Source organism: Lethenteron reissneri, chromosome 39, assembly GCF_015708825.2.
Source record: "Lethenteron reissneri isolate LAM-NWPU_2019-01 chromosome 39, ASM1570882v1, whole genome shotgun sequence".
In the NCBI taxonomy this organism is placed as follows: Eukaryota; Metazoa; Chordata; class Hyperoartia; order Petromyzontiformes; family Petromyzontidae; genus Lethenteron; species Lethenteron reissneri.
In genome coordinates this window covers 7845485-7917573 of record NC_083817.1, presented here as the reverse complement: position 1 = coordinate 7917573, position 72089 = coordinate 7845485, and the positions used below count along the sequence as shown (strand labels likewise).

Below are 72089 nucleotides of genomic sequence, written 5' to 3'. Positions count from 1 at the left end.
TGTCTCTCTCTCTTCGGTGCCGTGGATTTTTCTCCGGGTCCTCCGGTTTCCCCCCCTCCACATTTATAATCAACGTCACGCGTTTAGAGTAGTTGGCCGCTCTAAATATCCACACGATAAGCCACTTCCTTGAGCTATCTTTTGTTGCCAAGCCACTTCTGATAAAAAAAAAGATATCGCTCAATGGGCCTTACCTGGTAAGGTCCCACCAGTTTAGTTTATAATAGTGATTTTTTTTTATTAATTGGGCTTAGACCAGGCGCATTGCGAGAAGAGATGACGGTTGGTGTTGGAGACTAACGATGGAACGGCAGCGAAAGGAGGGATCACGTCTGGAAATGGAGCGATGGAATCAGCTCTTATGCAGGCGCTCAGTGGATTGTTGCATCTCAGGAGTGTGAGAGCCAGTGACGGAGGGCTTGGGGAGAGGTAGGGGAGAGGTGGGGGTGGGTGGGGGGGGGCTTCATCCAGCAGTGGATAAATCACGGCCACCGACGATGATGGTGATGACATTCTAACAATGTTGCTATGCCGGAGGATGGACGGACCGACGGATAAACCTACGCCCGACGAAATAAAAAAGTAAAAAAAAAACTAACTCCGCAAAACGACGGCAGTTCGGACTCATCTTCCAAAAAAAAAAACCCCGGCACCAATCAAAAATAAAAGAGAGGCACATTTAATTATTATTTTATTATTTTAAGGGAATTACCGGTTCTTACAAAGAAGCTTTATGTGGAATCAGCACTGTGATTTCCGCCATCTGTTTCATGTTATTCGGCGCGCGGTTGTGCAATATGCGAGCGGCGAGCGCGTTTCCGGGAGCGCGCGTGTGCCCGCGTCTCCCGTGGCACGCGCGCGCTCGCTCGCTCTCTCCAAGAGAGTCTCGTTGTGGGCGAGACGGCGTGTTAACGAACACGCGAATCGTTTCGTCTTGCTCCGCTCGTATTTCTCTCTCTCTCCTTCTCCTCGATTGGAACGTGCTGACCCTCGTGCCTCTAACTCTTTACTCTCCGCCTGATGAAGATCGCTTGTGTTGCGGTCGAAACGTCGTGGTTTTTTGCTTTTTATTTTTTATTGTTTTATCTACCGAAAGAAAACCAAGAATATCGCTTTAGAGCTCATCGAATTCCTCCAGCGTCAATAAATATCCTCATTCCGATCTTTCCCGGCTTAGATCACAACTCGCTTCGTCTCGGGATCCGTTCGTCTGTTCCGCACGCTGCGACCCTCTCTATCAAAGTTGTGGGTGTCGTTGAAAATATTATTGAAATGTTAAAATGTAAAAATCACGATGTCGCAAGCATCACCGTCACCCGAGGATTAAACGAATCCGCTGCAGCTCCACCGGCCGTCTGCATCGAAAGCAGCGTTCACTTCGCCAGGAATATTTATTTAAAAAGTTGAAAAAAAATCAAATTTATTTCCTGCACAAATGAGCGTCGAGACAGCGCGCGTCTCCTGTTTCACGGATCTGGGTCAGTCGTGGAAATTCCACATTCCTATGGCGAGTCTCTCAATGGAGCACCCGTTGTTGACTTCCGCCACAAAGCGGCGCTCATTTTATCGTTCCACCCCTCCGATGAGCACGGTTGGCTACGTACGGCGTGAAAGAAGTTTAACATAGATACATACAGAGCCCATATGGATTGATGGGCTTAGTCAACCCCCTCAAGCGGGATTTGAACTCGCAACCTTCCGAGTGGGAGCCGCTCGCTCTACCACTGAGTCCGAGTCCAGTTGACATAGTCGGTGAACTTTGCCAATTCTTGAGGAATTGTGGAATGCCGGTCAAGTCTTCGTCTGTGGGTTGTAATCGGTCACTCTCTCTTCGTATCAGCAATGAAAGCAATCGCGTATGTACTCCACTCTTAGTCATTAAATGCCAGCATAAGTGCCCCCCACCCCCAATATATTCTGTGGTCAGCCAATCCGTGAACGCAGTAAATCTGTGTATATTCTGTTACATACGCTGCATAGCCGGTTGCCACGCTTGGTCTTCCCCAGCGCACCGCGGCCTGTACCGAGTTTTGACAGATTTTTGCGTACCTGCTAAATGGATGGCCCTTAAATCAAACCATCCTTGGAGATTGTCACCACTGCGCGGGGTTTAGCGCTTCGCCCCACCCCGTGTTTATTGGGTTGCACTGCGCGTTGTTCAGCACAGTGTCCGACGTTTCGTTCCTACTTGCTGGGGAGCTTCTTCAGGCTACTGAAAGTTGAAATTTAATTTGGAGCTTTCGTGACTGCAGGAGTTACTCTTTGGTTCTTTCGGTAAAGTCACGTATAAAGAGAAAATATTAAATTAAATACTAGCATACGACGTTTCGATTGCAACACAAGCAATCATCATCAGGTATAAATGAAATAGAAACACAAATCTAGTATACAACAGAGAATCGGATAACATTACCAGTCAAACACCCTACCTGGTTGATTACGTTCTTCCTGAGAATGCTACATTTGAGAGAGAGATAAAACACAGAACCAGAGACATATAGACAGACATATAAGCAGACAGATATCACAGAGATACATAGAGAGAGAGACACATACATAGGCACACAGAGAAACCACGCCTCTGTGTCGAGGCCTTAAATAGAGAGAGGGGGGGTGGGGCGGAGAGAGAGGGAGGAGTTAGAGAAATTAGCATGTCAATGAGTGGCATGATGAGTGGCACGGTGCAAGAGCTTGAAAAAATTAGGAGACAGGGAGAGAGACACACTGAATTTAATAACCTAGCAAAATTTCGGGCTACTGAAACAAGTCAGCTTGCCGTGCTGGGTGACGTGGGACATCTTGCCAGACAACACGTGACTCAACTCGAGAACACACCGTGAGACCTGTCGCTCTGGACACTGCTCGTTCGTCCACGCGACGCTTGCTGTGGCATCGTGCAGCTATTAAACAAAGAATCGGTGCCTCGAGTTTCTTGGATGGCTACTGGCTGGGCTCCTTTCCACTCCTAAAACAACTCTCTTGTTAGTGGCTGCTGCGAAATAAGCCGGGTGACTGGCTAAACGGGATTTTACGCGTAACAAATAAAACATTGACTTGCATTGAAACGGCCGCTATATATATTAAACGGAATTACGTTTTAATTCTAGATTTGAAGCTTTCGTGACTGCAAGAAATCATACTCTTAGGTTTTTTCGGTAAAGTCACGTAGGTAAAAATAAATAATACGAATAAAAAATAAAAAGTAATTGAAATAATAATAGAAATAAAATAATAAATCACGACGTTTCGGAGAGAAACGAGTAGGAATTACGTGTAATATATATAGCGGCATTATTTAGATTATCTCGCTGCTACAAAGGTCCAAATGATGAACAGCTTTGTTGAGCTATCATTTGTGGCCAGGTTGCTTTTGAAAAATAAGTTAATATCTCAGTGGGCTTTATCTGCTAGGATGGGGATGGTTTCGTTTTATTTTTATTTGTTTGTGTTTTGGTAATTTGTTTAACTTTCTTGTACTTTGCACTCGTGTCACGTGTTTGTGTTGTTTGTTGTTGTAACGTTCTTACCAACCCTGACTGGACATCTGTTAAAAAGAGCTTCATAGCTCATCGGATTCCTCCAATTCTTATTGCCACAATAGTCTTCAAAATAAAATCGGACATTGCATATTATCTGGGCATTTTATTACTACATAAAAGAGCAGATTATTTTTCGCGGTTCGAGTAAAGGATTTTGAGAAGAGTATGAAAGTTGTTCTGTTGCAGAGCGACGGGTTTCCGAGTCGTCACAATAACCTTGAGGCTGGGGGTAGCTTAGAGGTCAGAGGTTAGAGCACCGCTGAGTGGCACTGCGGAGATCGTGGGAAAATAAAAAATATATATTAAAAACACTGCAAGATTGGCAACACGCATGTATAACGAGAATAAACAAAGTTTTGTCCACTTAATTTCAGTTATTAATTATAGTTTTACACTGATGAACGTTTGTTATTCTTCCAGATTTGCTGTCGCGCGAAACATTGGTGGCAGTTGTATTGGTGTTGGCACAGCAGGGAGCACAGGTGGTGCATCTGTAAGTCATATCAGTCAACCCATGGCACCTGGGTCTGTCCCGTGATCCCCTGCTGGGAGAGAGGATTTCGACACTTCGCGTAGCCTCAAAGTGCACCTAGCCTGGCACAGGCGCCGCGGTGACCTCACCGCCGCTTCGTGGCGGATGGCGGCAGCGTCGGCTGCTGCTGCTGTTGTTGTCGCTGCTGTCGGCTCGGTGTCTCTCTGCCACACCGGTAAGCAGCACCAACGTAAGGCCACCTGGGACCGAACACACGCAAAAAAAAAGAAACGCGCTTTCAATTCCATCCCGTCCCCCTTTCTTTTTTCACGTCACAATCTTAAGCATGAAACGGCACCACGTGGCCACTGGCACACACACACACACGCGCGGTCGGGCACGTTTGGACAGACGTCTGATGCACGAGAGCGGCGCGAGATGGGCCCGCCGCGCGTCTCGAGTGGGCCACCTGCGCAGAGCCACGGCAAGTCGCTTGCGGACAGCTGCGATGACACCGCTCTCTCTTCGCCCGTTTGAATGGGCGAAAGATTACGGCGGATTTCCCAAAATTGCGCTCTGATTATCGAGGGAGAAATGTTTGATGACATGCAGTGCCCCCCCCCCCCGTCATCCTTTAGACAATAAATTAAAGACCCCAGCGTAAATGGTAAATTCTAGATTTGAAGCTTTCGTGACTGCAATGATTCATATTCTTAGGTTTTTTCGGTAAAGTCACGTAGGTAAAACATTAAAATTAATAAAAGTAAAATAAAATAAAAATCACGACGTTTCGGAGGCAACATCGTGATTTTTATTTTATTTTACTTTTATTAATTTTAATGTTTTACCTACGTGACTTTACCGAAAAAAAACCTAAGAATATAAATGGTAAATGTGCAGCCCCCTTGCATTTTGCCACTTCTCGGAGGGTCCTTTGGTCTACTCTTCCACTCTGTCCAGATGTCTTGCACGAGGCAGGATATACCGACGTTCGCACCGCACGCGAACTTGCCCATGGACGAGCTGCGACTCGGCCATTGGCACTGCTGGGTGGACAGATGGTGGAGGGCGGGGGGGGGGGGGTGGTGGAATTTCGGAAACATTCCCCATTGTTTCCACCGCCGTACCGGGAGAACGAACCAGAGAGCTCTGGATTGCAAGTCCCAGTGAGCAGATCATTGAGACCAGCTGCAATGCTATCCGCGTAAAAATATATATGTGCTGAATAATTTATGATGAGCGATTAAGAGCAATGGCAGTTAAATTGATTTAGAATGAGTGATTAGACCCACTTATTGTAGTTTTATTTAGTCAATTAAATATTGCGGCCCATGATGACAATGATAACGATGATGATGATGCTAATAGTATGCAGAGGGATGTGCAGCGCAGAGGATAGCGCACCACGCTGTGAGACAGGCCACGTGAGTTCGATCCCCAGCCATGGCTCACATCAGTGGGGAGCGATGTCTCAACCTGTCCTGAGCCCCCCCCCCTACCCCCCATCCTTTTTGCCAACTCAAAATGACCAGTCTGGTGAAGTATAGTTAAATAAGGGGAGTCCCTTCGTCCAGCAGTGGATTGACGAAGGGCGGTTTAGTATGTATTATCGTCACGTTTGATTTTAAACATAACACTTGACCCAGTTCAGATGTGGTGATTAACTAAAAAGCGATTGCCACCTTTTTATCATTAAAGTCAAGAAAATTACATTTTTTGCAATTTCGATTTAAAGCTTTCGTGACTGCAGGGATTCATCTTCTTGGTTCTTTTGGTAAAGTCACGTAGAAGGGAAATAATAAAATGATAAAAATAAAACATAATAAAATACAATTCTCACGACGTTTCGGCCACAACGCAAGCAGCCGTCTGAACATTCAGACGCTGTCTTTCCGACAGACCTGTTCTTCACCTGAGGACGGCTGCTTGCGTTGTGGCCGAAACCAGTGGCGGCTCCTGCAAAATCTCTCAGGGGGGGCAAATGTCTGGATGATTGATAAGGATAAGGTCCACCCATGCAATGAATAAATTAACAGCTTAAGCATGTAAAGGCAACTTCACTTCTTTAATATTAATGAAAAATAAAGTGACTCTTACAATACATCTTGTTTGTTTATATACTCACTATTAAAACAAACCACTCAAGTTTATTTTATTAAAGATTCCACTAGGTAGCGATAAATTATATTGTTGGATGAAACGTGCTTACGTATGATGACGTAAGCACGTATGATGACGTAAGCACGTTAGGGCATGCCCTCCCGGAGCCATAGAGAATGCATTGGAGCGCCCCCGTTCGAAAAAAAAATATCTTTGAATGTAAGTCTATGGGGCCACTCGGGGCGATTCTCAGCCGGAGTGAAATCGCCCCAAAAGAGGCGGTACTCCACAGAACGTGACATGACGCTGATTGGACTATATCCAGAGGCTGCAGTGACGGCTAGCGTGACTCTGTGGTTGAATGACATTGGTGGTGCGTCGCCCAATCGCCCTAATGAAGAAACCGCCCCTGGCCGAATACGTCGTGAGAATTGTATTATATTATGTTTAATTTTTATAATTTTATTATTTCCCTTCTACGTGACTTTACCGAAAGAACCAAGAAGATGTTTTGCAATGTTTACGTTGTGTCAATTTGTATTCATGGTTTCTTTTTTAAAATAAAATATAATCTGTACATTTGATTTGAGATTGGTTTTGCTTTGTGCTTTACGAATATTGCTCTCAACTGCGTCCAGTATTTTACCCCGAGTTTCCCATGCACCATTATCTCATAATAAATAATCACCATGATCATCATCATCATCAGCCGTGGCTCTACCCACTGCTGGTTGAAGGCTTCAACCGAACTAACGTCATCTCTCACAGTCTCGCAATGCAACAATCCATCCACCTCCTGCAGACGATCTATTCCCACCTCCCTCCATCTCCGCGCCAGACCTACCATGGGTTGACTGATATGACTTACAGATGCACCACCTACACTTACCACTCTGTCAATCGTCTCGAGTCACAACGTCCTTCCCCCCCACACCTCCGATTAGGCACGCTTGGCTACGTACGGCGTGAAAGAAGTTCAATGTACGTACATAGTGAGCGACATGCTCGGCCCGAGGCAATATGATGGCTCTAGAATGTTCTCTGAACCACGTGGTGCTCTCTTTGTTTCTCCAGTTCCAAGCACGCGTCATCTCCATGCTTATTTGCTCAATTCTGGTCTGGTTCTAATCAATGTGTTGGGCAGCCCGAAAGCATTAAAGATTATTTTACACTTAACAACGTTCAGCCGAAACAAGAATAAAGAAATGTTCCATACACAACAACAACAACAGCAGCAGTTGCCATTCGTTGTGGGGTTGGCGTCACCACAGTGGCTTTGGCGTCACCACAGCGCTTGTGCCAGGCTAGGTGCACTTTGAGGCCACGTGAAGGGTGGAAAGCACGTAGGCAGATCACACGCGCGCGCACACACACATAGAAAACAAAACTAAATGCTCAACACATGCGCCATTATGGTTTCAATGTGATAAAGGTCCGTTTCCCGAAACGTCGCCTGTTATATATATTCCTTTGCAGGCCACATTGTTGTTGACAAATGTGTTATGTGTGCGTGTGCACCACTGTGAACGCAGCGGCAGCGGCAGCAGCAGCACCACTACCAAATAATAAAACATAATTGTTCATTGCAGGATAGCGGGATTCTTGCGTGCTATTGTTGTGGATAATTACATTGCTAATGATTAACGTGAAGTTGAAATGTTTGGATCTCGGGAGGGCCGCATCTTAATCGCCTCGCTCACAAGCCCGATAGAAATAAAACAACATTGTTCATAATTAGACACGATTTAAACCACCCAGCCCCTGGTGGATATTCCCCGTGCACGCTGATGATACCTATAATTATATATTGTCATAACACATTTCCTTTGCCTTACCAATGCGAAGCCGTGCCAAGTGCGTAATAAGGCAGGCTGGCTTCGGCGAGTGCTCGTTAACCCCACCGAGCAGTTCGCGAAAACGATGATGCATCAAATGCACTGCGCCGGGTCAATCCACTGCTGGATGATCTCACCCCCACGGCCTAAGAAATCTCTCGTGATTCTGAGATGTTAATCATCCACCCCCAGCGCTATCAGAATCCGAATGTTTGTTCATGCTGGCGGAATCCGATGAGCTATAAAGCTCTTTTCACAGATGTCCAGTAGGGGCACGGGGTCAGCACGTGACAACAACAAACAATAGAAAGACGCGATCGAAGTGCAAAGTATAGTAAAGGTAAACACAACTAGATGTATTCTTAGGTTTTTTCGGTAAAGTCACGTAGGTAAAAAATTTAAATTAATAAAAGTAAAATAAAAATAAAAAGTCACGACGTTTCGGATTTTTATTTTTATTTTCATTTTTATTTTACTTTTATTCATTTAAAATTTTTACCTACGTGACTTTACCGAAACAAACCTAAGAAAATGAATCCTTGCAGTCACGAAAGCTTCAAATCTAGAAACAACTAGATGTCTTTATTTGAAGCTTTCGTGACCGCAGGAATCCATACTCCTTGGTTCTTTCGGTAAAGTCACGTAGGTAGAATATTTTCGACCTACGTGACTTTACCAAAACATTATATATATTTGTTTTATCTTACCAGGTGAAGCCCACTGAGATATTAGCTTCCCTTTCGGAAGCGACCTGGCCACAAGTGATCGCTCAGCGAAGTGGCTTATCACGTGGACATTTATAGCAGCAACATTAATCACCATCTGCGGGTTTGAGATTTTTTGTTAATCTGAAGACGACGATCACGAATAATGGTTCACGGGGCTTCAGGAAGAACGTTTTTTTTTTATCAGCGCGTACGACCCAGCTACGTCATGGTTCAGTAACAAAGTCATTAGTAATACAACATATTGCTGCATACAAAAACAAACATTGTTCCAAGACGCGGTGGAGTTGATGCACGCTCAGAATTACGCTGGGAGATAGGATAGAGGAACAGGAAGATAAGCAATGCTAGACGAGGGAGAATTATAATAACAATAATAATTCATGTACAAGCATCGCCCTCCGTCAATCAACTGCTGAGTGAGTGACTCCTCATGCCGTATCGGCCGTTGGGGGTTATTTGACTGCACTTCTCCACGCAGGTCGGTGTCGTTCGGTAAAGGCAGGGAACGTAGACTTCGAAGCATAGTACAATACAACAATTTGTTTTGCGCCACCGCTCATGGCTGTCCAAAACATAGCCCCCAAGCAGCCTCTAACACCTTTTGTGTTTGGTGGTTACCTCTACAAGAAGGATCCAAGCTCAACCTTGCTTAGCTTGTGGTTAAATATCTTAGTTACCTTCCTGACAACAACCAAAACACTCGCACATTCTGTTATCGCTGACCACGATATTCGCCATGGCGGGCAACGGAACGCAGGTAAGCGGATTCATCACACAACGTGCTAACCACTGCGCCACCACTCCACCCGGACTGGTGAAACACTGGCAACTGGTAAATTGTACGCTATGAAAAGTCAAAACACAAGATTCTTACTGTCACAAAATGATGTGTACAGTACTGCCTTTTGCAGTTTAACAGGGTCCAATATTTTACATGGAGTGTTGTTTGCCAATAGAACATCTGGTAATCCGGCAGTATTTGTCTAACAAGCCTGACTCTGCTGATGAGACGCCAAAGGGTTGAAACCGGTCTCGAGTTTTCTTGCTTACATAAATGTTGCGAAATAATATTTGTCTGAAAAGCCGAGAGGCTGATGTATCAAGGCGTATTTGTATTTTATATGCGGAGAAGCAACGCGGGCGTCCGGCTTAAGTTTTTGAACTCTCAAATCCGCCGGTAACACAATTCCCGTGCCACGTGATGAAAACTAAAACTAAACATTTATTTTCAATTAATAGATTACGACGTTTCGATCGCAACGCAAGCAACCGTCATCAGGTGTGTTGCGATCGAAACGTCGTGTTGTTGCGGTTGCACCCGATTCAAGAGCCGAATGGCTCACAGGGCTATACCTAATCAATGAACTTGAACTTGATCTATTCATTTTCTACCCACGTGACTTTACCGAAATAACCGAAGAGTATGGGTTCCTGCAGTCACGAAAGCATCAAATCAAGATTTACTTTTAATTTTGCCAGGTAAGGCCCACTGACAGATTTAGCTGTTTTTTCAGAAGCGACCTGGCCACAAACGATAACTCAACGTAGTGGCTTAGCATATGGAAATGTATCGCAGCCAAATACTCTCAACGCATGTTTCTAAACGCGGAGGGAAAAACTGGAGGACCTGCAAAAAAATCCACGCGACCACGGGGAGAGAGAGAGAGAGACACGCACACTCCAAATATACAGCAGCAGGCGTCAGGGTCGGGATCGAACCCACGACCTCCTGTATACCAGGCGAGGTAGTTCACATCTCGCCACCCCGGCACCCGTAAGGACATGAAGCCTGATACTTTCTGCGAGTCTTCTTAAAGCAGCTCGATGTTTTAAAATGTATAACAACAACAACATCTGCCGGCCACGTGGCGCAGTGATAGAGCAAGCGGCTCGCAAGCGGAAGGTCGCGAGTTCAAATCCTGCTTGGCGGTTCACTCGGTCCCATCGCCCCTGCTGCGGCCGCTAAAATGAGTACCCAAGTGTCCTTTGGCCACGCATTACGACTACTACGACTGCTGCTGCTGCGGGCATCGACAGGGAGCTGACTTGCAGCTGCCCACAGCAGAGCGATGGATGGCAAGACTTGTGCGTAGCGATGTTCATCACGCGGCTCAACCCGTAACACGTCACTGGGATTGCAAAGTGGTTGCGGAAAACTGGCGTATGAAATGCAAGTGTGTTGAAATATATGTGCGTTGAACTTCGTTCGCAACGCACGTAGCCAACTTTGCTCTTCGGAGGTGCGGGGGAAGGACAACAAACTAAGCCAAAACAACTGTTCTGAATAAATGAGTTTGCAGTCTAGATTTGAAAGTGCACAGCTGCAATGGCTTCCTAATATCGCAAGGGAGAACGTTCCAGACGTCCGCAGAAGCACAACTGAAAGCGTGCGATGCAGTGACCGTCTTTATTCGATGGCCAGCAGCTAAAAGCCAAAATGAGAGCACCGCCTTGTGATGAATTCAACAAGTGGTTGGCCGATTGGAGAGACTCTCCCCCCCACCATGAGAACGTGGAGTTGCCACCACTGGCTCAGGGTTGCATACGGGGAGATAAGCATCGCCTCGATGCCCGTGCGATAAGGACGACAACATCTGCGAGCACATTTTTGTTGATGTTGTTGTTGCGAGAAGTTACGTGTGAGCGTGCTTCATTATTTATTTAGTACTGCACTGTTACTTCCAGCCTATTTCACGTCAATTAACGGCAAAATCACCCGAACTAACTCTGACGTACAAATTATGCTGTGATTTGTTTCAGGGTATTACGGCAATTAAAATACCAGAGTGACTTAAGAGAAAATCATTCTCTGACTTATGCCATGGCCAGCGATAATTAACCACCCACAGCTCGGTGAAGAGGGAATGCTGACACCACTCAGATGGATAATAAAACTGGACGACAAAGACAGTGGCAAGTTTTGATTTAAAGCTTTCGTGACTGCAGGGATTCATATTATTGGTTCTTTCGGTAAAGTCACGTAGAAGGGAAATATATATACAACAATACAAATTCTCTAGACGTTTCGACTGCAACACAAGCAATCATCATCAGGTGTGAAATCCACTGCAAGAAAATTTGAAAAAAGATTTTCTTCATCATCAGGTGTGAAATCCACAACAAGCAAATCTGAAAAAATATTTTCTTGCTGTGGATTTCACACCTGATGACGATTGCTTGTGTTGCAGTCGAAACGTCGTGAGAATTTTTATTGTTTGATATTTTTATTATTTTATTATTTCCCTTCTACGTGACTTTACCGAAAGAACCAAGAATACAGTGGCAATTGTTTATGGATTATGGGAATGTGCTATTGACATTCATGTCTCCCCCCCCCCCGCCCCCCTACCCAACACTGAGAGATGGAGAGAGAAGCACGTGGAGGAGAGAACGTACGCAATTTACAGACACATCACATCGAGTGCGCATTCAAGTAACTAGGCTACGGCAGGACGCATCAGTTGTCCACTGTGTGTATAAACACACACACACACACGAGTTGCTGGCTTGGAATTACACTGAGAGACGGGAATAGCGTTTGGCTTCGTGCGGGAGTTATCCAGAGAACATGGAGAAACCCCACCATGTATGGACATAAACACGTGATCACGGCTAGAAGAACCCGATGAGCTGTGAAGCTCTCTCCATCATCCTCGCAGCAGCGGCTTTTGGCTGCTGGACATCGAACAAACACGGCCACTTGCATCGCGTGGCGCTTTCAGATGCGCTCCTGCGGCCACGTGTGACGCTCTTCCTTGCGGGAGGAGGAAGCCACTGGAAGCTAGGCACTTTTACTGGTAGGAACCTCCTGGTTACACCAGCCCACAGGGGATTATTGTGTCCGTCCGTCGTGCAGGGAGGGGCTGGGTGGGGATGGAGGGGCTGGGTGGGGAGGGGAGGGTGGGGAGGGGCTGGGTGGGGAGGGTGGGGCTGGGTGGGGAGGGTGGGTTGGGAGGGGTGGGGCTGGGTGGGGAGGGTGGGGAGGGGCTGGGTGGGGAGGGTGGGGCTGGGTGGGGAGGGTGGGGTGGGAGGGGTGGGGCTGGGTGGGGAGGGTGGGGAGGGGCTGGGTGGGGAGGGTGGGGCTGGGTGGGGGGTGGGAGGGGTGGGGCTGGGTGGGGAGGGGCTGGTCACCCCGTGGTGCCCTTATAAAACTCAACGTTTACCTGATTCACGCCGGCTTGTGCCCGCCCTCACAGTCGGGCATATTTGCGGAATACACCACGCCGCCGTTGACCCTGGCCATTGACCGAGCAACCCAACGTTCCTACCAGCTCCCTCCGCAGGAATGTGTTAAATCATCTCGGTTGAAAACTCGTTTCTTTAGAACTGCTTTTGTGTGTTTAGTTTAGTGTCCTTCCTCCGCGCCTCCGATAGAAGTTCACCGTACATACGCCATACAGCTGTCCAGCCCATGCGTTGCGTACCAGAGGGTGACGCTCCATCATTGACAACTTCTGGTCACCACTTGCAGCCACACCACGCCTACACAACCACCTGGAAAGCGACGAGAACTCTCAGAAGGCTTGACCCTGAGCGTGGCTTTTAGCTTCCAAGGTCGGACAAGATCTGGCGAATTTAGCGGCTGGTTCGTAGGCCACGCGTGCATTGCTCGGGCATGGCAAGGGCACACAGTAAAGCTTGGGAAAAGTGTACGACGTGCTTGTGTGTATTCACTTCCATGTAATATGGTCTCATTTTTGTGTTATTAATGTTCATAACATCCGTAGAACACTGCAATAAAGCGGCTTCTGTGGCTTTCACGAGTGCGGTATTATGCCGTAAAATATTTGCTTCAAACGAAAAAAAATGTAAACTCCCCCCACCTCCCCACCCGCATTGTATAAACGCTTCATTGTTTCAACATTTACATTCATTCCACCCGCAAATAATGAAACATTACAAATGACATTAGCCCACGTACACGACCATGAAGTTCGTGCTCGCATGACGTTCCAGAAGGTATCATGCACTCCAAAAGTCGGTTGTTATTAGCAAAGGCAAAGATCCCCCATATAGCTTTTAACAGACTTTTGGGGCAAGTGCTGTTAGCGAGCACGCATTAAGGTCGTCACGGCACCATGCCCGGCCGCCTTTGCATCCCCAGAGCTGATGATTACATTCATAATAAAGGTTTTTCGTTTAGACACATTTTTTACTTCTAGATTTGAAGCTTTCGTGACTGCAAGGATTGATATTCTTAGGTTTTTTCGGTAAAGTCACGTAGGTAAAAACATTAAAATTAATAAAAGTAAAATAAAATAAAAATCACGACGTTTCGGAGGCAACACAAGTACTTGATACAGGTGTCGTGGCTGTGACGGTTCCACCTGAAGACGGAAGCTTGTGTTGCCTCCGAAACGTCGTGATTTTTACTTCATTTTATTTTACTTTTATTGACATTTTTTACTGTTTGGCCGTGTCGGGTGGTGGAGGGTTACGACACATTTATAAATAACGCGATCTAACCCAACAACCTTTATTATGAATAATATTGGTCGCGAAAGCTTGCTACGTGTTAAACTGATGATTACATGCTGCACCGGGTACCCATTTAAGGCTGATGCAAACCCAGGGGAGTCCGAGGACCGGTTCAATTACTCGTCACGGATGTTGGCCACCGCTAACCCGGCCTCACGCACAGAGACAAAGATCCCCCTCGTAGCCTTAACAGACTGTAGGGCCAAGTGCTGTGAGCGAGCGCCGATGAAGACGGGGCACGGCACACGAGGAAATTGGTGACGAGCACCATGACGGACCGCCCTTTTGTCTCCCCAGTAGCGATATGTTCCACACAAGGTACTCGTTTGAGGCTGAGTAAACCTAGAGGATGCCCAGGACCAGTTCAGATAATTGTCACCGGTGTTGGCCGTGAGCAGCAATCGAACTCGGCGTCGCCAAATTTGTCGGGGATGGTGCTAACCACTACACGACCGCTCCCCCAACATCCACACTAACCGAGGTTGTACATTAGTCTCATGCATACACACACAATACCGGGTTAGATGACGCAATCCCAATTTTTTGTTTCATTTGTTGTACAACTAACGCACACCGACAATTTGTGTTACAATTTCAAGGCTGCAAAAGGTATCCTTAACACGACTCTGAGTCGTTTTTGTTTAAATGCATCCAGTCTTTGATGCATTAATTAAACCTTGGCTGTGGATGAGAACATTACTGTATTTCAAGTAAGCAATCAATCATTAAATAATAACGAGTAACACCGGTTCGGATCGCGGAGTGGTGTAGTGATTCATGCACTTAAGGGGCCGTCCATAAATGACGTCACGCGATTTTGGACGATTTTTTACCCCCCCCCCCCCCTTCGTCACACGGCGTCACAAAAAGTCAGACCACTCCTCAAATATGACGTCACAAAGCTCTGCCCCCCCCCCCCCAAAATATATAAAACATGCTTCAAATTGCTTTAAACTATTGTCATTGTAGTGCTTATTTAATGTGGCGCTGCACTCTGATGTTGTAGGAAAAACATTTATTAGAAAGTTTATTTAATTAAGTAGAACGTGTTGTTTATATTTATTTAAAGTTGCGCATTTTGATGTGACGTCACATTTCTCAAACCCCCCTCCCTCTGCCAGCAGTAGCGTGAGCAATACATTGCAAGGCTGCACCCTTTATCAGGAACCCACTGGAGCTAAGCACTTTAACATCTAAATTCAAAACTAATTTCTTTAGAAGTGCTTATTGCGTTTAGTTTGATGCCCTTTCCCCCGCAGCTCCGATTAGCACGTTTGGTTACGTACGGTGCCAAAGAGGTTCAACATACACACAGAGCACGTTTGGTTACGTACGGTTCCAAAGAGGTTCAACATACACACAGAGCACGTTTGGTTACGTACGGTGCAAAAGAGGTTCAACATACACACAGAGCACGTGTGGTTACGTACGGTTCCAAAGAGGTTCAACATACACACAGAGCACGTTTGGTTACGTATGGTTCCAAAGAGGTTCAACATACACACAGAGCACGTTTGGTTACGTACGGTTCCAAAGAGGTTCAACACACACACAGAGCACGTGTGGTTACGTACGGTGCCAAAGAGGTTCAACATACACACAGAGCACGTTTGGTTACGTACGGTGCCAAAGAGGTTCAACATACACACAGAACACGTTTGGTTACGTACGGTGCCAAAGAGGTTCAACATACACACAGAGCACGTTTGGTTACGTACGGTGCCAAAGAGGTTCAACATACACACAGAACACGTTTGGTTACATATGGTGCCAAAGAGGTTCAACAAACACACAGAGCACGTTTGGTTACGTACGGTTCCAAAGATGTTCAACATACACACAGAGCACGTTTGGTTACGTACGGTTCCAAAGAGGTTCAACATACACACAGAGCGCGTTTGGTTAAGTACGGTGCCAAAGAGGTTCAACATACACACAGAGCACGTTTGGTTACGTATGGTGCCAAAGATGTTCAACATACACACAGAGCACGTGTGGTTACGTACGGTGCCAAAGATGTTCAACATACACACAGAGCACGTGTGGTTACGTACGGTGCCAAAGATGTTCTACATACACACAGAGCACGTTTGGTTACGTACGGTGCCAAAGATGTTCAACATACACACAGAACACGTTTGGTTACGTACGGTTCCAAAGAGGTTCAACATACACACAGAGCACGTGTGGTTACGTACGGTGCCAAAGAGGTTCAACATACACACAGAGCGCGTTTGGTTACGTATGGTTCCAAAGAGGTTCAACAAACACACAGAGCACGTTTGGTTACGTATGGTTCCAAAGAGGTTCAACATACACACAGAGCACGTGTGGTTACGTATGGTTCCAAAGAGGTTCAACAAACACACAGAGCACGTTTGGTTACGTATGGTTCCAAAGAGGTTCAACATACACACAGAGCGCGTTTGGTTACGTACGGTTCCAAAGAGGTTCAACAAACACACAGAGCACGTTTGGTTACGTATGGTGCCAAAGAGGTTCAACATACACACAGAGCACGTTTGGTTACGTACGGTGCCAAAGAGGTTCAACAAACACACAGAGCACGTTTGGTTACGTATGGTTCCAAAGAGGTTCAACATACACACAGAGCGCGTTTGGTTACGTATGGTTCCAAAGAGGTTCAACATACACACAGAGCACGTTTGGTTACGTACGGTGCCAAAGAGGTTCAACATACACACAGAGCACGTTTGGTTACGTATGGTTCCAAAGAGGTTCAACAAACACACAGAGCACGTTTGGTTACGTACGGTGCCAAAGATGTTCAACACACACACAGAGCACGTGTGGTTACGTACGGTTCCAAAGAGGTTCAACAAACACACAGAGCACGTTTGGTTACGTATGGTTCCAAAGAGGTTCAACAAACACACAGAGCACGTTTGGTTACGTATGGTTCCAAAGAGGTTCAACAAACACACAGAGCACGGTTGGTTACGTATGGTTCCAAAGAGGTTCAACACACACAGAGCACGGTTGGTTACGTTTGATGCCAAAGATGTTCAACAAACACACAGAGCACGTGTGGTTACGTACGGTGCCAAAGATGTTCAACATACACACAGAGCGCGTGTGGTTAAGTACGGTGCCAAAGAGGTTCAACATACACACAGAGCACGTTTGGTTACGTACGGTGCCAAAGAGGTTCAACATACACACAGAGCACGTGTGGTTACATACGGTTCCAAAGAGGTTCAACATACACACAGAGCGCGTTTGGTTACGTACGGTGCCAAAGAGGTTCAACATACACACAGAGCACGTTTGGCTACGTACGGTGCCAAAGAGGTTCAACATACACACAGAGCACGTTTGGTTACGTATGGTTCCAAAGAGGTTCAACAAACACACAGAGCACGTTTGGTTACGTACGGTGCCAAAGAGGTTCAATATACACACAGAGCACGTTTGGTTACGTACGGTGCCAAAGAGGTTCAACATACACACAGAGCACGGTTGGTTACGTATGGTTCCAAAGAGGTTCAACACACACACAGAGCACGGTTGGTTACGTTTGATGCCAAAGATGTTCAACAAACACACAGAGCACGTTTGGTTACGTACGGTTCCAAAGAAGTTCAACATACACACCGCATTTCATCGGTATTTTAATGCGATACAAACTTGTTGAGCGGAGATCCTATTGTGTGCCTCCCAAACCCCACGTCGTATTCTCCGTCGCAGCGTCGTGAGTGTGACTCTGCACGAATCACTGTCGAGGATGTACGGGCCGATCGGGCACTCGCTTATTCTCGTTGTTGCAAAGTTTTTTTTTAACATTTTTTTCATTTTTTTCATTTTTCACACTCGTCCTGCTGCGGATTCACGTCAGATTCTGCAGCCTTAAGAACATCGCTGAAGGATTTGGAACGAGCACGTGTGACCCTGTCACGTGTCATTCTTCTGCGATACTCGTTCTCAATCTTTGCTGTCTCTCTCTGCTCCTCCTCCTCCTTGCGCTCGATCCACGATTTCGCTCTTTGTCGCAAGTTTCCGTTCCGCACTCAAAACCCACTCGTTTTCCCGAGCTCACCCCGCGACCCCCTTAATCTCCCTCTCATAAACCACCACCGTTACCGTTCCCTCTTAATAGTCTCATTATACGGCTATCACGCATTCCCCATTCATTCAATACATTCTTCATTTTCTTGGTTATTTCCGTAAAGTCACGTAGAAGGGAAGTAATAAAATAATAAAAATAAAACATAATAAAATAAAATAATTCTCACGACGTTTCGGCCACAACGCAAGCAGCCGTTCTCAGGTGACGACCAGGTCTGTCGGGGAGACAGCGTCTTCATCATCATCATATACCGTCATCAATTTCGCTTTCATCGAATTCACGCATCATCACAGATTTGCCCCCATTGCTTCCTCTCTCATCAATTCCATTCACCTCATCTCCCACGATGTACATTCACAGACGATGTACCGCTGTCGGTTCTTCGTAAAGCGCCCCGGTTAAGGTGCTATATTAAATTCCGTTAAGATCAGACGAGATATCCCCACCCACCCACCCACCCCCCCGAGCCACCACTTCAACGTAATAGAAAAAGAAAACCATTTAACACGTAGGCTTTCGCGACCAATATTATTAATAATCAATGTTGTGGTTTCACGCATTTACATGTTCTAAATGTTGTGGTTTCACGCTTCAACACACCGGTGGGCTAAAGTAGTGAACTATTTGTCTTTTGTCAACGTGACACTTGTTTTGCTGATTGGCCGTGTCGGGTGGTGGAGGGTTACGACACATTTATAAATAACGCGATCTTACCCAAAAACGTTGATTATTAAAGAAAACCATCCAGAATGTTTGACATCTCGTTGACTGTTAAGGGAAGTGAGTTGGCTCCGGGCAGGACACGTCACGGATTGAAGGGACAATGGGGGGGGAGGGTAAGGCCCTCATCCAGCAGTGGATCGATCATCATCGATGATTGATGATGACAATGCGGGACGCTGTGACATTTAACAACCAACGTTGATTCAACGCAAGAGTCGAAATATCCCGGTAATGAATGCCGCTCGTTGCTAGCGCCTGAGGTACTCTTCGTCAATTTTACGGTGTTCAAGTTTTCTGAGCGATCTTGGCTTCGGTAGCGTGGCATACCGACACACGCTGCAACAACAACAACGCCGCGTCCCTCATAATTACTAATCCATTGTAAAGCAAGATTATATTGTGGAGCGTGGCAGCCCGCCCGTACCGATTGAACCGTCACCGCGGAACGGGAACTCTTCACGAAACAAAAGTGCCACATTTCTGCTGCTGTTGTTGTTGTCGCCGCATGGACGCCGGCGTTAAGCGACTCGATTTCATTTCAAGCGGGCGAAGATTAAAACGGCGGGGGGTTTAACGCGCGGTTGGGGGGGGGGGCAGCAAGCGCGCAGCGACAAGAACGCATGCTGAGAGATTTGCTCATCGGAAAAGCTGTCGACAAGAATCGTGATCGAAGGACAGCTCGGAGCCACGCGGAGAGAGCGCGTTTCTTCCAAACATCTGGGAAATGTGCAGTAAGAGTCACGCTGCATGGAAACATTCTAGCGGCCAAAAACCAAATTGCGCATCCCAGAGGATTTAACAACAAGATTTTTTTTTTAACTTTACAGCCTCTTTCAGCCGGACAAAGTTTGTGTTTGGGAGCATCTGAATGTTTTTCGGAAAAGCAAGCGTGATGCTGGCCGCAGCGGTTGCATTGGAAAAAACACGTGTTTTTTGTCCTAATACTGACAGACAAGCAATTACAAAGTTACGAATTGTATGACATCAGCGCATGTTTTCCTGTTATTCTTTTATGGTGTGTTTCTAAACTCATCTTGAAGACGTAATCACGCTGGCTTAATTAAAATATATATCCCGCCTGTTTCCCTCGATCGCTGACATTTCCCCGAGTGTTTTCTAAATCCGTTTAAGGGTAACATAATTTCGGGGCAAATCTCAAAACGATTCGACGATGAATGACTCGATCTTGATTTGAAGCTTTCGTGACTGCAGGAAGCCATACTCTTTTGTTATTTCGGTAAAATTCACCTTGGTAGAAACAATAAAAATAGATCACGACGTTTCGATCGCCACGCAAGCAATCGTCTTCAGGTGGGTTGAGAAGATTGCTTGTGTGGCGATCGAAACGTCGTGATATATTATTATTATTTTTATTACCTACGTGACTTTACCGAAAGAACCAAAGAGTGTGATGAATGACTCCCAAATGTAAAAAAAAATTGGAATAACGGCTGTACTCCGGAGACTTTCAAAAGCCCATCAATCCTGACACAGTGCCGTTACGTAACATTGAGCGTCGAGGGTAAAGTGTAATGAGTCTTCGGCATTTGGTGGAAAGTTGCCCCCATATTTCAATGAGATCACGATTGGTAGAGGATGAGTGACGTTCACTATACAACCATTGGCGTCGTGCAAAATGTACAATGACTCTACACTATTCGGTGTCGCGTATTTACACGCTGTAGGTAGGTGGGTGGACAATTAGGTAGTTGGGTAGAATGGTGGGTTAGAAGTTAGGCACTTTTGCGCATGGGCAGGTAGGTGAACCGATGGGTGGGTAGGTGGGTCGTTGATTGTATTGATTTGCAGTTTTGTCAGCGCATTGGTAGGGAGGTAGGTTGGTGGGTAGGTAATTATTTCGTTGGGTGCGTAGGTAGGTAGTTTGGTGAATTAAATGGTTGGGTGCGTGGGTAATGAGGTATTTGGTGGGGTTGGTGGGTGGATAGGTATGTTGGGTATATTTGTAGGTAGGTAGTTGGGCGGGTGGGTAGGTAGGTCGGTAAATACTTGGATTGGTAGAGAGGTAGGTAGTGGAGTGGGTAGGTAGCTACTCAGTTGGATGGTTTGGTAAATAGGTGGGTGCATTGGTGGGTTGCTGGGGTGGGTATTTAGGTAAGTGTGTGGGCTGGTAGGTGGGTAGGTGGACAGGCAGGTAGAATGCATTCCTTATTTAAAGCAGGTGAAACCCCATCGAGACAAAAATGAATGGACAGCACTTTTGTACATTTGGAGACGAATGTGCAACTCGTTTGCCTCACAATGTGGGAGCACGTGAATGCATTTTCAAGTCGACGCGGATGTTGATTCTTGCAGACCGCTAGCTCCCTCGCCTGCCCATGCATAAAACTGCACTTTTCATTGCCTGCGTTTCACACGACGTCCAGGGAGGTAACCACGCGACGGAGAGACCAAGCTAGTTTTGCACCGTGGTCATGTCGCAGCCTTAAACAACGAGCACGGAAAAGGAAGGGAGCAAATCACCGGCCCCCAAAATTGCCCAAAGTTAACATCCCGAGAGCGGAGTCCGGCAGAGCGACTGAGTGACGATGACATCGGTTCCCGTGCGAGGTGCTCGATAGATTCTTGCATCGCAGACTCGTGAGAGACGGAGGCAGCTTGAGGAAGCCGTCATCCATCAGTGGATTGACAATAGCGGATGTTTCGATTTAAAGCTTTCGTGACTGCAGGGAATCATCTTCTTGGTTCTTTCGGGAAAGTCACGTGAGGACGGCTGCTTGCGTTGTGGCCGGAACGTCGTGAGAATTGTATTTTATTACGTTTTATTTTTATTATTTTATTACTTCCCTTCTACGTGACTTTACCGAAAGAACCAAGACGATGAATAGCGGATGTTTTTGTTTTGTTTATCACGGTTACTGAGCCCAGAGACTCAAAATGCCAAAATTCTGCGGTGGCGAGGAGATGTTATCTCCCACGCCTGATGTGTAGGAGGGCGAGGGTTCGATCTCGTACCCTGACGATATTTGGGGTTCGCGTGATCTTTCTCTCGTGTGGAATTTTCTCTGTGTTCCTTTGGTTTAGCCATCGACGTTAAGAAACACGCGCTTATATTCTGTGGCTGATGACTATGCATTTGCACATATGATGATACAAGCCACACCGAAGAGCTGTCATGTGTGCCCGTGTCGCCTCTTAAATATTAGCTCTTTAAAAAAAAGCTAATGCTCCCCCTTCAATCTCGCAGGACGCGTCGTGTACATGGACCTGGGGGATGTTCGCAGATTTTTTTGTCACCCAACGTCCTGCTGCGGGCTTCTTTCATGTGTACAGCAAACATCTAATACAAATATTGAAAAAGCTAATAGCTCGGCGGGTAGGTAAAATACAATAGGTTCGTTTTAAATCACAAGCCACTGCCTGGATTCAAACCCAGGTTCTCGGCGTTGCAGGGCTCAGCTCTTTGATTTCTGAGCTCTCGCGACCGCCTCGAGGTGGAGCGTGCTTGAAATGGAGTGCCAGTGAAAGCCGTGACCATCATAACACTCGCGTGTGCCGAGACACGTGCTCACTGCAGCGAGGTGGCTGGGCGGCTCAAAGGTCACAGAGCTCTGAGCTGCCACTGCTGAGAAGCTGGGTTCGAATCGAGTCAAGCCGCCTGTGGTTGGGTTGATGGTCTCAGCCCAGTCACCGATAACTACACACACAAAAAAAGAACATTGGGATAAATTTAGTTTTGCAATTCGCTCGGCTGAATCCCAGTGTTTTTTTTTTATTTAAAGAATGAATGTCTCTTTAACTGTAATGCGGTAAATATTTATCTCCTTGCAGCAAGGTAGTGTTTGGATGGGAGGTTACTGGAAGATATTTCAGAAGTTTGATTAAATCATCCCAGGACCATGCTGATGCATTGCGGTGCGAGAGTCCAAGTGGATATTTCGTCCCATTGGAGGATGGTGATATAACAAGTGGGTTAACATTGGGAGAACGTTCTAAACTTGTTTTTGTTAATCTTATAATACCACAATGAATGTATTGTTATACTCTACGAATAGTTCAGAGTTCAGATGCAACAAAAAAAAGTGCTTGAGCTCGCTCGGGTTCAAACATGTATGGGAGAGCTTGGGGCTATATGTTTAGGAATGTGTGGGGGGGGGGGGGTCTGGGGGTGGGGGGCATGGGATGGCTTGCGGGGGGGGGGACTGGGGGTGTGGTGGGGGGTCTGGGATGGTTTGGGGGGGGGCTGGGGTGGGGTGGGGGGCTGGGATGGCTCGGGGGGGGGCTGGGGTGGGGGGTCTGGGATGGTTTGGGGGGGGGCTGGGGGTGGGGTGGGGGGTCTGGGATGGTTTGCGGGGGGGGCTGGGGTGGGGTGGGGGTCTGGGATGGTTTGGGGGGGGGCTGGGGTGGGGGGCTGGGATGGCTCGGGGGGTGTCTGGGGGTGGGGGGTCTGGGATGGTTTGCGGGGGGGGCTGGGGGTGGGGTGGGGGGTCTGGGATGGTTTGGGGGGGGCGCTGGGGGCTGGGGGGTCTGGGATGGTTTTGGGGGGGGGGCTGGGGCTGGGGGGTCTGGGATGGTTTGGGGGGGGGCTGGGGGTGGGGGGTCTGGGATGGCTTGGGGGGGGGGGGCTGGAGTTGGGGGGGGGGGGGTCTGGGGGCTCCAGTTTATTCCGCACCCAGCTGGGGGAGTGGTCCTGACGGGATGAGCGACGAAAGGGCTTCAAATCCTCCAGAAAATCCGCGTCTTTCCCGTTTGTGCCGGGGTGTTCCAAAGAGGTGAGTTGGTATGCGGAGTTGGCCCCGTGTGTTATCGATGGGGGGGGGGGGTTCGTGCACCTTCCACGTACACATATCGTTTTCCTTTCCGTAATATAGAAGATCTTGCTGCAAGGTATTCCGCAACTGAGAGACAGCTGTTGGTTTCATGCCGAGCAACGGAGTGTCTACAGCTGGGGTTGAGTCGTGAGAGAAGTGCGGTGAATTCTGTTCGTGGTACATTTCGTTGTTGCAAAGAGAACATCCTGTATGTCTTCTAGATTTGAAGCTTTCGTGACTGCAAGGATTCATACTCTTAGTTCTTTCGGTAAAGTCACGTAGGTAAGAAAAATGAAATTAAAATTAATACAAATAAAACAATATTGTTTTATTTTAATTAATTTTAATTTAAAAAAATAAATTAAAATTAATAACAATAAAACAATATTGTTTTATTTTTATTAATTTTTATTTCATTTTTTTTACCTACGTGACTCTGCCGAAAGAACTAAGAGTATGAATCCTGTATGTCTGTCGCAGGACCAGATATACAGACCCCTAAACCGTGTTCACCAGTCCCTGCTGGACATCTGTGAAAAAGAGCTTTATAGCTCATCGGATTCCTCCGGGATAAACACTGAGTCTGAGGACCAGAGCGCAGGTCCGTCTGTCCGAGTGATACCCGAGGTAGACCAGGGACTCTAGATTTGAAGCTTTCGTTACTGCAAGGATTCATACTCTTAGTTCTTTCGGTAAAGTCACGTAGGTAAAAAAATGAAATTAAAATTAATATAAATAAAATAATAATAATAAAATAATAATAATAAAATCACTATTATTTTATTTTTATTAATTTTTATTTCTTTTTTTTACCTACGTGACTTTACCGAAAGAACTAAGAGTGTAGACCAGGGACATCCCGGGGAGATTGTCCAGTCGAGTGTCACCCCTCCTTGGATCCGTGAGAAACGTCCCGCGCGCTCCTCCCTCCATGCACCGCGGCCTTTCTAGGCGTGGTCTTGCTCCCATGTAGCCCCTGTCCGTGACGATTAGGCGAGAACGTTGCTATGACGACGATTAGCCGAGAACGTTGCTATGACGACGATTAGTTAAGAACGTTGCTATGACGACGATTAGTTAAGAACGTTGCTATGACGACGATTAGTTAAGAAAGTTGCTATGACGACGATTAGTTAAGAACGTTGCTATGACAACGATTAGTCGAGAACGTTGTTATGACGACGATTAGTCGAGACGTTACCATGACGACGATTAGTCGAGGACGTTGCTATGACGACGATTAGTCGAGAACGTTGCTATGACGACGATTAGCCAAAATATAAAACAATGTACATCTCTAAATTAGATGTGTAGATTTTCAGTGTAATTGTATATAGAGAGAGATTATGTTTATGATTTGCTTTATATAACAAACGCACAAAATGCATTAATTTTATTTCCTACTATTTCTCAAACTCACTTCCCACTTGCTATGACGACGATTAGTCGAGAACGTTGCTATGACGACGATTAGTCGAGTACGTTGCTATGACGACGATTATTCGAGATCGTTGCTATGACGACGATTAGTCGAGTACGTTGCTATGACGACGATTAGTCGAGTACGTTGCTATGACGACGATTAGTCGAGTACGTTGCTATGACGACGTATAGTCGAGAAACGTTGCTATGACGACGATTATCCGAGAACGTTGCTATGACGATTAGTCGAGAAAGTTACTATGACGACAATTAGTCGAGCTCGTTGCTATGACGACGATTAGTCGAGAACGTTGCTATGACGACGATTAGTCGAGTACGTTGCTATGACGACGAATAGTCGAGAAACGTTGCTATGACGACGATTATCCGAGAACGTTGCTATGACGATTAGTCGAGAAAGTTACTATGACGACAATTAGTCGAGCTCGTTGCTATGACGACAATTAGTCGAGTGCGTTGCTATGACGACAATTAGTCGAAAACGTTGCTATGACGACGATTAGTCGAGAACGTTGCTATGATGACGATTAGTCGAGAACGTTGCTATGACGACGATTAGTCGAGCACATCGCTTTGACCACAATTAGTCGAGAACGTTGCTATGACGACGATTAGTTGAGTACGTTGCTATGACGACAATTAGTCGAGAAGGTTGCTATGACGACGATTAGTCGAGGACGTTGCTATGACGACAATCAGTCGAGTACGTTTCTATGACGCCGATTAGTCGACTACGTTGCTATGGTGACGATTAGTCGAGAAGGTTGCTATGACGACGATTAGTCGAGAACGTTGCTATGATGACAATTAGTCGAGTACGTTGCTATGACGACAATTAGTCGAGCACGTTGCCATGACGACAATTAGTCGAGCACGTTACCATGACGACGATTAGTCGAGTACGTTACCATGACGACGATTAGTCGAGACCGTTGCCATGACGACGCCAACAAAGATCCCGCCTCTGCGACCCGCGCGCGTTCTTCCTCGTCCTGCCGCTGCCTGCCGCGCAGCTCCCGAGTCGTGGGTCAATGGCGGTGTGTCTCCTCGCGAGAGGAAAAAAAAAAAAAACCCGTGGACGATGTCCGCCACGGACACTCCGCGTGCCACGGACGGCAAGCGCGTGGCCGACGCCGAGGTCCGTGGTGGAACGGCGCCTCCGGCCGGTGAACCGACATGGTCACGGCCCGGGGTCAGGGGAGACTTTCAACTCTTCTGACTCACGCGTTACCCCCTCACTGCCGGATGATCCTAGTCGCAAAAGTAGCTACATATGTAGTACATATGTAGTAGCTACTACATACTGTATGTAGTAGCTACGGGCCCCGCACTTTCAAGGGCCCCGCACTAAACGCTTTCAAGCTATCAATCCCGGTTCAGTGACTCTGCACTTGCTCTATTACTATAGTACTATACCGCCTTCAACTTTTACGAACGACTGGGCGTTTAAGGTGAGCGATGTGTCGTATTATCTGGCTGTATAGCAAATGAGAAAATACAATAACTTTACTGAGCAAGTAAAAAAACATGTGTTTTAATATTTACGTGTTTAAAAAAAAATGTAGGGCCCTTTTATAACATGATGCTACAGGGCCCGCACGAGCTTAATCTGGCACTGCCCCCCAAACCCGGGGCAAGACACTTCGACCGATCGCACCGGAGAAGCCCGGCGCTCCGCCATCACCCACGGCGGCGGTGGTTGGTGGTGGTGGTGGTTGGTGGTGGTGGTGGTGGTTGGTAGTGGTTGTGGTGGTTGGTGGTGGTGGTTGGTGGTGGTGGTTGTTGGTGGTGGTTGGTGGTGGTTGGTTGGTGGTGGTGGGGTTGGTGGTGGTGTGGTTGGTGGTGGTGTTGTTGGTGTGGTTGGTGGTGGTGGTGGTGGTGTGGTTGGTGTTGGGGTGGTTGGTGGTGGTGGTGTTTGGTGGTGGCTGGGTGGTGGTGGTGGTGGTGGTGGTGGTGTTGGTGGTGGTGTTGGTTGGTGGTGGTTGGTGGTTGTTGGTGGTGGTGGTGGTAGTGGTGATTGGTGGTGGTGAGTTGGTGGTGGTGTTGGTTGGTTGGTGGTGGTGGTTGGTAGTGGTGATTGGTGGTGGTGTTGGTTGGTTGGTGGTGGTGGTGGTTGGTGGTTTGGGTGGTTGGTAGTGGTGTGATTGGTGTGGTGGTTGGTGGTGGTGGTTGGTGGTGGTGGTGGTGTGTAGTGGTGGTGGTGGTGGTGTTGGTGGTGGTGGTGGTGGTGGTGGTAGATGGTTAGTGGTGTTGGTTGGTTGGTGGTGGTGGTTGGTGGTGGTGGTGGTGGTGGTGGTGTTGGTTGGTGGTTGGTGGTGCCACCTGCGGGACTGGAGTCGACCTCGGGGTGGATTCCGCAGTTGACGCGGCACGCGAACCGTGGTGGCCGATGTCAAACGCCGCGGTCCAGGAATGTGTTCAGGGTCACGGCGCCCCGATCGGGATAGGATCGCCAGGGGCCTGGGCAACGCGAGATTGGAAAACTAATTTCTGTAGAACTGGGTTTTGTGTTTAGATTGTGGCAGCCATCTCAAGCCAGAGGACGAGAGGACTCTAGCCGCCCGTTTCATCATGACGCAAATGTTGACTAACCACATGGCATGAAATCCCTGCCCTCACGCTGTACAAGGGAAACTATTTATAGAGCAGTTAAATTGAAGCCGCCAGGTTCTTGAAAGTGGTAAAACGGGTCAACGCTAGTGCCCTCGGGAATATACGGGGCATGTCAAGAGGTGATCTTACATATAAAGGATTTATAGTGAAAAACTTTGTTTTTACGGGTTAATTTTTTCTTGCTGTTTTGCCTACTTCGCCACGTTGGTCAAGTGAAGGGGTGAACCCACGTGTTGGTTCCGACATCAACTCGTCACTCACTGCTCGCTGTGGCGGGGAATTGAATTGAAGACCCCGGGGTTTCTAAACTAATTTCTTTTTGAAGACTTATTTCTTTGGAACTGCTTTTTGCGTTTAGTTTGTGTTCCTTCCCCCCCCCCCGCACCTCCGATTAGCGCGGTTGGCTACGTACGGTGCGAAAGAAGTTCAACATACATACAGGTGGCCAGGTGTCACAGAGGGTCAGAGCCACTAAGGTACTGGTTCAACATACATACAAGTGACTGATGATGTTGATGACGATGATAACCACCGTGCCCTATGGAGTTAATCTATGAATCTGCCCATTGCACCCAGAACCAGGACTGTCTTGACACAGTGACATTTTTTTTCCGTAGCTGCACCAGTTCATCTGCAACTCATCTCTCCCACTGCACACACACAACATCATCCGATCACCATCCATCCTTCAAGTAGCAGTTCAAGACTCTTACCTGTTCAGACGCTCACCTGTCAAGCCACTCACTTGTTCAGACTCCTCATCTGTTCAGACTCTCACCTGTTCAGACTCTTACCTGTTCAGGCTCTCACCTGTCAAGCCACTCACTTGTTCAGACTCTCACCTGTTCAGACTCTCACCTGTTCAGGCTCTCACCTGTCAAGCCACTGACTTGTTCAGACTCTCACCTGTTCAGACTCTCACCTGTTCAGACTCTCACCTCTTCAGACTCTTACCTGTTCAGGCTAGCATGTGAATGACTTTAAATCTTGGCTCTGCGCTTCTAAATTCTCAATCGAATATTGCATCCAATTTAGGAAATATGCGCACGTTCTAAATTGCTTTTATTTTATCAAGTGGGCCGTGTCAGGAGAGAGGACGTTAATTGAGGAGATGGAACAATTACATTAATTCGTTTAAATGCTGTGTATAATTACATCACAGGAGCATGAGAGGTGGCGGTCGCCTGGGAAGGTATTCATCCAGCAGCGGAACGACCATGGCTGATGATGACATTGGTGATTTTTTAAAATTCATTTAAAGAGTCACTATACAAAAATGTTAAAATTATCCCAGCGAAGGAAATATGCACTAGTCATTGTTTCAGCAAAAAAAAAGAAGTATTATTCCGTAGGGCAGTATCACTCAAGGCCCATATCGAACTGCGCTTAACGTCATTAGTAATCTTAGGTTAGCCCAACACGTAATGCTATCTTACGGAGAGCATTATATAAAAAAAACAGCTATTGGCATAAAAATACTCACACTGGAGAAGCTGACTTCTGTTTGCGGTCCAGCGCAGCGGTCTGGTGATTACGTCAGGTTTTTTTTTTTAAAGTCCTGATTACACAGAAGAAGAAGTATAAAAAAAATATATATATAAACAGTATTTTCCATGCGTTGCTTGTGGTGCTGTATCACAACCAAGGCATCTCTCGGGGATTTTGTGACTAGCCTGAGCAAGCCGAGGCTACGGGGTTCAGCACATTATTGTCGGGCAGTCGTTCGAACAGCACACAGCCTCGGACTGTGGTGCCGAGTCTAAAGCGAAAGGTTCTTCAAAACGGTTGGTCACGTACGGCGCGAAAGAAGTTCAACGCTGTTACATGCACACGTGCTCTCGATCTGTTATGGACTTCACAATCGCCTTCATACTGCAAGCAACACTTCTAACGGGTAAGTTGTTTCTAATGGCATTTACTCAGCCGAACGTCTCCTCTTGACAGATATTGCTGACGAAAAATAAATCGGGTGCACCGCGGAATGAATGTTGCGCTGCTGTTATAAAGTGACACACAATACACATTGTACTGCTCGTTTAGATTCTCCACTACACGATTCAGGCTTCCACGTTACGTGTTTGATATGGAGGTTATGTTTGACCGTACATCACCGTGCTGAGTCCGTACTTGTCCCTTCTAATTGGCGACTTAAATTTGTAAAAAAAAAACCTAGCAATTGGATCTTAAAGCTAACATTACATGAATGACCACCAATCAAGGTTTGTTTCGAGTGACTTTCAATGCCTACGCATTATTGCACGCACCGGTAATAAGCTAGGCTATAAGAGTTGCGTGTTTATAAATGTACTTACTTAAGTGGCCTTAACTTTTACCGCAGGTTAATCCTGTCAAGCTCGCGAATGTAAGACGTCACCATTAAACAATTACCAAGGAATTATAAGGTTTAAGTTACAACTTAAAGAAAGTGGACAAAATAAAGAAAGAAGGGGGCCTCATTAGATTTTCGATTTTAGTTGATTCTCATCTGCCGTGTGTGTGTGTGGGACTTGCTGTTGGCCACCCACCACCTCGTGTGCCGTGCCGACCTTCATAGGGATCTTCACTAAGAGCGCTTGCCCCAAACAAACTGGCTCGGCTATTCGGAGGAATCGTTCGTCCCCGTTGTCTTTGGTCTGAAATCGTAATTGTGGCAAATACCCCCCCTCCCCCCCCCGTTGTTCTCGCACATCGAGATCGGAGGCACGGCATGAAAAAATAATTGATGATGGTGACGATGATAACAAGTAACCAGCTTTCCAAGAATTGGCCACTTATCATGGAAACGATTCAAAAAAGCTTTTTTTGTGTGTGTCGCGGCCAAGTGCAAATATAGCCGCACTAAAGTTATCGAGGGGTCTTTATCAACGTGAGGCCATTTCCTGCACCCCTCACCTCAACTCCGCACAAACAATCCCCCCCCGCCCTCCCAGTCAACGAATTCCCGTCGCCTAAACATACACGGTACAGTTGGTATAACGTTATCGTTGTTTGGAACGCGACGCCTGTTGGGACAGGTCACAGCCAGCTGCCAAACATGGTTTTGTTTCGACCTCTCTTACCTTTCCCTCCCCCTGTCTCTAAGATCACAACCAGGGCCTCCTATTGTCACGCAAGCACGTGTCATCTGAACGCCACGTGTCTATCTCGGTTCAGCGCTTTCGTGTATTTGCGAGCTGTTGTCTTCAATATGAATGCATTTTCACATCCCTATCTTCATCATTCGACCTCCTTTGCCAGTACTAAAATATAACAATAGGGGGTTCCCCCTTTTTAATGGCAACAAAACTGAAACCTTTTTAGAAGGATTCAACATACTATGATAATATATGCATGTATGCATAGGACAATGCATATATTATAATAGTATGTTTTTTGCAGGAAATGGGCTCACGTTGATAAAGACCCCTCGATAACTTTAGTGCGGCTATATTTGCACTTGGCCGCGACACACACAAAAAAAGCTTTTTTGAATCGTTTCCATGATAAGTGGAGTATTGTGGTTAATGCAGACGTGAATCCTTGTAAAAAGGTTTCAGTGTTGTTGCCAGAAAAAGGGGAAAAACCCTATTATTGCATCCCTATCTTGTGGACATTTGTTTCAAGAAGCCTGACTGCTGATAAGAATTTCAAAGCGCTCCATAATTTGCTCGCCTCGACAATTGTTGCTGGATAACAGTGGTCTATACAGCCAATAAAGTCAATGGAATAATATTAATAATTATTATTATAAGTGGAAACAGAGGGAGTTCTGCTTGTATTTGCCTTGCCCGTAACATTTCTTGTTTCTTTCTTTACCGACGATAAATCCAAAACTATCAGCTTAACATTTTGCTCGTGTGTTTCCCCAGCATGCAGTTGGAGAAGAATGCAAATGTTGCCCGTGTGCGTCAGTCACTTTTAGAATGCGTACTCCAGGTGCTGTCCCGTGGTGTTGTTAAACATCACAATTAAGTAAACATTTTGCGATAATTTTTGCATTTTCTTTCGAAAAAACTCGCACAAAATACAGTGGAGGGAGGGAACAACGTGTAACGAAAACAAGAGGAGGCGGAAAATACATTCATGAATACGTAAAAAAAGGAAAGATTCGCTCGGAGTATTAGCGCCGCTGAAACGTGTGGCACGTTCAGCGAAACGTCGTCATGCCGAGCATGAGATGTGGAGCAAAGCTTCTGTCCGTGTCGTTGTTGGTGACAAGCAAAGTTTTCCTCGCTCCCGTATCACCACCGTGGCACATGCGTGGCACAAGTGTGTCACGTACCGCGCTCGTGACACACTTTGTGACACAAGTGACGCGCTCGTATCTCCACCGTGGCGCGAGTGTGTCACGCGCATTTTTAGACGCGTTACTAATCAGCTCCGGCTCGTGCAGTGCATGCAGGGAAGCATCTGTACAACTTGTTTTTTTTGTTATATACGCGAGCGCACGCGCGGAAGTGTTAGCGGTGACATGTACGGCGGAAAACAAGGGGGAAACGGTGGCTGTAGTTACAAACCAATTTTGAAGTATGTTAAACTGAAATGCACGTTTTATTTTTGCGTCAAAATATGAGACAATGTATATCGCTAAATTATATGTGTATATTTTAAGTATAATTGTATATATGTAGAGAGATTTTTGTTAAAAATGATTTGCTTAATATAACAAACGGACAAAATGCATTAATTTTATTTCCTACTATTTCTAAAACTCACTTCCTACTTATAAAGTTAACCAAAACATTGATATTTTCATTTGCAACTTCCATCTGAGAACCCACTTAAAAAAATATTACACACGGTGTCAAAACAGATATCATCCATTATTAAAGAATCATAATTTGACAGCCGTTTGAACTGCGCTGTTAAAATATGGGCAGCAAATTCCTCGTTTAAAGTATTTCAGAAATTTGTCAACTTCAAAATCTTGAGCTATTTTCGACGTCACACAACAGAAGCATTAAAAAAACAACACAGCCGACGTGTTAGCGATGCTTGGGTCTCTCTCAAATCTCGACACGTATGTATGTTAAACTTCTTTCGCACCGTACGTAGCCAACCGTGCAACAATTGTCGCTCAACGGAATGAGACTTGCACGGCACCATCCCACTCGAGCAAGTGTGAGTGGTTTTACAGACCGAGCTCACACACAGGGATAAATATAATGATCTAATATAACAGGCAATACATTTATGGATACCCCGGTATAATATTATTCGCTAACTCTATACGCTGCTGGTATGATTAAGCTCTATACCGCAGTGTTTATATTCAGCTAGAACAGTTCGCGAAGACTGTTCGGAGAATTACTTTGTCTGCGTCACATCCAACCGTGCCTTATTTTTTCCTTCAAAGCCTGTTCATAAGATAATGGGGGGGGGGGGGGGGGGGGGAGTCTATGATTCAATGCTATCGGCGTTATTCCAATGGTAGTGTTTTGTGCCTAGATTGGCCTACTTCAAGCCAGCCGCTATAGCTGCGTTTCGGAAAAATATTGAGTGAGAAATTAATTTCTGGATGCTACAGGGAAGAAACTAATTATTTGCTATCAATTTGTATGCTGTGTTTCGACACTCAGGCAAGCCTGACTGAGCATTAAAGACAGGCCGTAAGAATATTCCTTTGAGCAATTAAAACACTCCTAACATTAAAATGCACGCATGGGAATAATTAAAAACACACATTGAAATGTTCCCTAAATGTATTTGTATATATAATAAAGCATGCATGGCAAAAGAACAACATGAATCAACACCAAGCAAAGGCGCTGTTAAGATTTTAAGTATTTTGCATCATTCTTGATTTGAAGCTTTCGTGTGACTGCAGGAATCCATACTATTTGGTTATTTCGGTAAAGTCACGTGGGTAGAAAAAATAATAGATCACGACGTTTCGATCGCAACAACAATCGACCATCTTCAGGTGAAAATAATCAGACTGCTGTGGACGAGGCATTATATTGACCCTTTCGAGGCATTATATTGACCCTCTCGTGTGTCAATATAATGCATCGTCCACAGCAGTGTGATTCTTTCACCTGAAGACGGTCGCTTGTTGTTGCGATCGAAACGTCGTGATCTATTATTTTTTCTACCCACGTGACTTTACCGAAAGAACCAAAGAGTATTTTGTATCAGCTTACAACAGTCCCACTCCCAAAACCCATTAAAAAAATGTGCATAAAAACACACACGTTACTGATTAAGCTATGGAACATCTTGTTTGTAAGGGGGTCCAAGGGTGTGAGTTAACTAATGCAGGGCAAACACGTGATGACGCCGAAGAAAATTTTAAAAATATATCAACATCTATTGTTTGCAGACTTAAATCGTCACTATCCACACGTGTGTAGTTTTGTCCACCTTGCTCAACCTTCGCGATAATTACAAAGTCTTTAATTGTCATATTCTTTGGGCCTTTCGGTAAAGTCACGTAGATAGGTTCAAAGAAAATAACAAAATAATTGTCGATGGTATGTTTACGAACACCCTTTATTACAATGTGTGTACGTACGTGCGTGCGTTCTCCATTATACATTCCTACATCATAAACAGTAACACAATCATCTTCTTGGTTCTTTCGGTAAAGTCACGTAGAATGGAAATAACGGCTACTCGCGTTGTGGCCGAAACGTCGTGAGAATTATTTTATTATGTTTTATTTTTATTATTTTATTATTTCCATTCTACGTGACTTTACCGAAAGAACCAAGAAGATGAATCCCTGCAGTCACGAAAGCTTTAAATCGAAAAGTAACACAACCGCCATAATAACAATTATATTGTATAGTACATACCAAATACTTACATAATTGATTATCTGCTATTGTATAAATTGCATAATTTACAAAAGAACACAAAATCACAATGCCAGAATTTAAATCCTGCAAGTGTTTTTTTTTAAACAGTCTGGTAATAAGTTTTGACAATGAATGGTTCGCTCACTGGACTTGCGATCCAGATGCCGCTGATACTGTCAAAAAAGGTCCCCTAGATATAACTGCTTCACTCGAGCTGTTCATGCTCTGATACTTGTACGGTCTTTGTACTGTTCGAGTTTTGGCGTTCTCTGGTCTATCACTTGGTGAGACACGGCCATAAAGAAGGCTGTCTCTATCAGAGCATGTTTGTTTGCATGTTTTGCCACAAGAATGTAATTGTTGTGGTTTCACTCTTCAACACACCGGTGGGCTAAAGTAGTGAACTATTTGTCTTTTGTCAACGTGACACTTTTTTGCTGATTGGCCGTGTCGGGTGGTGGAAGGTTACGACACATTTATAAATAACGCGATCTAACTCAAAAACGTTTATTATAAATTTTGATACTGGCAAAAAAAGGTCCCGTAGAGACAGAGCTTGCTGGTTCAAACTCCCATCAAGACAGCTGAAACAACATGGAACATTTTTTTTTCGATTTAAAGCTTTCGTGACTGCAGGGATTCATCTTCTTGGTTATTTCGGTAAAGTCACGTAGAATGGAAATAATAAAATAATAAAAATAAAACATAATAAAATAATACAATATGTTTTATGTTTATTATTTTATTATTTCCATTCTATGTGACTTTACCGAAAGAACCAAGAAGATGAACATGGAACATCTCTTAACCACCCCACCCACCATCACCACCACCACCGCCTGCCCCCAACTGCTTCTGCCCATCGAGCAGTTGTCGGTCGACAGCTAGCATGTGCTGGGGTAAAGTGTGGGCACTCCCAACTCTTCCAAGCCGGAGCGGCCAGCGTGGAAGGGACGACGACCCTCATACCCTCTAGAGGGGCCTCTCTGGGGCTTTCTACTTGCGGAGGCTTTTCCGGCAGCAGTGGAATGAGCGATCAATGGCAGCGCTGAGCTATTACCCTTAAAATATATATATATACATGAATATAATACATCAATTACACTGGTCAACACACTTTTTCTGGCATAAGGTATTCCAACGGTTTTAAGGTAATTTATATCAAATATTGCATTTTCAATAAAAACTGCAGAAGAAAAATAATAAATAAATGTGGATATCTACATAAAATGATATTATAAACACACTATCCTAAAATACAGCACCATATTTTAACACTAAAGCAGTCACTGACTCGCAACAACTTGCAATCATGAGTGACAGAGTTAATTTCAGGGTAAAATCAATGAAAATGGCGTATGCCGATAGCATAAAAATGAGATGTGATAGAGCAAATCTGAGATCAGATTTGGAATCAGCATCCTGAAATTAGTCTAAAACAGCTGCAAAAGTCCAGGCCAGAAAAAAATGTTTTTTTTGTTGACCAGTGAATTATTACCAAAAAACGATAACGCTAATTTTCACTTGTAACCTCATTCTCTCGTAGAGAGAGAGGACGACTCGGGGTCACGAGGAGGAACCGGAGACAATCAGGAATGCAACTATACCCAAACAAAACATCCATATTATCTACTATGCGATGAGCCAGCGCCAGCAATTGCCAAAGTTCTGCGGTCCTCAATATATATTAATATGTTATTGGCCAATTAATGTGTTTACCTTCATTACATAGATGCATCGTTGACTCCCTGTTATTGTGTAAGTCGCGTACTTGACACACACGGAAAAGCCCAATAACAACAAATAAAGTGATACATTGCAAGTCCTGAAATGTCTTTGACAAAAAGAGCGTGGGCGAGGAATTTCACATTGTTGACAAGAGGTTCTTCCTATGTGTTGCCAGGCCTCGCTACGGGACAACGCTACGTTGGCGTTACGCTGGCAAACGTGGGCGCGAGTACCACCCTGGGCTGCCAAATCGCCGACATGAGCTGGAACAGCAACGAAGCATTTCAAGTCACCTGGAAATGGGCTCCGAGGAATTCTGTCCAAAAGAAACACGTGCAAATATCGAAGCAAAGCAAATCTGAATTCCAAGTGCAACAAGATTTCAAGGACAGGCTAACGAGAGTATCGAAGGAAGGCTACAAATTTGGCGACTTCTCTCTGAATATCTCCAAAGTAAGGCGGGACGATGCTGGCATCTATACCTGTCACGTGAAGGAAAACTCAGCGACGCGGAGTTACGTGACGCATCTCTACACAGACGAAGGTGAGACAGGTCAACGAGTGGCAGCCACTATCGCCGTCAATCCTTTGCACAAAGGAACACTGATTGCGGGACAAACTGGAATATATTTCGATTTAAAGCTTTCGTGACTGCAGGGATTCATCTTCTTGGTTCGTTCGGTAAAGTCACGTAGAAGGGATATAATAAAATAATAAAAAATAAAACAATAAAATAATTCTCACGACGTTTCGGCCACAACGCATGCAGCCGTCCTCAGGTGAAGAACAGGTCTGTCGAGAAGACAGCGACAGCGACACCTGAGGACGGCTGCTTGCGTTGTGGCCGAAACGCCGTGAGAATTATTTTATTATGTTTTATTTTTATTATTTTATTATTTCCCTTCTACGTGATGACTTTACCGAAAGAACCAAGAAGATAAACTGCAATATAGTTTATAGTTTCTGCCTGGGTTTTTTTTTGGAGCTGTATCCTATGGCTCTCTGATGTGTGTTCGGGCTGTGCCACGTGCTGTAAACCACGGTGTCCGACGTTTCACTCCCCGTCCTGGGAGCTGACGAGGAATGGAACTCAGGTCCCCGGGTTCACAGTGCAGCGTGTGAATCATGACACAACCATTACCTCCAGAGACTGTCGACATGCATTCATCTACAGAACGATACGCTGTGGTGTGATGGTGAGCAACACACTGGACTTTCAATTCGGAGGTATGGGCGCCACGGTGGCGAGATGTTAACTACATCGCCTGGTATACAGGAGATCGTGGGTTCGATCCTGACCCTAACACCCTGTATATTTGGAGTTTGCATGTTCTCCCCATGGTCGCGTGGATTTTTCTCCGGGTCCTCCGATTTTCCCTCCACATTTACAATCAACGTGCGCTTAAGAGTATTTGGCTGCTATACATTTCCACGTGATAAGCCACTTCGTTGGGGCATCATTTGCAGCAAAGTCGCTTTTTAGTTTACCAGGTAAGGCCCACTGAGAAATGTAGCTCTTTTTAAATCCTTTATATTAAGTTCACTTGCTTGCGCGCTTACGACCGTGCAAATCTTTTGGTCGTTTTTTAACCCACTTCCCGTGATCCAATCGAGCTGAAATTTTGCACACGGACTCGTTGTGCGTGACAATTTATTTTCGTGAAATTTTTTTTCCAACATTTTAGACTTTTTAGGAAAAAATAAATTATATTTAATTACCAATTGCTTAATGGTGGCAGGCAATCATCTGACCCATAGGTGGCAGCCATCTCAAGCCAGAGGACGAGAGGACTCGAGCCGCCACGCATATAAAGGATTTATAGTGAAAAACTTTGTTTTTACGGGTTAATTTTTCAGAAGCGATTTGGCCACAAATGATAGCTCAACGATGTGTGGAAATGTATAGCAGCCAAACAGTCGACACGCATGTTTCTAAATTTGGAGGGGAAAAACTGGAGGACCCGGACACAAATCCACGTGGCCATGGGGAAGAACATGCAAACTTCAAATATACAGCAGCAGGCGTCAAAGTCGGGATCGAACCCACGACCTCCTGTATACTCTGCGAGGTCGTTAACACCTCGCCACCGCGGCACCCCTACGACTGTTGAGATGCAAACAGCTTCAAGTTGGTTATTTACGGCAAAGGTGTCAATTGCAAAATGACATATTTTAATGCTTTTAAATACGTCACTAATATGGAAAATGTCTTGTCTGTTGCGATCAGAATTCGCCACAAGGACGGCTTCAAATAACATCTATGTGAGAGCCAGCGAAAACAAAAATGCTTCACTGCCTTGCGATTTGTCCAACATTAAACCCCAGAAGAATCGAGGGGTTTCTTGGTTTTTGCATGGCGACAAAAGACAAATATCCAAGTTGTACTTTGAGCGATTCATGTACAACAGTAGCCTCTACAAAGCGCACAGGCACAGCGAGAGAATCGAAGTGCCGCTGAAAGAATTTGAAAACAACGTGTTCTCGCTGCAAATTAACAACATCAACAAGGACGACTTCGGAGTGTACACGTGTTTCGTGTACGACGGCGGCCAGATTTACGAGCGCTCAGTGAGGTTATACTCCGACCAAGGTAAAAGCAAAAACACCTCTTCACTCCTCTGCATAATTGTATCCGTAACCAGAGCAAGGAGTGAGAGCAGTCGTCAAAATAAAAAAAATGGGTTTTCAGTACTCGGTACTTTGAAAGCTGTTGAAATCTAAGCTTTGTTTAAATATATTTAAATATGTATCTACATATGTTTAAATATTTATATATATTTTTTACCGCACAATATATGTATTGAACCATTGTCAAATTTCGATTTAAAGCTTTCGTGACTGCAGAGATTCATCTTCTTGGTTCTTTCGGTAAAGTCACGTAGAATGGAAATAATAAAAAAATAAAAATAAAACATAATAAAATAATTCTCACGACGTTTCGGCCACAACGCAAGCAGCCGTCCTCAGGTGGAGAACAGATCTGTTGAGAAGACAGAGTCTGAATGAATGAATGAGACTCTGTCTTCTCGACAGACCTGTTCTTCACCTGAGGACGGCTGCTTGCGCTGTGGCCGAAACGTCGTGAGAATTATTTTATTATGTTTTATTTTAATTATTTTATTATTTCCATTCTATGTGACTTTACCGAAAGAACCAAGAAGATGAACCATTGTCAATTCACTGTTGGACGAGGGCCTCTCCCTGCTGTGTGGATCGTGGGGGGGGGGGGGGGGGGGGTAATTTCACCATACTTCACCACACACGTCAATGCAGGTTGATGAATGTGAGACGCATTTATATCGAAGCATAGTACATTGAAACAATAAACATCCATAACGGAGGTTTTTGGGTTAGATCGCGTCCGTATGAATGTGTCGTTCAAACCGCCACCACCCGACATGACTAATTAGTAAGGTTTGTCGCGTAAACAAAACATGCCAACTCGTTACAAGTCGAGCACACTGGCAATAACAGCCTCCAGTTGTCGCCTCCTGTTCCGCTTTTAAACGGGACTCCGCATTAAACCAGCAATATAATTATACACGCACGCATTATAAACAATTCCGGATCATAACGTTTCCCGTTTCATCTTTGCAGAACCAATGCCAACCAATGAAGACATTTTAAATTTCGATGGATCTTATATCACCTCGTCGTCGTCGTCGTCGTCATCGTCTTCGCCACACCTGACCACTCCGACTAAACAAGCCCGGTGCCCCCTCTTGCAATGCTTAGTGCCTTCCATTATGGCGGCTGTATTGGTCGCCATTACCCTGTGCATCATCATCACCGTCTACACGCACAGATGGATGTGCAAAGGCAAGATGTGCTTCACTGCCCGTCCCACCAACATTTTTGCCAAAATTCAAAGAGCGATGTCCCCATGCCCCCGCTAGAACGAGCTTCGAGGGCGGGTGCTAAGCCCTGAGACAATGGTGGAAATTCCACATCCCCTTCTCGCGGTGGCAAGTCCATCCAAAAGCACAACCACTGTTGACTTTCTCACAAAGTGATGCTCAGTGTATCGATCGACCGAGAGGGAGGATGGGTCATTGAGTCAACCCCCAAACAGGATTTGAACTCCCCAGACCTTCCGTTTGCAAAATTCTTGGTCTTCCACTGAGCCAACTGGCCAGTTACTGACATTGTACAGGACACACGTGTTTATCCGCGTGTACACTTACTGTTGGATAATGGCCTAGCCCATGCTGTGCATAGAGTGGTGGTTGTTTGACCATAGTCTCCAATTTGGGCAACGCTGGTTGGTGAAGTGGGGGAGGACGGCCGGGTGGGAATGGTTCAAACGTCACTTGCTAGGGAAGTAAACCATGGCCAGGAATGGAACTCAGGTTACCGGGTTCATGCTGCGATGCGCCAACCTACTTGGCCACCGCACCACGCAAAGTCGTGCGCACTGCCACCTTGTACGTGATGTCTGCAAGTCAGGGAGCATGGATGTGGGCACAGAGAGGCACAGGACAACAATGGATCTTACAGCTTAACACGTGGTAGGGCTTTCACGACCAATATCATCCACAATACAGGCTTTTTTGGGTTAGATCGTGTAAATATATAAATGTGTCGTTGAACCTGCAAACACCCGCTAGAGCAAACTAGTAAGGTTTGTCACGTAAACAGAACGTAGCCAATTCGTTTCTAGTACACCACACACCGGTTTGTTGGAGAGCGAAGCCACATTACTGGCGAAACGTCGTACTCAGATTGTAAGCTTTGCTCTCCAACACACCGGTGTGCTGTACTAGTGACGAATTGGCTACGTTCTGTTTACGTGACAACCCTTACTAGTTGGCTGTGTCGGATGGTGGTGGGTTTAACGACACATTTATATATTTACACGATCTAACCAAAAACAACCTCTATTATGGATGATATTACTGCTGGCTACCACGTAGCACAGTCCAGAAGCCTTTACCACCTGTTACGCAAGGAGGTTACTTCATTTCAATCTCTATCCAGGCTGAGTCTGCTTGGCTTTCTAGCGCTGCTGTCAATATCAGGTTCATTCCCAGAGGGAGGTTTTTTTTTCCGATGGTTGCGTAGCACGGGCTCTAAAGGCTCTAAATGTATAACGTATCCACATGATAGTTAACACGTTTCATGAATTCAGCGAGGTTGTGGGGTATTGCGAAAAATGACGATTTAGTTCATTCCAAAATTCCGCATTGCGCAGAGCGAGAAGCAGAGCGAAAAAAATTAACCCGTAAAAACAAAGTTTTTCACTATAAATCCTTTATATGCGTGGCGGCTAGAGTCCTCTCGTCCTTGGTTTGATATGGCTGCCACCTATGGGTCAGATGATTGCCTGCCACCATTAAGCAATTGGTAATTAAATATTAAAAAACTAATTCATAAAAAGTGTAAAATTTGGGAACTTTTTTCACGAAAATAAATTGTCACGCACAACGAGTCTGTGTGCAAAATGGCAGCTCGATTGGATCACGGGAAGTGGGTTAAAAAACGACCGAAAGATTTGCACGGTCGTAAGCGCACAAGCAAGCACGCAAGCAAGCAAGCAAGCACGCAAGCAAGTGAACTTAATATAAAGGATTTAAAAAAAGTGGTTGTTGAAGGCACGTAGGCGACATCGGCAAAATCATTGATTGAACATGAGCCAAGATTAACTCGACAGAATGTGTGTTCTGACCCAGTGCCCCTACTGGACATCTTTGAAAAAGAGCTTTATGGCTCATCGGATTCCTCCAGTACGAATACAATATTCTGACTCTCAATTGAGTCAGGGGTAGTGCCACGACTACGTTCATTGCCGTTACCTGTCCGTTATTAACGCGTTCTTTTTCCAATCGTTTCGCAGATTATTGCAAAGCAAAGAAGAAAACGTGCGACCCAGAGAAAGTGGAAATGCACGGACCTCAAATTTCCACAGGTAAAAAAACTTAATTTGAAGCTTTCGTGACTGCAGGAACTACTCTTTGGTTCTTTCGGTAAAGTCACGTAGAAATAAATAATAATTAAATAATTAGAATACGACGTTTCGAATTGCTACACAAGCAATCGTCATTAGGTAAGAACGAATTTAAGCAATCTTTAGGAAGAACGTAATCAACCAGGTAGGGCGTTGACTGTTGTGTTAGCCGACTCTCTGTGTTGTATTGCATTATATTTCTAAGTTTACTAGGTTTGTATTCTCATTCATTCTTACCTGATGACGATTGCTTGTGTTGCAATCGAAACGTCGTATTCTATTATTTCATTATACATTTTCTTTCGACGTGACTTTACCGAAAAGAACCACAGACTAATTCCACGGGTAACTTTGCAATCTGGTGAACGTCTTCGTGAACACAGCCGATATCAATGCTGGCAAATCGCAACCAACTCGGATGGAGCGTACAACTAGTTTCTTGAGCCTGAATCATGCAGCTTGGATGGGTGACCACACAGCCCACAGATTGTCACACAGTTCGCGAGTAGAGAGGTGGGTGGGAGTGGCAATTTGGAGAGGGTGGGGGGGGAGAGATGGGAGGGGGGCTATGTGGTTGGTAGCAGAGAGAGAAGGCAGTACAGCAAATGGCTGGAATCACGGCCGCTGGTCGAAACTGAGGACGGAATGTCAGCCAAAGGATGGAACATGTCCGAGAGGATTGTCCACTAGGCTGCTGGAGGCGTCTTTGCATCGCAGGACTGCGAGAGATGACGGTTGCTTGAGGAAGCATTCATCCAGCAGTGGAATGACCCTGGCTGAATGGTGGTGATGATGATGATGATGCTGGAACGTAAATGTGGGTTTGTGTCAACGTTTTCAGGTGTATTGCTCCAAGAAAGTCAAGAGAATGATTTCACGGAGATATCCAACAAGCCGAACAACAACCAACCCACCTATATGCCCATGTCCAGTCCTGTCAACCGTAAGTTTCAAACGACGGTGTGTCTGAATTACCTCGGTGAGCGAGTGACTCGTACACTGCACGCAGCGCAGCGTTGCAAATCCGAACGTCGCTTATCTGCCCCGGCGAAGTGACTGGGCCACACCCAGTGGCAGTATTCGGTGCATATCGGCATAACCGTCAGTTTTATTTGTGTGTTTACAAACCCGTCTCTGCACGCACAGTCTTCTTCTTCATTCTCATGGTTGATGTAGGTTAAAGAGCAACGATTGTGAACTAACGTTGAGGTTCATAATCAACGTTTTTGGGTTTAGATCGCGTTATTTATAAATGTGTCGTAACCCTCCACCACCCGACACGGCCCGATGATGCTGGATGCAATTACCAGCGAAACGTCGTACAACTCAAATTGTAAATGTTGTGGTTTCACGCTTCAACACACCGGTGGGCTAAAGCAGTGAACTATTTGTCTTTTGTCAACGTGACACTTTTTTGCTGATTGGCCGTGTCGGGTGGTGGAGGGTTACGACACATTTATAAATAACGCGATCTAAACCCAAAAACGTTGATTATGAATAATATTGGTCGCGAAAGCCTCCCACGTGTTAATCTGACGTTGAGGTGTTCGAGCCGGATCGTTGCATCAAGAGTGTCGGAGTGTATCGCTGCGACGATGCCTCCCGCTTCGTGTTTGTGGATCGAGTGACACGACAACGCTCCAGGGTTCTGGCCTGGGTGGCCACAGTCACGCACTGCCGGAGAGTTTTACATTTTCCATTCGTGCATCATCGAGCGGCTGTTTCTGCCGTGGTGTGTGTGGCTCAGGTTTAGAGGTCGTGGCACGGAAGATTGTGGATGTTTAATAGTCGGCAAACCAATAATCCAGCAGGAATACGATTTGGAAAAAGACCCGAGCGTATTAATTTTAAATAGCTGTTATTTATTGCGTGAGTTTGCGACACGTAAGTGCATACGATTTAGAACAGGGTTACAGGTCTACCCCCCATGTGTACGTTAATTCGATTTAAGATTATTCATTATCATGTTCGTCATAAATTAACATTTGTTTGTGTTCACGTCTCCCTTGTTTAGTTTTTTAGGCTGTTTAAACTTCTAAATTATATTATTTTTTGGAAAAAAAAATCGAAATGCCGATAGTGAATGCACGTTATGTCGTTTTTCACTGCGTACATTTTATTGACGGTTCCAGCACCTCCGATTCGCACGGTTGGCTACGTTCCTGTGCGAAAGAGGTTCAATATACGTCCATGTAAACGTGCGTTCAGAGTATTTGGCTGCAATAAATTTCCACACGATGATGAGCCACTTCGTTGAGCTATCATTTGTGATAGCCAAGTCGCTACCTAGTAAAATTTAAAAGAAATTAACCCGTAAAAACAAAGTTTTTCACTATAAATCCTTTATATGCGTGGCGGCTAGAGTCCTCTGGCTTGATATGGCTGCCACCTATGGGTCAGATGATTGCCTGGCACCATTAAGCAATTGGTAATTAAATATAATATTTTTTCCTAAAAAGTGTAACATTTTGGAAAACATTTTTCACGAAAATTAATTGTCACGCACAACGAGTCTGTATGGAAAATGTCAGCTCGATTGGATCACGGGAAGTGGGTTAAAAAACGACCGAAAGATTTGCACGGTCGTAAGCGCGCAAGCAAGCAAGTGAACTTAATATAACGTATTTAAAAAGAGTTCAGTTTAAGTTGAGGTCTGATGAAAAGTTACAGCAGTGCCACACGCCAGGCTCGGACTCATAAGGGGCCGTCCATAAATGACGTCACGCAACCTAAAGGGGGGGGGGGGGTCAGACATTTGTGACAATGTGTGACGAGGGGGCGGTTTGAGAAATGTGACGTCACATCAAAATGCGCAACTTTAAATAAATATATAATTGTTATAACAACGCTAATTGTTATACCTACACTCCTACAACATCAGAGTGCAGCGCCACATTAAATACTAACTACAATGACAATAGTTTAAAGCGATTTGAAGCATATTTTATTTTCAAAATGGAAATATGGTTTTGGGGGGGGGGCAGAGCTTTGTGACGTCATATTTGAGGGGAGGGGTCAAGAATCGTCCAAAATCGCGTGACGTCATTTATGGACGGCCCCTAGCGGGGGGGGGGGGGGGGAATCGTGATGACCATCCGGCCATCATGCAGACGAAAATGCGCAAATACAGAACAATTTCTATCCAACGTCAGTGGACGCGTCACGAAGTGCATATATTCATGAGCGACGGTGACATGAGTCGCTTGGCAGACAACAAGAGTACGGGGTTGTATCCGGTGCCTCAGTTTCCCACTCGAGATTTCCACCGAACGTCGCCAGGCCGGCTTGGGGCAGGCATCATCGGCCGTGAGGCACGATCACTCGAGTACAATGTACAGTGATTCCATGGATAAAAAAGAAACGCCAATATTATTGTAACCTGCATTCTTTTAAACGTATGGGGACAAAATAAGTACCACGAGGACGACGATGACAAGATGGTTGTGTCTTCTTGGTTCTTTCGGTAAATCTTCTTGGTTCTTTCGGTAAAGTCACGTATTTTATTACTTCCCTTCTACGTGACTTTACCGAAAGAACCAAGAAGATGAATCCCTGCAGTCACGAAAGCTTTAAATCGAAATTTAAGATGGTTGTGGTTTGCCTAAACGATTTGTGAGACAACTTTCTGGGACTCCTGCTGCCTGTATGCGCGTATGTTGAACTTCTTTCGCGCTGTACGTCGCCAACCGTGTTAATCGGAGGTGCCGAATTCAAGCGCTGGCTTAACCAGGACGGCGTTCAAGGAGCCCACAATGCTTTGCCTGGCGGGGGTCACCGTGTGCCTTGCGAGGCAGCAGAATGTCATGGGACGTTTTGGCCAGTCTCAAAGTATGAACATTAACAAGAGGCTTTACCCTTTTAGGCAAGAAAACACGTGTTAAGATGTTCAAATACCAAAAACTGTAGATACCTTCAATTTCGATTTAAAGCTTTCGTGACTTCAGGGATTCATCTTCTTGGTTCTTTCGGTAAAGTCACGTAGAAGGGTAGCAATAAAATAATATAAAGTCACGTAGAAGGGTAGTAATAAAATAATAAAAATAAAATATAATAAAACAATTCTCACGACGTTTCGGCCACAACGCAAGCAGCCGTCCTCAGGTGAAAACCAGGTCTGTCGAGGCGACAGCGTCTGAATGAAACAGCACACGGGCTTGGAGCATATATATAAGCTGGGTTGGAAGGGGGGAGAGACTCGATTAGCTGAGCCTTCTTATCACGGAACTTGTTGAAGGATCTCAAAGTTATGTGGAATCCCTCCCCGTAAAGGCGGTTAAATTTCGATTTAAAGCTTTCGTGACTGCAGGGATTCATCTTCTTGGTTCTTTCGGTAAAGTCACGTAGAAGGGAAATTATGAAATTATAAAAATGGTGCTGTGGTTTTCACACCTGATGATGATTGCTTGTGTCGCAATCGAAACGCCGTGAGAATGTTTATTTTTATTATTTTATTATTTCCTTTCTACGTGACTTTACCGAAAGAACCAAGAAGATAATAAATGCAATTTCCTTTGAAACTGATTGGCCTGCACCGGAGACAGCCTTCTTTGTGGCCTAGTCTCACCAACGTCAGACTAAACAACGCCAAAAGACGAACAGTACAAAGACAATGCACTGTCCGAGCGTCTATTTGGCGTTCGAGCATCTTGAAAAAAAAGGTGTCAGTTTTGTTGCCAGATAAAAGGGTAAAAAAACAATTATCATATTTTTTACTGGCAAATGAGGTACCAATGGTGTAAATCTTGACACGTGTTTTACTGCCACAAAGGGTAAAACACCTATTCTACAATTTTTTTCACCCATCAAAATGTTTCCATCGAAAAGTGTCGCCCGCGCGTGCCGCCTCGCCTCGCCTCGCAATCCGCGCGTGCAATTGCGAAGTCAGCGCGTTGAACTTTCTGCCGTGTTGACAATAAACGCCGCGTCCTGCGCGCCGTCATGGAACAACAGATTTGGAACTTATCGAAAGCCAGGTCTGGGGCTTGGCGATAGTGCTGGGACATTCATGCGCCACTGCTCGTGCGCGTGGAAACATTATAACATTATCTTTTTGGTTCTTTCGGTAAAGTCACGTAGAAGGGAAGTAATAAAATAATAAAAATAAAACATTATAAAATAATTCTCACGACGTTTCGGCAACAACGCAAGCAGCCGTCCTCAGGTGAAGACCAGGTCTGTCGGGGAGATTATTTTATTATGTTTTATTTTTATTATTTTATTACTTCCCTTCTACGTGACTTTACCGAAAGAACCAAGAAGATGAATCCCTGCAGTCACGAAAGCTTTAAATCGAAACATTGTAACATCACTTGCAGGCGTGTACGAGGGAACATTTACAGCCCTTTGTCAATTGACTGCTCGATGAAGGCCTCCCGCATGCCGTGTGTGCAGTGGTCGAAATGGAAATGTACAAGGCGTGGTATGAAACCTATTCATGCTACAGGACCACTTTCACTGACGCTTCCTCTCTGTGTGGAAAGATCGAAGAATAGAAATACGAGCTGTTTACAAATGTGGTTAGTGCGCTGCGCTACAAAGTCGGTGGCCCGAGTTCGACTCCCGTTCACGGCCAACACCAGTGACGATGATCAGAACCGGTCCTGGGCCTCCCCTAGCTCGACTCAGCCTCAAATGAGTACCTGGTGCGGTGTTTATGTCATCGCCACTAGGGAGACAAAGGCGGCCGGGCGTTGTGCTGGCCACCCACCCCCTAGCGTGCCGTACCAGCCTTTATAGGTGCTCGCTAACAGCATTTGCCTCAACAATTGGTTTAGGCTACAGGGAGAATCGTTGTCTTCTGTACATTGCACACGTGATATGTTTTTTTACATTAGCGACGTGTTCCAGATATTTGTATGAATCCAAAAATTCGACCGAGGTGTGAAATGTCAGATAATCTGGGGGAGGGGGGGGGGGGATTGTTTCGGATTGAGCATGAAGTATGATGTCCCTTCCGTGACATTACATCCACGCTTTTCTCGCAAGAAGTGGTGTTACGTGGCGTCGGGTGAAACCTGTTCTTATTTTTCAGATTCACAACGAGTTTGCGTTTATACTCTTTGGTGTTTTCGGTAAAGTCACGTAGGTAAAAAATAAAATAAATTACAAATGAAAACAACTAAATTAAATCACGACATTTCGGAAGCAATTTAATTTAGTTGTTTTCGTTTTTAATTTATTTTATTTTTTACCGACGTGACTTTACCGAAAAAAACAAAGAGTATGGATCCTTGCAGTCACGAAAACTTCAAATCTAGAGTTTGCGTTTCTCTGCAGGGCCTGCGACGTACGAAAACATGCAGAGGATGGCAACGTACAGCAGCAACACGAGTGACCTGGCAAAGACGAAGCACAGCAGAGCGAGTAAGCGTGAAACTGGACTTGATCCATCGTGCGTCTTGTACTCGATGTGAGAGCAAACTGGAGATTCCTGAGAAAACCCACCGCCCATACGAGGCGATAACACTCACAGCTCCATACAGATAAAGTCAAGGGTCCATTGCTGTGCAAGACTGCCATGGACTGACTATCTTCCAGCCCAAGCCTATAACACCTGGCATGCTCAGGAAGTCTCTCATCCAAGTACTCGCCAGGCTCAACCCTGCTAAGCTTTCAAAAAATTTGGTTGCCTTACAAAATTAAACATGGATCGAATTATTTTCCTGATTCCCAATGATATTCCAAGTTGGCCTTCCTAGAAAGTCACAAAAACCAGTCATTCCCACTTGAATGTTTGCGGCGAGCAGCGCGAACACTTTGTGTCGGAGAAGAATTGCACAAATTGCTCGTACAGCAGTTCACTGCAGCTACATTAGGGGGCACACCTCTGATGCGACCCGTAAAGACTGTACGACACACGACAAACACATTCCTCCTGCGGAGGGAGCTGGTAGGAACGTTGGGTTGCTCGGTCAATGGCCAGGGTCAACGGCGGCGTGGTGTATTCCGCAAATATGCCCGACTGTGAGGGCGGGCACAAGCCGGCGTGAGTAGGTTAAACGTTGAGTTTTATAAGGGCACCACGGGGTGACCAGCCGCTTCCCCACCCAGCCCCACCCCTCCACACCCTCCCCACTCAGGCCCTCCCCACCCTCCCCTCCCCACCCAGCCCCACCCTCCCCGCCCTCCCCTCCCCATCCAGCCCCTCCCTCCCCACCCAGCCCCTCCCTGCACGACGGACACAATAATCCCCTGTGGGCTGGTGTAACCAGGAGGTTCCTACCAGTATAACAGCGATTGTTTGAGTTCTCAGAGTTGGAAAGAAGCCAAGTTAAATGAAAAAAACATTAAGTATGAACTCAAAAAGACGACGATGAGTCTCATTTGCAAGAGGGACATGGGTCACCTAAATTACGAAAGAAAAACAAATCATATGAACTACAGCAGCGAAGCAAATATTAATCGTAGCAAAAAAACAATATTCGCACTTGAGAAATGTAACGTAAGATTCTGTACCTTGGTTAAACAACAAAAAAAAACCTTGTTTGTCTGGTCCGAGCCACGGTTCGCCGGTCATTCGGTTAATCTTAACAATTAGCGACTCTGCCTGCATCACGTTGCGTGGGCACAACGGGAATTGATCATTGTGAAGATTAAACACATAACCAGTGGGCAGCGTCAAAAGACGCAGAGGAAAAGCTGCACAAACAGAAATCAATCTTAAATCATACATTCCATACTCTTTGGTTCTTTCGGTAAAGTCACGTGACTTTACCGATAGACCCAAAGAGTAATTCCTACAGTCACGAAAGCTTCAAATAAAGTTGAATACATCCCCTGTAACGTAGGTCGGTTTGGGCAGATTATTTTCATATTGATCACGGTACGAATACAATTAAGCTACAGGCACATTAAACGGGTATAATTATGGTGGCTATTGTACTAATATATAAACAGACAAGGATTGGAGTCAAACTCAGTTGCAAGTGAAGTTATCACTTAGCGGGCTCAGACCATACATTCGTTCTACTTGAGATTCCAGTTTTAACATGGGCGGCTGATACCCGCATTCAAACCCAAGATCTCAATTGTGGTAGCTCTTCACCTAACCCATAATCCTTATCCCTAACCCTCACCTGGGGATACAATACATCGGGTGAAACTACTGATCATTGATGGGGGCAAATATGTGTTCCCGTGGGAGTGCAAATATTCGGATGGGGAAATATATTCAGTGACACTGGCTCTGTGTGTCTGGCCCAGTTAATAGCCCTCCACCGCCACGTGTCATTTAACAGCGCTTGAGACGAAGACCCTCGTTAATGAGCGCTTGTGTCTGTTTCATTGCTTTCATGGCTTTATTTTGGTGATTTTTTTAAAAGTTTTTCGGTTTGGCCATGTTTGTTTGTTGTAGTACAGAGTTAGACTGATGGCCTTAATCTAAGTTGTCTTGTGGTTGTTGTTGTTGTTGTTTGACTTGCATCCCACTGGGATTTTTTTGCACACAGTGTTGGTGTACGGTGCTTTTTCTGCAATATTTTGCTGTCTTTTCTTGGATTTTCTGTTTGCACATAGTCACTTTAAGATGTTTTCTTGTTCATGTTTTTGTTTTTTTGTCTGTTGCGGTTGCACCCGATTCAAGAGCCGAATGGCTCACAGGGCAAAACCTAATAAATGACAACTTGAAAACTTGAAACTTGTCTGGTGCAGAGCGACCCAGGCAGGCCAGGCGATGCAAAAACAAGAACAAGCCTCCTGCACCAGCTGCTGCTGCAGCTCCAGCTGCTGCTGCTTCTTCTGCTGACACTACGACTGCGCCACCTGTACCTATTCGACACCAATCCAAGAGAAGACCTCATCAATGTAAGTGTCATGAAACAATCCTCCGAGCTGGCTGCACGAGAGACGATTTCGATGCTCCATCTCCGTGAAGGATAGAATTATCTTGGTTGGATGCCTCTCTGTTGTTAGTTCTCAACTGCCAGCCGTCACACGAGCAACATGCCCTTCCGCACCCATGTACCATTCCAAACAGCCAATATTGTGTGTCTAACGTGCGCATGTTCTTAGATTAATGTGTTTCTCTGTGTCCCTGGGCGTGATTCCAAGCGTGCACCCCTCCCTGCGTCTTTGCACACGTTTCAGCATTTGTTATATTTTCTTTGTCAATATCCACGCTTACAATCTATGCATCATATCAATTAATTTCGGTCAGTCAGTTTATTACGCGTGAGGCCCTTTGAGCTAAGAATCCCTATTCAATGGTGACCCAGCCTTCAATATATGCCACGCAGTTTGCTTATCAAGGCTCACTGACAATTCTATAACTACATAATTTTTATTTTTTGATTTAAAGCTTTCGTGACTGTAGGGATTCATATTCTTTGTTCTTTCGGTAAAGTCACGTAGAAGGGAAATAATAAAATAATAAAACTTCAACAATACAATTTTCACGACGTTTCGATTGCAACGCAAGCAATCATCATCATCAGGTGTGAAAACCACAGCACATTTTTTATTTTGTATTATTTCCCTTCTACGTGACTTTACCGAAAGAACCAAGAATATGAACTACATAATTGTCAATGAGAGTGAGTTTATGTGCATATCAAGTGTCCTCTGCTGCCCACAATGTAGCCTAGAACACCTGTTATATACATGACAGTCACCCTTCCATGTGCTATGCATGTATGTTGAACTTTTTTCGTACCATACATAGCTAACCGTGCCAATCGGAGGTGCTATCCAGGCTCAGTTCTGCTTAGCTTCTGAAATTTGATGAGCTTGTGTGCATTGTGGGTGATTTGGTCGAGGACAAAACGGCGATCTTTATTTTTTATTTCACAAAATCCTACAGTCCCCAATGATTAGGGACGAGCTTAGTAATGCGTGTACATTTCACGCTGTTGTTCCTTAACTCGAAACCATCAATGTGCGATGCAAATTCTATCTTCAGGCCGCAAGGCTAATCGGGTTGTTAAAGACATGCGGCCGCCGGCTTATTCACGACAGATCAGCTGCCTGCGTAAAAGTTAAACTGTTGAGTCAGCCTGGGTTTTTTCAAATCGTCCACGTCAATTGTGGCCAATAGATTGTAACGTGAACAGAAAGTGTGCACGGAAAGAACTAATCGAGACCAATGGTTTTCTATGCGGAACAAACCCAATGGGCACATCATGAACAGACGTGTATATTTTCCACCTTGTGTATAAGTAGCAGCATCCTATATTTAACCGGGAGATTAAATACGCACATTGAAACACATGACACATTTCCTCTTATTGAAGGGAGACATGAGTTAAACAGTCACTTAAAATACAAACGGAATTAATATTTTTCAAAAAATCACAAATGCGTTATGATGACGATGATAATGACGGAGCGATACAATGAAAGAACTGAGTGGTGCTGCGGTAAAATTAAGTGCGGTGCACTCGGAACTCCGTGGCTCGAGTTCGATCACCGGTCACGGCCCTCGACACGGTAGATCACTCCGCACACATTTCCACCATCTACGGCCCCGGCACCACCAGCACATTCTTCTCCCGGCTCCAGTCTCAGCTCTCTTCACGCCCTCCCTCTGTCTCTTTTGACCGCTCCACCTCCCCTCCCTTCTACGTCTTTGTCGGTGTCCCCCCCCCACCCCCATCAAGGGTCTGTCCTAGGGCCCTTGATATTCTCCCACCGTATCGCACCTCTTGAAAGCTGCCATTTCTTCACTTGACTTTCCCCATCGATTCTTCGCAGGCGACACCCAGATTTTCTTTCCAATTCTCCTCCTCTACCCCTGACCTTTCCTCCCACATTTCCGACTGCTTGAACGACTGTCCAATCCTGGTCGGCACGCCACGGCCTCACTCCATCAATCCTTCTCAAACTGAAATAATGTTCGTATCCTTCTGCCAGAGGTCGCAAACACTCCCCCAACCCCTATCACTACCCCTAACCCAAACACTACCCAACCCCTCCCTAACCACTACCGCCTGTCCTCCAGTCTAGGCCGTAATAATAATATGCTCAAAATGTCCCCCCCCCCCCCCCAATATATTGCTATAAAAAAATTACTGCTATGCTATGGAAATAAAAATAACAATTTGCTATACCTTGCATAGATTTCTGTTTATATTATTGTGGTTATTTTTGTACTTTATTAAATCCCAATCTCTGCCATTACATACAATGAAACAAGAAATTGTAAAAAAGGTAAAATAGAGCAATGTAAGACTATTAGACATTATTGTAAAAAATAAATAAAAGTCCATCCCATGTGTTAGTGAATTTTTCAATATTTTAGCCAGGAAATTAGTTTTCAAATTTAGATATTTTTCTGGGTTGGGACCCCCAGACACTCTGGAAGATTTGGTCCCCCCCCGATGTTGACTCCATGGCTACGGCCTTGCCTCCAGTTACCATAACTACACCGCCACTTATAATAACCCCTCTTTATTTGAAACACAATCATCTCACGTACAATTTAATAATTATTGTAAAGCGCTTTGGACTAAGGCGCTATATGAATCTATAAAAGACGAGATAAGATAACACGAGTTATATCTAAACCAGTCCAGACCAACGCCCTGACCTTCACCAAACTATGCGGACCAGGCTGGTGAAGTATGATTAAACAATCCCCACATCTAACGAGCGAAGCGGTAGTGGATTAACAAAGTAATGTCAATTGTTCTCTAAATTCAGGGCAGAACACGAGTGAAGTTACCTTCTCATTCTTTGGGTCTTTCGGTAAAGTCACGTAGATAGTCTTAGGTTTTTTCGGTAAAGTCACGTAGGTAAAAATAAATAATAAAAATAATAGAAATAATAGAAATAAAATAATAAATCATTAATAAATCGTGATGTATTATTTTATTTCTATGATTATTTCTATTATTTTTATTATTTATTTTTATTTTTAACTAAGTGACTTTACCAAAATAACCTAAGAGTATGAATCATTGCAGTCACGAAAGCTTCAAATCTAGAATGACGTAGATAGGTTCAAAGAAAATAAAATAATAATAAGAAAACGACGACGTTTCGAGCGCAACACAAGCGTTCGTCATCAGGAGGAGAAAAGAGGCGGAAAGCTGCCGAGGCAGACTTTTTAAATCTTTAAACCTCAACAGCTCTACCCCTCTTTTTTATTCATGATGACGAACGCTTGTGTTGCGATCGAAACGTCGTAGTTTTTTATTATTATAATTGTTTGTTCTTTTCTTTGAACCTATCTCCGTGACTTTACCGAAAGACCCAAAGCATATGAATTCCTGCAGTCACGAAAGCTTTAAGTCAAGATATAAGTTACCTTCTCACCCATTTCTCGGACGAGGGAACACAAACTACGAGCTCTGACATGAATGGGCTCCCTTGATTACCCAGCATGGACCCCCAAGGTCTCAAGGCCCTCGACATTTGAATCAGTTGCCAAGCAATCTGCTCTATGCACAGCAAATGCGCAAAGGCGGTGGATGAACATATACTCATTAAAACAGTTTTTTTTGGGTTAGATCGCATAAATATATAAACTGTGTCGTTAACCCGCCACCAATCGACGCAGCCGATTAGTGAGGTTTGTCACGTTACACAAAACGTGGAAATTAGTTACTATTCGTGAGAATTTGATTGTTGTATATTTTATTATTATTTCCCTTCTACGTGACTTTACCGAAAGAACCAAGAATATGAATCCCTGCAGTCACGAAAGCTTTACATCAAAATGAGTTACTACTTCAGCCCACTGGTGTGCTTGAGAGTAAATCCACAACATTTACAACTTGAGTACTGTCGGCGTTTCGCTTGTGATTACATCCAGCATCATCGGGCGATTTTTACATTCATTTTTTACGTGACAAACCTTACTAATTGGCTGTGTCGGGTGGTGGCTGAGTTAAGGAATTTGTACTTACGTGATTTAACCCAAAACACCGTTATTATGCATCATATCGGTAGCGTAAAACCTACGTGTCAGGGTCAAAATATACTTCGGTTGATTTTCTTAAATGTATTATTAAATAACACGTGTACTTTTTGGTATTTTTATTTTCCACAATTTATTAAGCGAAAGGAGCAAGGCACATAGTAGACTGGCATCTCCAAGGGCAGGGGTTAGCTTGGTACACGGGCATAATTGTGTTAAGTCTTCTCAGTGATTACGTGCCGATGTTAACACTCTCTCTGCGCAGCGTTGTACTCCGACTTACAATACGGATACCAGGAGAACACCGTGTATTCCTGCATCAACGCTCCTTCGAGAACATGGCCAGGTAAATCGGCGACAACGCGTGGCGGTGACCATGGAACTCCCTTCCTTTGGCCCTCTTTGCTCTCGACTCCCTGCCCATTGAAATCGAGCCTTGACCAGGCACGTTCCTTGATACGTCTGCCTATGGCTGCCGCTGAAAAAATCAATATGCCCACTAATTCTCTACAGTGCCTTGAGAATGCGGTCGCATTTAGATGCTATGAAGATCTACATTCCACTGCATTTCGCATGTGCTATTGGCATCATACGACGAATACTGCATTCAGAAATGTTGCGGGATAGTTTCACAGAATGGTTGCACAAGAGATTTTACGCAACCGATTCTGAACAACCTTTCGACTGGCCCTTTTATCTTTACACAATAGAGGAAGCATTTGCCCACGCACTCTGTGAGATTCGTGCGATATTTAATTTCTCAGTACATGCTGGAGTTTAGCCAATTAAGTTGAATATCAAGTTACAATAATGATAATGATTTATGGTGGTTTTTTTGGGCAGTCATTGGTGATCAGGATTAGACTATCAACTCGCAACACTTGTTGTCCTTCCCCTGCACATCAGATAGCTCCGTATGGTGCTAAAGAAGTTCAACATTCATCATGGGCAGTTGAAAGCCATACTTGCAGTCATTGTCGTCGATCGCTGACTTTAAATCGCTACTTTCATGTGAATTCCTGCCCATCCGCCAATGAACAAAGAGTTATATTCTTGGTTCTTTCGGTAAAGTCACGTAGAAGGGAAATAATAAAATTATATAAATATAAAACAATAAAAATTCTCACGACGTTTCGACTGCAACACAAGCAATCATCATCAGGTGCGAAATCCACAGCAAGAAATTTTGAAAAAAGTGGCGGTTTTTCCTAACCAATAATATGAATCCCTGCAGTCACGAAAGCTTAAAATAAAATAAATAAAGAGTTAGTCGAGGTACAACTATTAATTGCCTATGAGAGACCACTTTGTGCATTGTTTAGACTTTTATTTTTTCATGGATGCTGTGTTTTTTATTCCACAATATAACGCCATCATGTTTTAGGCCTCATCAGCATTGACAATTAATATGGAAGATTTAAATGAGTATTTATTTTAGAGATAAAGCACACTAATTGATAATAATCTATATTTAACAATTTCGATTTAAAGCTTTCGTGACTGCAGGGATTCATCTTCTTGGTTCTTTCGGTAAAGTCACGTAGAAGGAAAGTAATAAATATGTTTAATTTTTATTATTTATTACTTCCCTTCTACGTGACTTTACCGAAAGAACCAAGAATATTTAACAATTTTTTTCTTAAAAAAAATATATTTGTAATATTGCTATGATAATATTGCGATTATGATTTGCTACGTATTGTTCATTTATTTCACTGTAACTCGTTGCGTTTGTCGGAGAAGCGGTGGTGTTGTTCTTTGTTTATGAAACCCGATTTGAGAGCTCCTTGGCTCACAGGGTAATTGAAAATAATCGGGAACTGAACTGAATGCGGCATCTCAGTGGTGTCAGCTCAGTGCTCTGACCACCCAGCCATCAGGTCACCTCATTAATAATTAATTTCTCTATTCCAATTTGATTTGGCTCACACTTCTCTACAGTCACACCGCAAATGGCCTTGTCAGATTTTTATTCGGTTCCATTCACGTACGATATCCATGCGTAGAATTTCCATACCTTGCGTTGATCCAAAGATTAAGTGGCAGTGGCACGCGACCTGTGGTTTTTGTTTTGAAGGCGAGAGCTGTGGAAACTCGGCGAACGAAGAAGAGGAGAGACTGGTACGTTCGAGTGAGAGCATGCTTGTATCTTCTTGGTTCTTTCGGTAAAGTCACGTAGAATGGAAATAATAAAATAATAAAAATAAAACATAATAAAATAATTATGTTTTTTTCAGTAAAGTCACGTAGAATGGAAATAATAAAATAATAAAAAATAAAACATAATAAAATAATTATGGTTTACTTTATTATTTTATTATTAAAAAGTTATATTTTATTTTATTATTTTATTATTTCCATTCTACATGACTTTACCGAAAGAACCAAGAAGATGAATCCCTGCAGTTACGATAGCTTAAAATCGAAGCATGCTTGTATTTGGTGTAAATTAGCATTCTCTACCGTTGTCATTGAATGCCGCCATGTCACTGTTTGAGTATTTTCTCCGGTAATTTCAAAATTATTCTGCAAGCAAAAATACTTTGAGAAATATTTTCAAGCTAATTAAAAGACCATGAGAGATCATGGCTACCGATGATGCTAAAACCATCCCGATCAGAACCTAACTCTATAAATTAATCTTTACACTAAATCAGGCTTGCCTGGTCAAGTATAACTGATGAAGTTTGCAAAGTACATGTACGCATTCGCTTGTGCAAAGTCAAGAGTGGAGGTTTGTCTTATGGATGGACTGGCCTTTGCCACAAGCACATGGAATGTTCACCCCTGGCTCAGGGCGATCGATGCAAATGAGCAAGTCTGATGTGCTCGTTTTACAGGGATACTCTTTGATGTGCATCAGTTCTGTCCACCCGTCTGTTACATGGGGCAAGATAATGTTCATAAGGTCGTAATCATAATACGTATTTATACTCGAGGAATCCGATGTGCTATGAAGATATGTTTTCACAGATGTTCAGTTGGGGCAGGTCAAAACTTTAGTATAAGTTGCGTTTCTATTACAGACTTACCCTTTTCGAAAGTAGCCAAATTGACCAGATGGTTAACCAAATCTTGGAAGACACAACCCAGAGAAAAGGGAACGACTGTCCTGTATCTTCTTGGTTCTTTCGGTAAAGTTACGTAGAAGGGAAATAATAAAATAATAAAAATAAAACATAATAAAATAATTCTCACGACGTTTCGGCCACAACGCAAGCAGCCGTCCTCAGGTGAATAATGAATCCCTGCAGCCACGAAAGCTTTAAATCGAAATTTGACTGTCCTGTATTGCAAAACACGAACGGGACATTTTTCACAGCTAACCATTGACCTCCATACTGTCAAATAACACGGCACTACCTAGGCGTAAGTTGGAAGAGTTGACCGCGTAGTCCCGTGTACGTGCACCGTCTTTTCGTTCTCAACCATTCGGCGCCTCCGCTCGTGCATGCGACGTCTACAGGGACCGGCAGGAGGGGAGCTGCTCTACTCGGAGCTGGACCACGACGTGGCGACCACAAACCGCGCTGCGTCCGACGACGGCGGTGGCGGTGGCAGCAGCGTGGGGCTCGCCCTGGAAGACAACGAGCTGTACGGAGCGGTGCCCTAAGCGCTGCCGCGTCCGTGGTCACAAAGAGACAGAGACTGCCCTTCCCCCCCCAACCCCGCAACCACCACCCCGGCTTCTGACTTTTACATAGTTGGAGCAGCTGATACGCGAGATATATGAATAATGAGTAAATGATTGCTTATGCATGTATGTCGATGGTATGTTGTGAGTGGATGTCAGCCCACGTGGCCACAGAGCCATGTGACAGCCTGCTCCTCCAGCAGGTGTAGGGACACTGGTCCGTCCGACACCCCCTGACGGACTTCACAGCCGAGGATGATGCGCGCCACGGTCACCCACAACGCGAATTCACACAGGGCGCTGCCGGGTAGTCGTACGCCCCATCGGTGTTCGGAAGCATCACACAACCCCTGGGCACATTGGGAGCGGTGGTCAGAGTTAAGGGACCTGTCCATCCACTTCCTCACGACTGATCTAACGACCTCGCCACATATCCATCAACCCGCACTGACCAGTACAGGGGAGCATGGTTGAACGATCCGCATTAGCGTCATGGCGTAGAGAAGCCTTCGTTCGATGGTGGATTGACAGATCGCTGTAAAATGAATGTGCTTAAATACTTTTAAAAATACATTACATTATTTATAGATTTGAAGCTTTCGTGACTGCAAGGATTCATATTCTTAGGTTTTTTTCGGTAAAGTCACGTAGGTAAAAATTTCAAATTAACAAAAGTAAAATAAAAATAAAATAAAAATCACGACGTTTCGGAGGCAACACAAACTTCCGTCTTCAGGTGGAACCGTCACAGCACGATAGCTGTATCACTTGAAACGTCGTGATTTTTATTTTATTTTTTATTTTACTTTGATTAATTTAAATTTTTTACCTACGTGACTTTACCGAAAAAACCTAAGAATACATTACATTATACTTATTATCTCACTTCCCAACTGCATAACCGCTCGCTTAGGAAAAAAATGTTAACTTCTCAGCTTACCAACCGCATTCTAGACCACAGCTTACAGAGATGTATGTGATTTCAATAGGTCGTGGTGCGTGAAGCGATTGTGCATCCTATGGTTACACCCTTTGCGTCAAATCCAACATGAATATATAACGATTGTATTCTTGGTTCTTTCGGTAAAGTCACGTAGAAGGGAAATAATAAAATAATAAAAATAAAACCTAATGTAATAAAATTCTCACGACGTTTCGGCCACAACACAAGCAGCCGTCCTCAAGTGAAGAAACAGAGTTGTCGTGCAGCTTGCCTACTTTAGAAATAAGACAGAGTCTTAATGAGACGCTGTCTTTCCGTCTTAAATAACCAGGAATATGCTGAATATTGTTTCTAAAGTAGGCAAGCTGCATGAGAGAAAACTATTTTTGATTATAGTTCCTCAATTTCTACTACGTCGAGTGTTGGACAATGATGCTTTTCATAATCAACGTTTTTGGGTTTAGATCGCGTTATTTATAAATGTGTCGTAACCCTCCACCACCCGACACGGCCAATCAGTAAAAAAGTGTCACGTTGACAAAAGACAAATAGTTCACTGCTTTAGCCCACCGGTGTGTTGAAGCCACAACATTTACAATTTGAGTACTCAAATTGTCAACAGTTCGTCGTTATTATAAAACTGTCTTTACACTTTAAAGTGTTGTATTGATTTTAACAATTTGAGTACTCAAATTGTAAATGTTGTGGCTTCAACACACCGGTGGGCTAAAGCAGTGAACTATTTGTCTTTTGTCAACGTGACACTTTTTTACTGATTGGCCGTGTCGGGTGGTGGAGGGTTACGACACATTTATAAATAACGCGATCTAAACCCAAAAGCGTTGATTATGAATAACATTGGTCGCGAAAGCCTACGTGTTGAAATGATGCTTTTTTAAATCACCTTGAAATTCAACCGACAGTAACACGACAGATATATTCGTCATCGAGATTAGTGGTGCCTAACCACTGATCTGCGGACAATTTGGGCCCACTCGTGCTTCATAAATCCATGGGAAGTGGCCAGATAAACTCTTGCAGTGAATATTTGTTTTTGTTTCGCAAGAGACCAACATCTTTTCGTGAACGGTGGTCCACGAAAAATTATTGAGGGTTGAAAGTGGCATCGCGGGTGCAGAAACGTTGGGGAGCCGTTGTCAGAGATCATCATGATATGTATTCGACAGTTTGTTAATTTATTTTATTTCATGTTGTATATTTTATTGATAAAATGCTTATCCGCGACTTGAATGCATTTCCGATATGTACATTTGTGTATTTTGTCAACAGTTCGTCGTTATTATAAAACTGTCTTTACACTTTAAAGTGTTGTATTGATTTTTGCTGTAGCCTCTAAATTGACAATATTCATATGAAATATAGCTAAGTGCATTATACACAATCCTGAATTTCACATTTATGCAGTTTATATTTTATGAATTACGTTTATCAAGCGCATTCTGGGTGCCTTAGTAGGTTGGATGGGTAACAGATGGCAAAGGCAGCGATGTTGTCAGCAGAGGACAGTGCAGAACAATCCATTGTTGTACTCTACTGCACCCAACGTCTATGCTCCCTGGCTTTACCAACTCTAACTGACCAGCGTGGTGAAGTATGGTCAAACAATGTAACTGCCAAGACCCACATGGTGTAGGGAGCTGGCCCTCATCCAACAGTGGAGTGATAAAGAGGGCTCGTGCATATTTCTTATAGCTTGTGACTAATGTGATAATACGGCAGACCGCCACGTATAACCACTGCAATGAAATTATTTATAAAGATCAGGCTCATAAATATGAATTTGGGCAACGAAGTTTCATTAGTGTAAGTATTCTTAATGAGGGATGGGTGGTGTGTTCAATGTGTAGACGTTGGGAATGCAAAGATCATTCCTTTAGATGTCATCATTCTTTTTTATTTTTACGAAATACTGTAGCCCACGTCTTAGAAGTCATACAGTAATAGGAATTACATTATTGAATGTACTTTTAGCTAAATTTAACAGTAGTTCGTTGCGTATATAGTGTTTACTGACATCCCCTGAGGTTTGTATGCATGTTTGGTATTTTGAAAAAGGCCGTATAAAATACGGATACAATTCACCGATATTTTCTATGCACATTTTGTATTTAATACCGTCTAATAAAATAGCTGACATTTATGTGGAGGTTGTAAATTACTTGTCTGCTGTAAGGACAACCGTTTGATAATATATGAAGCAAGATATATTTCTCAATAAACATCCCATTCCATGCTAAACATGAGTCATTAACAACATGAATTTGGCGCTGCATTTGCAGTACCGTAGAGTATGAAACTTACAGCATACCTACATGATGCCTACCTACACTAATATGCAAATTAACAACCCTACCACTTAACTATCTGCTCACCCACGTAAAAACCTACCGACACCGACCTCCTTTAACTGCCTAGTTACCCAGCTTAGGGGTCGGCAAACAGAATAACAAGAGACATTTTTGGGGAATTCGGTATAAAAAAAACCACTCAATATTTAAAGAGCCACAATGCATTTGAATACGAGATGGTGGCCCACAGTAAATAAGTCCCTGACGAGCCGCATACCGAGCTGTGGCCGAGCTTCTTACTTACCTTGTCGACCCATCTTCCCACATGTCTTACACTTACATCCTTCTTTAATGAGAAACAAGAGGGAAATAAGAACTGTCCACGGTATTATTAGACTATGTGTGGCCTTGTGGCCTCTCATCGCATAGTGTCCTGCGGAGAACTTTGGAGAACTTTGGGCTTCAACTCTAACCTATGGAGCCGAAGCTAAGGTACAGTACGTTTATGCAAGAGTAAAATCTAAACTACTCTAAGGAAGACACAACAGACAACATAGTTCAGGAATATGAGAATATGTTTTCCCCTTTTATCTGGCAACAAAACAGGTGTTGAGATGTTAAAACACCAAACTGATACATTTTACAAGGAATCATGTCTGAATTAACCATATTACTTGTGGATAGAATGAAAACCAAAAACGTACTCTGATAATATATGCATTGTCTTTGGAACTGATTGGTCCACACCAGAGACAGCTTTCTTTCTACACTACTTGCGGTCAGAATAAAGACAGGATTCCTTGTAAAAGGTTTCAGTTTGGTGTTTTAACATCTTAACACAGCTTTTTTGTTGCCAGAAAAAGGGGAAAACCTATTCTCATATTTTGGTACTGGCAAAGGAGGTCCCATGATATAATTCAGGAATAGTTTTGCTATTTTAAAAATAACGTAATAGTTTAACTAAATCTCTTTATAGACCACATTATCCGTTTATTTTCCATTTTCGTCTGGATACGAAGCCTTCTCAGCCAGAATCTTGATGGCTTTGCTGGATCGAACGCACGAGTTTGCCATGTATAATATTGGCCGGGACGAAACATGCCAGAAGGGAGGAAGAGTTCAATAGTCTCTGGTGTGTGTCCTTGGCTCTTGTTGGCGGTGACTCCAAAAGCAGGACGGTTACGTTCCTGAACACGGGCTAGAAACCCAATTTTTCACAAAAAATGGTAAGTGTTGTTAAATATTCTTGGTTCTTTCGGTAAAGTCACGTAGAAGGGAAATAATAAAATAAAACAAAACAATAAAATTCTTAAATTTTCTTGCTGTGGTTTTTACACCTGATGATGATTGCTTGTGTTGCAATCGAAACGTCGTGATAATTGTATTGTTTTTTTCTTATTTTTTTAATTTCCCTTCTACGTGACTTTACCGAAAGAACCAAGAATATGAATCCCTGCAGTCACGAACGCTTTAAATCGAAATTAAAGTGTTGTTATACTGGTAGGAACCTCTTGGTTACACCAGCCCACAGGGGATTATTGTGTCCGTTGTGCAGGAAGGGGCTGGGTGGGGAGGGAGGGGCTGGGTGGGGAGGGTGGGGCTGGGTGGGGAGGGAGGGGCTGGGTGGGGAGGGGAGGGTGGGGAGGGGCTGGGCAGGGAGGGTGGGGAGGGGCTGGGTGGGGAGGGTGGGGAGGGGCTGGGTGGGGCTGGATGGGGGGTGGGAGGGGTGGGGCTGGGTGGGGAGGGGCTGGTCACCCCGTGGTGCCCTTATAAAACTCAACGTTTAACCTACTCACGCCGGCTTGTGCCCGCCCTCACAGTCGGGCATATTTGCGGAATACACCACGCCGCCGTTGACCCTGCTGGCCATTGACCGAGCAAACCAACGTTCCTACCAGCTCCCTCCGCAGGAATGTGTTGTTATAGCCAGATCTGTACAACCGTATTGACACTGCGAACAAGATTTTGGAGTGCCTCTTATTTGCAGGGGCGTCTTACAATCCAGAGAATACGGTAGCGAAAAGATGCTGCATCCGATAGTAATAGAATCGAACCGGCATGAAACTTCATTCTTTCGATTCGATTCATAAGAGGTGCCCACTGGGCTCGCGGTAAATCACCCGTCGGAATCGCAGTTCACAAATCGTTCTCGCGAAGCTTGACTCGATTCGATTCCGGAAAGGCATATGGTTCCTCGCGATTAAACATGCTCACAGGGCCCGCTATCTGAGCGTGCGAGAAGGCTGTGCTGGTTTCGGGAAGATTATCGGTTTCAATGTTTTATAAATAAACATACATCCCCTTCTAAACAAACATGCCTCGGAAGTGAGAGCTGGGCGGTTGGAAACAAGATGAGTGCAGGCGACTGTGGCCTACCGACTCGGGCTTCTATCGGCCTATCATAAAAAGCCCTGCCGAAGAGGGGCCGCCTGTTCCGGTAGGCGTGATCCACACTTGGTGGGGTGGTAGGGGAGGGGTGTGTGTAAGGTCTTTGGAGATGTCTGTTTTAGCTGTTTGCTCTGACACTTACTCACTGATGAAACGTGCGCGCAGACTCTTCGAAGATTGTTATTGTTCGATCACAAACGTAACGTGTGTGTGTATGTGTAATGTAAGGGGTATGCACACGTGGAATGGTCACAGTGCTGAAGGTAACTGGCCCATTCGAGTTATATTCCTTGCCATGGATAACCGTGGCGAGTTGAGTGTGGAGCGGCCTCCCTCATCCCCTTTACCAACCCGCAGTGACCAGCGTGGTGAAGTATGGCCAAACAACCCCCATGACCAACACGGATTCGGAAGCCTTCAATCAAAAGTGGATTGACAAACGAATGTACATAGTGCAGTGTACATACAGACATGTATGGAATAGAAACGTACATGTATGTTTGTATTACATAACCACGTGAGTAGTATGACCGTAATTGCTAAATAGTACTGTATCTAGTTTCGAAGCCCTATGTTTGGCATTTCATCAGCGGTTTATTGACAGTGCATATGTACACAAACCATTTAGGCCTCGTTGATTGGTAAGGTGTAAGTTGCTTACATATTGCCACTCTCGGTAGTTACCATACATAGCATCTCGCCGCCGTGTCGGTCCCTAGTAGTGGGATGGTTTGGCAATGCTTCACTGATTCCTCCAGTTCAAGTTGGTGAAGAATGTCCCAGAACCTGTTCAGAAATCAATCGCCACTCGTGTTGGCCACGATCTCCCGTAGTAGACCCATCGAGTTTACACGATGCGAATTAAAATAATCTTACTCCTAAGAACGTCTACTCTTACCGCAGTGTTTGGTGAAGTATGGTGCTTAGAGAGATATTTTTGACGGGGATAAAAACGTGGTCCTTGAAGAACGAGGAAATGCTTTTTCCAATGACCCATCTCGGTTTGCTACAGAACGGCATAGTTTGTGTACGCAAAATGTTATCCAAGACTTGCTTGTTATATCATACCTGTCAACCCCCTATCAATGCCTACCTTATTACAGACCAATTCAGACCGTATTGATCACCCCGTGGCCTTATAGAACTCAAAGTCCATCCTACAAATTCCCATCACAAGGAGAGAAACACCAACAAGTAGCCAGTCACCACTACTACTCACCACGATTCACCACTAATCTCACCACTCTACTACACTCACCACTACACTCACCACTAGTACACTCACCATTAATTACCTAGATTTGAAGTTATCGTGACTGCAAGGGTCCATACTATTTGGGTTTTTCGGTAAAGTCACGTAGGTAAAAATAAAATACAAATATATTAAATCACGACGTTTCGGAGGCAACACAAGCTTCCGTCTTCAGGTGGCACCGTCACAGCAAAATTACTGTATCATTGATACAGTAATCAATTGATACAGTAATCAATGATACAGTAATCAATTGATACAGTAATCAATGATACAGTAATTTTGCTGTGACGGTGCCACCTGAAGACGGAAGCTTGTGTTGCCTCCGAAACGTGATTTAATTTATTTTTATTTTATTTTTACCTACGTGACTTTACCGAAAAAACCAAAGAGCATTAATTACCTGTCAACCCCTTATCAGTGCCTACCATATTACAGACCAATTCAGACCTTATTGGTCACCTGTGCCCTTATAAATGTTAACGTCTATCATACAAAGTCATATCACAAGGGAGAACTACAAACAAATAGACTTTGTTTGCGCCTTATGGACCTGGAAACTCAATTTACCTGTACAAGAATAAGGGTAAACCAGGTGTGTTTTTTTCCCCTTACACAAATGTACAAGTTGTTGGAACGATCTTGAATGTGAATGATGTACAGTAACGGGCCTGGTGTGAATTGTTACAATTGAACGCACATATTGAGTGTCTTCAACACTTCAATGTTACACAAATTCGTGATTTTGATGTCTCTTGCAAAACATAACCTGAACGCACCCCTTTTGTTTTAAACTACATTACTGAATACTATCGTAATAGCCCTTAAAATATATTAAAATACGCATGCAGTATAATCTGTAATTGACACCTTAAAAGCACAGTTCCGTTATAAGCAACAACTCTGCTTTTCACTGTTGGAAGGACAAGGGGAAACATGATGTGAACACACCTGACCTTACTCCAAGGGGGTGCCCTTATAGTCAATTTATATTTTATCTGAAATATATCGAGAGTGAAACTATATTTCCACGTCATTCCCTAGTATATACACGTGTGTAATTCACTAAACTATTGAGGATATTTGTCAGTCATACTTGGAAAACGCTGTCGAATATATATACATATAATATGAAGGGGGGGGGGGTGTGATAAAAACAGATTCGTGTTTGAAATTGCGTGAAGAGAAAGAGGAACGTGTGGATTAGGAGAACATATGCAAGTTTGATATATTGAGTTTTGAAAGGTAAGTGGGTTTAGGGTTGGTGGTGCATGCCTGTAACCCAGCTCTGTGGAGGTGAGGGATATGCAACTCCCTTCCCAGTGGGCATTAAGATGCCATACCATGGCTTGCAGGAGAAGGCAGGACAGAAAATATGAACTATATATTGTTGCCCCCTTGCTTGTGTGGGGTTTCTCCAGGTAATCCAGTTTCTTACCACATGCACACACACACCAATGGCCTGAAAACATCTTAATATATAGAGTACTGCAGAGCTTGGGCATGTTGGAGCCAGCTCACCAAACTGGCAAGCCTTCCAACTTGTCTGTTGACTCGTGCCCTCTGCGGCACTCTCTGTCTTTGAGAGTTGTTTGAATGCTGAGTGTGTTGCCGGTTGAAATGATAATTAGATGTCACTGGAAGGGATCATGGCCACCTGGTCAAGAATATCAATGGAGTAACAGCCAAAGGAGGGAACATGTCTAAGAGAATGTCCACCGCAGAGATAGAGGGATCATACTGATAGGAACCTCCTGGTTATACCAGCCCACAGGGGATTATTGTGTCTGTCCTGTCGTGCATCCAAAAATGGGAGGGGTGGGGCTGGGTGGAGGAGGTGGGAGGGGCTGGGTGGGGAGGGGAGGGCTGGGTGGGAGGGTGGGGTGGGGAGGGTGGGGCTGGGTGGGAGGGGTGGGGCTGGGTGGGAGGTGTGGGGCTGGTTGGGAGGGGTGGGGCTGGGTGGGAGGGGTGGGGCTGGGTGGGAGGGGTGGGGCTGGGTGGGAGGGGTGGGGCTGGATGGGAGGGGTGGGGCTCGGTGGGGAGGGGCTGGTCACCCCGTGGTGCCCTTATAAAACTCAACGTTTAACCTACTCACGCAGGCTTGTGCCCGCCCTCACAGTCGGGCATATTTGCGGAATACACCACGCCACCATTGACCCTGGCCATTGACCGAGCAATCCAATGTTCTACCAGCTCCCTCCGCAGGAATGTGTTATTAGCTCGTGCTGCAGGCAGTACATGGCTTGTTACATTGCAGGACCATGAAAGGTGGTGACAGCTCGGGACAGGTCTTCATTCAGCAGTGGATAGACGGTGGCTGACGATGATGTCATCCGTGAACGTGGAAAAATTAGTTCCTTGCCATTGAAATGTGCAATTTCCACCACTGACTCAGGACCACTAGTGGAGATCTGCCTACCGATTGCTTTGACTTTTAATAGAGGGTTTGAAATTCAATGACCATTTCCAAAGAAATTGAGAACGGAATACAATATGGATGAATTAAAGTATGGTTTTTACTTCATATTGGATTGATGGGAAGATGAAGCCGGGTCAAGGGCACTGGAGAGAATAAGTTCATAATGGACATCTTGACATAATGCACACCGACTCTTTTAAGAGCACCTCTTTGCATCAGTGATTTTTATTTTTATCTTTCTGCCGTGTTTAATAGGTTGAAAAAAAATGTGGCATTGCACTTGACACATTTACAGCTCCCTCAACTCCCACGAGTTACGCTGCAGCAATAGACTTGCCTTTGTTCATTGCCCTTGTTGCTACATCGCTTGTCGTTGCATCCAAGGGTGGTACACTTAATGTTTTACATGAAATGCAGATGCATCACATTCCGTTAGAGTAAAAAAAAAGTGTCGTGATTCTTTTCGTCTTTGGATGGAAAATCTATTTTAAAACATGTATTGGTTGAAAATAACTATTTGAGTATTGAGCTAAAATCCTATTGATTTGTTAAATATCAGATAACAAAGGTGTTTTGTTAAGATAGGAATATGACCCTAAATGTAAGCAAAAAATATTCATACTGCATTAGGTAGTGGGTACAAATTATATTCAACACATTCGTAAATACAACTGCTTTACAGAGGGAAAAAAATATCAAACATCTGCTAAGACATGGGACCATTGCCCAAATTATCACCTATTATATGTTTGCCTCTGTAAGGCAAAGTATTAATGTTTTGAGTTTTTCATAAATGTAAGCAATTTTCAGTGCTTCTAAATCTCATTTGACCCTTTGCTGTAGGTGACATTTTTACTATCTGCCCTTCATCTCGGCCGGCCCCAATGACAAAGGAGCTTGAGCGAGAGCATGGAGGCAAGATGCCGGGGTCGGCTGACTGCAACGGCCATACTCAGTGTACCGAAGATGTGGAGGTGGACGAGGTGGACAAGCTGAAGGCCAAGTTGATCTCCGTGTGGAACAATGTGAAACACGGTAATTGACGAATCGCAATTTATCCTGACAACTGTTTGTGCAGTGTGTGAATGTATGGCCCAGTGTCGCGCAATGGTTTGCGCTGCGCTGTGCTACGAGCCCAACAAACCGATTGATTCCCACTCACGGCCAACATCGGTGAATATCTGAACCGGTCCTCGGCTTCCCCAACATTGACTCAGCCTTGAATGAGAACCTCGTTCGGTAACAGGTATCTCAGTAAAATAACAAAGGGGTTACCGACACACAAAATGTGAAGCCTCAATGGGAGTAGGTGAGTGTTGACGATGAGTATAACATACTTGTAATTTATCACAAGTTTAAGGCCAAGTTGATTTCCACATGGAACGATGTCAAGCACGGGCATTGACATCATGATCTCTCCCATTAAATGCATTTAAAAATAATCTGTTGGGTAACCATGCATGTCTGTGTTCACAGGATGGGTTGTAAAAACGAAGACCAGCTTCAATCGACATTCCGCCATCTGTCTGCTTAGCAAGAAGTACAACTGCATCTCAAAAGGCGAGTTGATCTTAACATTTTTCATGGGTGCTTCTTAGGTGTCTCCTCATGAAGCTTCATATTGTCAATGTTCACAAGTCCAAGTGAAGTGTGTTTCTGCTCAATCAAGCATAGATGTTGGAGTCATCTTTTCATATTCCCGTGGCGGTGAGCATCTCCATAAGAAGACCATACTCATGTTATCTACCCAGAATGGATGCGAGACCTGAGCGCATAATTGGGCCAGATAATCTTGAAATGCAATAGGCATCTTTTGAGAGCTTAATTTATATTAATTCTTATGCTCACAATACACGCATGGAATTGCACGTCATCAAGAATCATCTGTTTATAATTTACAACACATAGCCTAATATCAGAATCTTTAGACTGGAGGAATCTGGTGAGCTATCAACGTCTTTTTCACGGATGTCCAATAGGGGTGGGTCAAAAAGTAACAACAACAAACAATACAAAAACATATCAAGGTGTTATCAGGGTGACAAACGCTATCCTGTACAGATGGCACAGATGGGGTTGACATTTGCTCCACCGCCTTCTCCTGGCAAGCCAGGCTACGGGCACCTCCTCGACTTCCAGGCGAAGGGAATTCAATGACATTTGCAAACTGTCCAGCAACCCTCGCTGCCTTCACAGTGCTGGATTAGAGGCATGTATAGCCACCACCGCCCGGCTGGAGGTGCTAACTATTGTGCCACCGCTCCCATCCCTTTGTGATTTGTTGGCAAAGCCTAAATACATGGGTGGGAGGGGGGCAGAGGGGGGGTGCAGGGGAAGAGAGGGCTCAGGACATTAGCTTAGCGACCAGGATGACTCTAATCCCAGTTTGATCAAAGCTTGGCTTTGACACACGATAGGAGTGCAATGCATAGAAAAGGTAAGCAAATCACAATTTTGTATTTTATTTTTGTATTTTACAAGCTTCTTTTTCAGAAGTGACCTGGCCACAAATTATAGCTCAACGAAGTGGCTTATCATGCAGACAAATAATCGAATGTAAACGTACGTTTCTAAATGTGGAGGGAGAACAAACAGAGGACCCGGATAGAATATCCACATGACCACGGGGAGAGAGAACACGCAAACTCCAAATATACACAAGTGTCAGGGTCTGGATCTAATCCCCGACCTCCTGCATACCAGGCGAGATAGATAACATCTCGCCATCGATAGCGAACAAATAAAACGATATGTACAGTAACACCTTGATTTACGCCCTCCCGCTTTATGTACTTTCGCTATAAAGTACTCAACTCATTGATATCCAATCCCATTCTAAGCATTGTGTGCCTCGCCATAACGTACTCGAGGTTTCCGAGCTTAACCATATTAAGCCCCACATGTTTTAATGTTCCACGGCGAACATTCAGGCGGGACTGGCTACAGTCTCTTTCAGGTGTATGCCATTAATATTTGTTTTCCCACATACCATATTCATGGCGACTATTTTTCTAAAAGTGTCAACAATTTCTACACGATAAACTAATAATAATATACACTTATTAAACCGATGGTCATACAGTATAAATGCGCAATGGGTTAGTGAGCATCATCTGCTTAGGTACTGTATCACCTTACAGCACCTTACGATCCACCGAAAATGCTTCAATTGAAGTCATTTCTGATTTCCGTTCTGGTTTTTAGGAACATATCCTGGGCGTAAACCGGAGTATGCCTGGACGTACAGTACAACCGGGAGAGTACACACAGACGATACAATCGAGATTGGGCACACGAAACAATAATCGATTCTGAATCCTGTGATGCCGAATTGTAACAGTTAATTTAATTAGGTGAATCGTTCATCATCAGCCGTGGTCAATCCACTGCTGGATGAAGGCCTCCCCCATGGTGAGAACTCCTGTACTTAAGAAGATTGGCAGTCTTTTCTATTATAGTGGGACAGGTGACAGTAATTATGGAGGAGTAGGATTCCTCGCCTCTCTCCCCCGTACCTACGATTAGTATGTTTGGCTACGGTGTAAAAGAAGTTCAACATGCAAACATACATACGAATCGGACATATTTGTCTGAATCAGTAATTCATTGGAGATGCCCAGCTTACATATTTTATGGAGACCGCTGGGCCCACAAACTTAAAGCAGCAAGTCCTCCACTGTTGACGATCATCATATCACATTTATGTTGCTAGTGCTTTTTTTCCATGTCATTCCTGTCCGCTCTGGTGCCGAGTGAATGATTTACATGCCCTGAAGTGAACGACAATCGGGCGCACGAATATCCGAACTGTCGCAGATGGCACCAGGAAGCCGGCGGGCGGCCGCGCAGCCGGAGCAGGTCTCGGTGACACCGAGTTGGAACGTCGACGGCGATGGCGAGAGACGCGGTGGGACGACGCCCCCCGCGGCATGCGCCGACTTCACAGCGTTCAGGCGGGACTTTGCGACACGCGTCTGGATCACGTACCGGCGAGAGTTTGCCCCGCTGGAGGGCTCCAGCCTGACCACGGACACGGGCTGGGGCTGCATGCTG

General features: G+C 44.6%; 2 protein-coding genes across 3 annotated transcripts in view; both read left to right on the top strand.

Annotated features, from left to right (window-relative positions):
* Positions 1–29536: 29536 nt before the first annotated feature.
* LOC133352012 (uncharacterized) lies at positions 29537–58755 on the top strand. Of its 2 annotated transcripts, XM_061567709.1 has the most exons (11): positions 29537–29681; positions 36470–36838; positions 38522–38884; positions 39892–40113; positions 42128–42199; positions 43080–43181; positions 48515–48601; positions 50888–51040; positions 55357–55437; positions 57169–57212; positions 58558–58755. In XM_061567709.1, exons 1-11 carry the CDS (start codon positions 29612–29614, stop codon positions 58702–58704), a joined length of 1710 nt encoding a protein of 569 aa, XP_061423693.1. In that variant the 5' UTR covers positions 29537–29611; the 3' UTR covers positions 58705–58755. The 2 variants fall into 2 exon arrangements, with proteins under 2 accessions (XP_061423693.1, XP_061423694.1); XM_061567710.1 differs by lacking the exons at positions 29537–29681; positions 36470–36838 and adding an exon at positions 37371–37490.
* A 5387-nt stretch (positions 58756–64142) lies between these two features.
* LOC133351873 (cysteine protease ATG4D-like) overlaps positions 64143–72089 on the top strand; it is an 18558-nt gene continuing 10611 nt past the window's right edge. The window contains 5 exon segments of the mRNA XM_061567449.1: positions 64143–64414; positions 68880–69071; positions 69513–69596; positions 71853–71878; positions 71880–72089. The exon segment at positions 71880–72089 is cut by the window's right edge and continues 55 nt beyond it. Coding sequence (XP_061423433.1) covers positions 68921–69071; positions 69513–69596; positions 71853–71878; positions 71880–72089 — 471 coding nt within the window. The 5' untranslated portion in view covers positions 64143–64414; positions 68880–68920.

Bases quoted from the DNA above. Each gene is read 5' to 3' on its own strand.
- LOC133352012 (XM_061567709.1), top strand. From the start codon at position 29,612: ATGCACACGTGCTCTCGATCTGTTATGGACTTCACAATCGCCTTCATA. The intron at 29,682-36,469 runs GTAAGTTGTTTC...ATGTGTTGCCAG, and splicing joins GCAAGCAACACTTCTAACGG to GCCTCGCTACGGGACAACGC. The intron at 42,200-43,079 runs GTAAAAAAACTT...CAACGTTTTCAG, and splicing joins CGGACCTCAAATTTCCACAG to GTGTATTGCTCCAAGAAAGT.